Below are 72,089 nucleotides of genomic sequence, written 5' to 3' on the forward strand. Positions count from 1 at the left end.
GACTCAACACTGCCCATAGACTCAACACTGCCCATAGACTAACACTACCCATAGACTCAACACTGCCCATAGACTCAACACTGCCCATAGACTCAACACTACCCATAGACTCAACATCGCCCATAGACTAAAACCACCCGAAGATTCAACACTACCCATACACTCAACACTACCCATAGACTCAACATGCCCATAGACTCAACACTGCCCATAGACTCAATACTGCACATAGACTCAACACTGCCCATAGACTCAACACTGCACATAGACTCAACACTGCACATAGATTCAACACTGCCCATAGACTCAACACTGCACATAGACTCACCACTGCCCATAGACTAAAATCACCCGAAGATTCAACACTACCTATAGACTCAACACTACCCATAGACTCAACACTACCCATAGACTCACCACTGCCCATAGACTAAAATCACCCGAAGATTCAACACTACCTATAGACTCAACACTGCACCTCCGATTAGTACGGTTGGCTACGTACGATGAAAGAGAAGGTCAACATACACATATATGTATTAATCTAGTAACAAAACACCTAAGAATAGTTTGTGCTGGCAAACATCGAGTTTGTGCCACCCACCCCCTCGTGTGCCGTTTCGGCCTCCATAGGTGCTCGCTAACAGCACTAGCCCTAAAAGTCTGTGACTGCTATACGGGGATCTTTGTTTTTGTCTGTGTACACAAATGTGTACGGTGTGTGCACTTACGTGCGCTATAGTATAGGTGGACGTGTGTGTCGGGAGCGGTGGCGCAGTGGTTCGCGCTCTGGGTGAGCGAGTGAGTGGGTGAGCGGGTGTGTGGGTGAGCGGGTGTGTGGGTGATTGAATGGGTTGTTGAGTAGGAGAGTGAGTGGGTGGGTGGGTGGGTCAATGGGTGGGTGAGTGAATTGGCGAGTGAATGAGTGGGTGAGTAGGTGAGTCTGTGAATAAGTATATGGGTTAGTAGGTGAATGCATGAGTAGGTGAGTGGGTGAGTAGGTGAGTCCTTGTGACCTGCAGTGAGGTGGTGGAGCACAGCGTGGAAGAGACGAAGCCACATCGTTGACCGAATCCTCAACGTTGGATGAAGGATTCCAATGCAATCACAGACAACCTGCCGAAGGTGAATGCCGACTTGGTGCCTCGCAAAAGTGGTGTATCTGTTTGATGTTTTAACACCTCCTGTATTATTGCCAAAAAGGGTGAATTATCTTATTTTATCATCTTAATACTCTACTGGCAAAAAACTTTCCCGTAGATGTTTACACATATACTGTTCAAACTAAAACGAAACTTTTTATTTTACCAGGTAAGGCCCACTGAGCTATGTAGCTATTTTCCAGAAGCGCCCTGGCCACAGATTATAGCCCAACTGAAAGTGGATTATCGTCACGTAAAAATGTATAGCAGCCAAATACTGTGAACGCGTGAAGTTTCTAAACGTGGAGGGACAAACTGGAGGACCCGGAGAAGAATCGACGCGACCGCGGAAAGAGAGAGAGAGAGAGACACCGTAGACTCCAAAACAATACAACAGAGAGTCGGGATCGAACCCACGACTTCCTCCTGTACACCAGGCGAGCGAGAGAGAGAGAGAGTTCAAGTCTCGCCACGTCTCGGCGCTGTCTATTTTGATCGTCAGGCGGACTGTTGGTTTAATTTTCTCTGCCTCGTTAGTACTGTCCCTCTCGGTAGATACTGTCAGTCTCATTTATTTTCCTAAAACCCGAATGCCATTCCAAGCAGACAGCACAAATGGGGCCAGCAGACACGAAGCCGGCAGGCAACCCGGGGAACACGGGGAGAGGGGGAGACACACGGCGAGATGGGGAGAGGGAGACACGGGGAGAGGGGGAGACGGGGACACGGAGAGATGGGGAGACACGGCGAGATGGGGAGAGGGAGACACGGAGAGAGCAGAAGACAAGGGGGAGGGGGAGACGGAGATACTGTGAGAGGGGGAGACACGGGGAGAGAGGGGGAGACGGAGCCACAGGGAGAGGGGTAGACACGGGGACATGGAGAGAGGGGGAGATAGAGACACGGAGAGAGGCGGCGAGGGGCAGAGACACGGGGAGACTGGGAGACACGAGGAGAGGGACAGAGAGAGACACGAGGAGACACGGGGAGAACTGAAATGAGTCGATGTGATGGAGAAGAATCGTGACGCCCGATTCGTGGAATCGCGAGGCGAGGGGCGAGGAGGGGTGGAACGGGTGATTCGTTCGGTGCCGAAATCGTCACCCTTGACCTTGACTCCGTGACCCTTGACCCCCGGCTGCATCACGGCCGGGGGTGAGCGGAGCGCGTGGCGCTCTCGCCGACACGGGGAGAGGGGAGGAGACGATCGATTCTTCTTAGGAATCCGAATCAGAATATTGATTTCAACTGGAAGAATCCGATGGGCTGCACGTCTGTGCTTTTTACACACATGTCCGGCAGGTTGATGTGAAATTTCGATTTAAAGCTTTTGTGACTGCAGGGATTCATCTTTTTGGTTCTTTCAGTAAAGTCACGTAGAAGGGAAATAATAAAATAAAATGTTTTTAACATAATAAATGTAAATGCTCACGACGTTTCGGCCACAACGCAAGCAACCATCCTCAGGTGAAGAAACAGAGTTGTCGGAAAGACAGCGGCTTGCGTTGTGGCCGAAACGTCGTGAGAATTTTATTTTATAATGTTTTATTTTCATTATTTTATTATTTCCCTTCTACGTGACTTTACCAAAAGAACCAAGAATAGGTTGTTGTGACCTTGCGATGAATCGAATAGTCGATTATGGTCTGTCGTTGTGTCTCACGATACGTGTACGACGTCGCGCCTTCAAGCGATCATCGTCATCGTTATCGTCATCATCCCCGCGCGTGTTCTATCCACTGCTGGATGAAGACCTCTCATCCGGATCGTCGCCATGTCCCGAACGGGGTCTTAAGATGCGACGATCCCACCTAGCACATTCATCACGGGCCGATTAAACGATAAAATATATATAGTAATAGCTTTTTACCCTTTCAACTGGTACAAAAACTGACACCTTTATACAAGGCATCATGTTTGCAATAACCACAACACAAGCACGACGTTTCGGGCGCAACACAAGCGTCTGTCATCGCTTTCCCAGCTGATGATGGACGCTTGTGTTGCGTCGTGATTTATTTTATTTTATACCTACATGACTTTACCGAAAGAAGCAAAGAGTATGCAGCAGGCGTCAGGGTCTGATTCGCACCCACGACTTCCTGTATAACAGGTGAGGTAGTTAACATCTCGCGGCCGTGGCATCGATGAATCTGCACGTTGTGTGCGTTCCCTCCTTTGCACACCACCACTCAGTCTCTATCGTCCATCGAGCTCATTCCCTCTCACTACCAACACCTACCTCTTCATTCTATTCAACTCATTCCCTCTCACTCCCAACACCTACCCTGTCACTCCGTTTAGCTCATTCCCTCTCACTGCCCAATCCAGATTATCTTCCTAATCGATCGAATGAGTCTCAACTCTTGGTGCCCGCCTGGCTGCAGCTCTGATCTTCGTAAGAAATTAGTTTTCTTCTCTACGCCTTTCCGGAAGATCTTCTTTTCTTTTCTCCGTTACTCTCCTCCACGTCCACATTTCAAAACCTCATTTACTCTGTGCGTCTCCCCTTCCCTAGTGAGGAGCCTGGGTTAGACTCCGGCTCGTTCAAAATGCAGGTGATGGCGTCTTTACGCATATACGCATCATCATCACACACCTGCTTTCTTGTCTCTGCACTGGCTACCTGTCAATGTATCGAGTGGGCTATACGATCCCGCTAGCTGACCTACAGGGCCCCGTAATATGGGCACCACGGTGGCTAGGAGATGTTAACTACCTCGCCTGGTATACAGGAGGTCGTGGGTTCGATCCCGACCCTTACGCCTGCTGCTGCTGTATATTTGGAGTCTGCGTGTCTCTCTCCCCTTGGTCGTGTAGACTTTTCTCCGGGTCCTTTGGGTTTTCCCTCCGCATTTAGAATCAACATCACGCGTTTAGAGTGTTTGGCTTCCATGAATTTCCACGTGATAAGCCACTTCGTTGTCTATCACTTGTGGCCAGGACGCTTCTGACAAAGAGCTTCTAGCTCACCGGCAGTCTTACCTTGTAAAATACAATTTTTAAAAAATAGTTTTACATCTACAGGGACTGGTCGGTGTTGACTCTCCAACGAGGTCCCTGAGATCTTCACATCGCCTTCTTCTCAAGACTCCGAGGTCATGGCTCTGTTCCTGGGGCTGATCGGGACTTTTCCACTGCGCAGCTTCCAACATTTGGAACAACGCTTTGTCTAATACGACAGATTGGTGAGCTAGATTGAAGTCTTCTTGGAAGCTCGCCTCTTTAAACTGGCATTCATCCCCTAGTGCTGGCCGTTCAGCCCGGTTCTGAGCGAGTGCGTGGGTGAGTAGATCGATTAATTATCTAGTGAGTGATCGAGTGAGTGGTTGAATGGGTGGGTGAGTGAGTGGATGAGTGAGTGAGTGGGTGAGTGAGTGGATGAGTGGGCGAGTGAGTGGCTGAGTGAGTGGGTGAGCGAGTGGGTAGGTAGGTGAGTTGGTGGGTGCGCGAGCGAGTGAGTAGGTGAGTGGATGAGCGAGTGAGTGAGTAGGTGAGTAGGTGAGTGAGTGGGTGAGTGGATGAGTGAGTGCCCGTTTACTATGTGCAGGTTCTGTTTATTCCCCGGCTTCCCATGGACAGTGGGGGCGCATTTGTGAGATCTACGGATGCAATGCAGCACTTAACTTATGTAAATTATTACTAATTATTATTATTGGCCCAGGTCTCGCAGGCAAACGATTCCAGACATAGCTATGTGGTACTAATTATTATTTTATTTTCTGCATTATCATATTAATCGCCCAAATTAAAACGTCACTGTGATATGATTAGCGATTATAAATCAACGATTATTAATTGAGGATTATCAAATCATTGTCAATTATTACCCCGCATCTTTACAATTTCGGAAAAGTGTACCTACGTAGTTACCGACATCCGTGGAATTTTCCCGGTGGCGATTTCCACACCGCCTCACGACAAAACTCGGCTTCGATGTATCCGCACGCCAATGCGGTGTTCGGAATTTGTGCTGTGACACGTGTCATCCACGTTGCCCGCCCAGATCACAGTCAACGTCATCGTATCGACGCTCAGTGCGATGCATTGAACGTGAAGCTCACACCGCACTCGTGAAATAACACGGTGGTGGCCTTTGCGGAAAATAAATTGGACGCGGTCATAATAATCCCCGGTTTACGTTGGGGAGGCGTTGCCTGAAACGACGTAAAATCAAATAATTTTTTTCTCTCTTCAAATTTACCAACATTCTGTAGGTAGAAACTTGATTTGGAGCTTTCGTGACTGCAGGAATTACTCTTTGGTTCTTTCGGTAAAGTCACGTAGAAAGAAAAATAATACATTAAATTGCGGTAAAGTCACGTAGAAAAAAAGAAATTAAAAATTATATATTTTAACGTGACTTTACCGAAATAACCAAAGAGTAATTCTCCACGTAAATAGTATATTGAACTCCACGGCACGTGTCAGTGTTTCTTGATGCGCAACGCGGAGTGGCAAGCGTCGACAGGGCAGGCGGAGACTAAGGCCGAGACGCTGTCAGGGCCGCAAGTGTCGGGGTAGAGGCGACGCAAATCGGGCGGCGGTGTTACTCACGCGACGACGTATCTGCGAAATGACGTAAAATGGGGAGACGTAATTTGGGGGTATTGCTCAATATGTATATATAGCAAGCAATGGCACATTTTACTTAGCACAGGACACGCGCTGATTTACGTGTCATGAAAAAATGGGTCGTTGCCTGAAACGTCGCCCATAATATATAATTTTAAAGGCCGCACAGCGTTGTTGACACATGCGATAAGTTGTTTTTTACGTTGTTAATTGTGCTTGTGCACAAACTTCCAACGCAGCAGCAGCAGCGGCATCATCACCAGCACCACAATCAGGTCTCTAACTTGTGTGCGTTCTCTTGTATAATCGCTGCGTTTCCCTTCCTGTCCATCGGTGCTATTAACTATTTATTTTTACCATTAAAAATTATTCAACGATTTTTATTTGCCCAGGTAAGGCCCACCGAGCTACTTCGCAAATTTGTTTCAGAAGCGAACTTAACAGCTTAACGAGTTAGCTTCATCATCACGTGCGAATTCTTTTTTTTAGCAGCCAAATATCTCTACGAACACACGCGTTCATACTAAATGTGGAGAGAAAACCGGGGGGAACCTGGAGACCGCGGGGAGACAACGCAGACTCCACATGTACAATTATAGGGTTGGTTGATAGTCGTCGATCGAGACTCGCTAACGGCATCGCAGCTAAAGGAGGGTAACACGTCCCGCCGCGGAGGAGACGGAGCGATGGAATCGGCTTAGCGGGCGGGAGCGAGTTGGCCAGACGGATCGTTGGAGATGGATACGGATTGCGGAGAGAACTTTGTCCAGCAGTGAATTGATCATGGAGAATGATGATGATAATTATTGATCATCTCGATTGAAAATTGATCATCTCGATTGGATATTTTACCCATGCAATGTTGATCTTAAAACGATAAACCCACACAAGTATACGATCGTCGTAACGGTACTGTATATGAGTGCGCACAATACGGGTACAAGATACATACACAGCAGGATGCATGCAAGAACAGATTGGATTTTCAATTATTAGCTTAATTAAAATACCTCTAGACATCAGGATGAATCCCAAAACATTATACATACCCCTTATCGCTTGGCATGCGTTTGCGTGGCTACGTACAAACACATCCACACGGCACACACAATACAATACGCAGAAGTTTGTATAAGTACTTAACATGTAAATCAATAATACGATTAATATGATAACAGAAGTGTAACGGTTAGCGCGCTGCGCTACGAACTCGACGACCCGAGTTCGATTCCCGCTCACGGTGGCCTCCCCTAGGTCGACTCGGCCTCAAATGAGTGTCTGGTGTGGGTGTGTAGTCAACATCTTCACTGGGGAGACAAAGGGGGTGGTGTTGGCCATCCACCACCACCACCTCGTGTGCCACAGTGCCGGCCTTCGTAGGCGATGCTCGCTAACAGCACTTGCCCCAACAGTCTGCTTAAAGTCTATACGAGGAATATGTGTGTTTGTGTGTGAATGTTTGAATATCTATGTGCTTGTGTATTTATCCACATATGCAAGTGTGTACGTGAATTACTCAACATACACGTAATATATGTAAGTATCCATGCGAGTATGCGTGTGTGTGTGGGATTATCTCAGTCAGTCAACCCGTGGCACCTGGGTCTGTCCCGTGACCTCCTGCCAGGCGGGCGTTCGACACTTCACGTGGCCTCAATGTGCACCTGGCCTGGCACAAGCGCCGTGGTGACTTCGCCGCCACTTAGCGGTTGTTGTTGTTATTGTGTGCCGTGTCGGCCTTCATAGTTGCTAAAGATTGTTACAACCATACGGGGGGAGGGAGGGAGGGGGGTATTTGTTTCTGTGTGGGTATCACTTTTTGCGACACCCACGCCGTTTCATATTGCAAAACTTTTGAAATTACTAATCGGCTGCGTCAGGTGGTGGCGGGTTTAACGACACATTTATATTTACGCGCTCTAACCCCCCCCCCCCGCAATGAAAACCAACCTGTTTTATGGTTTTGTAATTAATCAATAATAGCACGTCAACTTTAGACTGTTGAACTCTCCAGATGCGTATTGATAGAGCGGACGTGCTGTGATTAATTTGTAATTAAGCACTTGTGTGTGTATGTGTGTCTTTGTTTGTTGTAGGTCGACTCAGCCTTAAATGCGTACCTGGTGCGATGTGTAAACGTTGCCACTGAGAAGACAAAGGCGGTCGGGCGTGGTGCTGACCACCCGCCCCTTCCCAGTGCCGTTCCGGGCTTCATAGCGGCTACTCTCGAATGGCACTTGCCCCAACAGCCTGTTGAGACTCTACGGGGGATCTTTGTCTTTGTGTACACGCGTCCCACGTGTCGGCGTTAATTGTTTAGCGCGTCACGCGCTTCACAATCATCGGGCGCGTGCAGCGTGGAACGACGCTTAATTAGTCCGCCGAACGGGTAGTGAATCGGTGAGTCGCGATGGGGTGGAGTTTGTGAAACTCGAATCTAATAGCAGTACAGGCGATGGTGACTGGGTGATTCGTGTTATTGGACTCGCGATGAACTTTCAGGGCTATAGATATCAACTTTTTGGTAAAACAACAACAACCCCATTACATAAGTCGAGTCGATGGCAGGGCAAGGCAATCTGCCAATCGGGAGTCGCACGCGGCTTTTCAAGTGACTGCTTCGTGGCTTCTGTTCACCACGAAGCATTGAGGCTCTTGAGATCTGGTGAGTGTTTTCTAGTTACCGAATTTGAAAAAAAAAATGTGTCTCGTACGTGTCATTTTGATTGGCGACCTCTGCTAAGAACAATCTGGAAACACAGAGGATGTTGATGATCATGTTGTTGTTGTTGCTGCTGTTGTTGTTGTTGTTGCTGTGCAGAATGTTGTGGGGGACCGCTAAAGCCGAAGGCACACGCAAGTCGCCGATTTGGTTTCGCTCACGGACTGGGAGGTGGGGGGGGCAGCTTCACTCAGCCTGGAGCTCCCCCAGCGCTGCTCCGAGTCTCAACACTCACGCGGGATACGAGACTCGCCAGCAGCATCATCAGTGGTGGTGGTGGACCGAGTAATTCGCCTTCTCCCGTGGAGTGCGACGCTGGAGCCGATAAAAAGCGGGGCATAGCCCGTGAACGATTCACAACAAAGGTTTCTGGGTTAATTCGCGTAAGTATCAATGTGTCGCAACCCTCAACCACCCGACACGGCCAATTGGTAAAAAAATGTGTCGCGTTAACAAAACGCCGATTAGTCACTTCTTCCGCCCACCGGTGTGTTTGAAGAGTGAATCCACAACATTTAGAATTCGAGTGCGATTGTCGGTACGAAAAAACAAAAACACGCCGCAGTGGTTTAAAAACTAAAGAGGTGCTCGTGAGAGTTCCAACAAATTGTTTTTTTTTTGCGGCGAACAAAAAAAATTAATCTGCAAAGTTTCGTCCAGACGCCAAACCCGCTCGACCCTTACGAGACGGCACAATTCGTCGACACGTTCGCAGTGGCGATTCGAGTCAAGAATCGCGCGCATCGCTTTCGTGCCTCTTCGTTCGTGTACGCATGAAAAATATGTGTGTCCGTGTGTAATGTACGTATCTAATGTAAGTTTATATGTACTTATAGAGAGAGAGAGGGAGAGAGAGACAGTACGACTGCTTGCAATCGATAGAAAGTGAGCAAATGTTTCTTATCGAATTTCGTGGATATTACTCATTGGTTCTTTCGGTAAAGTCACGTATGTAGAAATAAAATAAGTCACAAACAATATTAAATGAAAATAAATCACGACTTTTCGAACGCAACACAAGCGCTCGAAACGTCGTGATTTATTTGAATTTTATTTAATTTGTGATTTATTTAAATTTCATTTTATTTACACATACGTGACTTTACCGAAAGAACCGATGAGTATAGTAATCCCTGCAGTCACGAAAGCTTCAATTCGTGAACATTGCAGACGTTATCTGCAAGAGGGCTTCTGCCCTTCATAGCTGCTCGCTAACAGCAACTTACCTGTTGAGGCTGTGCGGTGGGTGGATATTTGTATTTTTTGTGTCCGTGTTAAGTTTCTTGGCAATCGTCTGTCGGTCATCTCGGTCGATACACTCCTCCTGGGTCTGTCCCGTGACCTCCTTGCCAGCGACAAGAGACGGCCTGAAGGTGCACCTTTCCTGGCACGTGGTGGCCTCATTGCTACTTAGCGGCGTACGACTGTTCTCGTTGTTATAATCGTACAAGCACGTTGTGTACATTTGGACAGCAATGTACATTGCGTACATTTGTACCACTGTGAATTGCGTACACGGTGTACACAATCTACATACTCTCGCGGGGGAGGTCTACGGCCAAGTCACGAGACATTTCCCCGACCTCGACAAATCTCGGGGGTTTAAGCAGACGCCGAAGTTGGACAGGTGACGCAGAGCCACGCGGTCAGACTGCACGCCCACGTTTCCGACTTCCGCCTGGACGCGAAAGCGCACCTAGCCTGGTGCAGGCGATGGTCCAACAGGCCCATCACCACCACCGCTACCGCCACAGTCAAAGACGTGTAGCCTTCACAGACTGTTGGGACAAGTGCTGTTAGCGAGCACCTATTAAGGCCGGCAAGGCACACCAGGGGGTGGGTGGACAGCACCACGCCCGGCCACCTTTGTCTCCCCAGTGGCGATGTTTACACACCACACCCTCATTTGAGGCTCATGACCGGTTCAGATAATCGTCACTGGGTGATTGCCGTGAGCGGGAATTCGAACCCGGGTCGCCGGGTTCGTAGCGCAGCGCGCTAACCACTGCACCACCGCTCACCGTCACCACCACAGCCAGCATCGCTAGGCCAGCGGCAACGGCCTTGTAAGCGAGACCCATGCCTCGTCCAGCAGTGGATTGACAAAGGAGCTGTGACATTTTAACACCGATACGTTGACGATGACTCGGAATGCACGCCGTTCTGGAGGAGTGGTGCAGTGGTTGTATCGCATTGTGCTGTGAGTCAAGAGTCGAGTTCGATTCGTGGCTGGGAATTCACTATCAATGCATATAGAATTCGCTCAACATATCTAATTTATATTAAAAAAAAATTGTAAATAACACCATGCAGTATTACATAGGCAGGTCTGTTCTCCTATGTGGGAGAGAAATCGTGAGTCTATGGGTGTCTCCGTCAGTCTGTGTGTCTGCAAGTGAGTCTATGGCTCTATATGTGAGTCTGTGGGTCTCTATGTGAGTCTGTGGGTCTCTATGTGAGTCTATGGGTCTCTGTGCGAATCTATGTTTTCTATGTGAGTCTATGTGTCCGACGCCGCGGTGGATAATAGATGTTAACTACCTCACCTGGTATACAGGAGGTCGTGGGTTCGATACCGACCTTGACGCCTGTATATGTGGAGTTTGCGTGTCTCTCTCCCCGTGATCGCGTGGATGTTTATGCGGTTCCTCCGTTTTTTCCCTCAATTTAGAATCAACATCACGCGTTTAGAGTGTTTGGCTGCTTTAAATTTCCACGTGATGACGATAAGTCACTTTGTTGAGCTTTGTGTGGCCAGGTCGCTCCTGACAAAATAGCGGATATAGCTCAGTGGGCCTCACCTGGTAAAATAAAAAAAATTAAAATAATAAAATGTGTCTCTGAGTCTATGGTTCTCTACGTGAGTATACGCGTCTCTATGAAAGCCGGACAATTACACAGACCATGCAGAGCAAAATAGATGCAACGCAGTGATTTAGTTTTTTTTTAAGGAGGGTGTTGTTAAACATTTCACGGATAGACACAAGATGAGTGACATAAATGTGTTGATCGATAGTAGCTGGGCACACAAACAAGAGCGTTAGTGAGAACAACAAAGAAAGATGCAAAGTTTAGATTTCCTGGGACGACAGGCAATCAGAAAACAAATGAGTGAATATGATGGCATGTATATTGAACTTCTTTCGCACCGTTCATAGCCAAACGTGCTAATCGGATGTGCGGGGGAAGGCCAACAACACTGAACACAAAAAGCGTTTTTTTTTTATATAAATGAGTTTTCAATCTAAATTTAAAGGTGCATAGCTCCAATGGTTTCAAATAGATTTGATCACCTGTCCTCTATGTTGTAATCCTGTTGTGTTTGTTGTGTTGTTTGTTGTTGTAGCGTTCTGACCCCCGTGCCCCTCCCGGATATCTACGAATAAAGAGCTTTATAGCTCATCGGATTCCTCCAGTTTAATTTTTAAAAAATTCTGATTCTAATGATATCGGAAGGAAGAGCGTTCCAGACGGCCGCCGACGTTGTGGGTTTGACTGGGGACATTTGAGGTACGGCAAGAAGCCGGGGAAGACGGCGAATGAAGTTGCACCGCTGTGAGCGGTTTGAACAATTGGATTGCACCTGGGAGGGGAATCCAATGCGGAGGTCTTGAGTGAATATTAAACGATGAACTATTTTTGTTTTATTTTATCATGCAAGACCCAATGAGTTGCATAGCTCTGTTTCAGGAGCGACCCGGCCACAAATGATGGCTCAACGAAGTGGCTTATCATCCTAGATTTGAAGCTTTCGTGACTGCAAGGATTCATGCTCTTAGGTTGTTTCGGTAAAGTGACGTAGGTGAAAATAAATAATAAAATAACAATAATAGAAATACTAATATAATTTTATTTCTATTATTATCGGTAAAGTCACGTAGGTAAAAATAAATAATACAATTAAAATAATAGAAATAATAATAGAATAAATAATATAATTTTATTTCTATTTTTTTTACCCACGTGACTTTACCGAAAAAACCTAAGAGTGTGGCTTATCATTATCGCATGGGAATTCATAGCAGCGGCCAAACACTCTAAACGCGTGTTTCTAAATGTGGAAGGGAAATCCGAAGGACCCGTAGAAAAATCCACTCGACCACGGGGAGAGAGAGAGAGACACGCAAACTCCAAATATACAGCAGCAGGCGTCAAGGACCGGGATCAGAACCCTCGACCTCCTGTATACCAGGCGAGGTAGTTAACATCATGGCCACGATAGGCGATGTCTGATAAACGACGTGGCATATACAGGCGACACACACACACAGGCGACACACGCACAGACAGAGAGACACATGACCACCAACACGGATCTCTTTGAACTTACAATGATTTATTAATTTGTTGAGCATAAAGAGTAAGACCAAAAGCTTCGCGATAATATTACAGCCAAAAACGCCACTAAAATGTGTTCAATCCATTGCTCGTCAGACCCTCGTGTGTGTGTGTTTATATATATAACGTGCAGAACGTATAACAAATTCACAAATATCTTACATCGATCAAACGTAGTATATTTATATATTTAAATTTATTTAACTTTTTTTTTTGGTTAATCTTCGGCAGGCGAATCTGCCACGGGGTAGTAAAAAGAAAACCCCGTACGATTTTGTATTCATCTATTTACGTTTTTTTTTATTTGGGAAGAGCGAGTTAGCAAGGAGGCGCTTCCCCCCCTCCGAGAAGATGCTCACTCACAATGAAGTATACAATTGAAGAGTTTAAAATCATACCAGCCTTGTGTAACATTCTTTTAAACTACTGTAGCAATATATAGAGACGGAGAGAGACAGGAAACCACGTGGGTCGGGGCGACACGCGCGCGTGGTGTTTCAGATGCAGCTCGATTCACGCTCGGGGTCAACACCTACTGATTCTGGGCCTCCCCTAGGTCGACTCAGCCTCTCCGCGTGAGTTCCTCGCGCCGTGCGCAGTAAACGAGTACCTGGTGCGGTGTGTACACATCGCCGCTGAGGGAGACAAAGGCGGCCGGGAACGGTGCTGGATAACCAACTCCCTCGTGTGCCGTGCTGGCCTTCATGTGTGTACGTATGCTGGACTTCTTTCGCGCCGTACGTAGCCAAAACGTGCGTGGGAGGACAGCAAATGAAACGCACAAAACAGTTGATGCAAGTTGCTTACTCGCAAAGAGCGGTCCTTATCCGCAGCTATCATTAAAGCTAAGCGAGGAATATGTGCACTGCATTTGTCTCAGTGTGTGTGTGTGAATGGGTGTATATATATACACACACATATGCGTGTGCACAACCAGCAGACGTATGTACACATACATAAACAGTGCACGCTGGTCATGTTCGCGATATGCGAACTGAAGTGTAAATGCTGGTATATCGTTATTACCATCATTCATCATCGCGATCGGCCCGTTAATATCAAACATGGTTCGTGCGGTTATGGGCAAAAAGACACGGACCGGCTCGTTCCTTCCGAACGCGTTAACGACGGGGGGTAGAAACAAAGAGAAACAAACAACAACAACAACAAAAGGCACCCACCAATTTACATGAATGTACAAATGAGTCAACGGATGGTGGCGACTCCAACCTCGTTCACGGGAAAGCCGTGGGCCGAGGAAGACAAACACCCACATGCGCACTCTTCCCCCCCCTTCCTCCTCTCTCCTCGACTCCGTCATCTCGACTGTCGACGGGGGGGGGCGGGAGGTCCTCTCGAGCTCCCTCTGCAGTTGCAGTGGAGGAGAAAATCGCAGGGCCGCACCTTGAGGATGAACCAACTCGTTACTCGAGAGGGACTCCCCGTTCAGCCCGACGCGCGTTCAATTAGCGCAATTGCGCGCGTGTGTGCGTGTGTGTATGTGTGTGTGCATGTGTGTGTGCGTGTGTGTGCGTGCACGTGTGCGTGTGTGTGTGCGTGTATGTGCGTGTGTGTGTGCATGTGTGTGTGCGTGTGTGTGCGTGCACGTGTGCGTGTGTGTGTGCGTGTATGTGCGTGTGTGCGCGCGTGTGTGCGCGCGTGTGTGCGTGTGTGTGCGTGTGCGTGAGTGTGTGCGCGTGTGCGTGTGTGTGCGTGTATGTGTGTGCGTGCGTGTGTGTGCGTGTGTGCACGTGTGTACGTGCGTGTGTGCGTGCGTGCGTGTGCGCGTGCGTGTGTGCAGGAGCTGCAATTGAAATGATTTTGGCATGAATCCATTTTCTGTTATTGGCTTGCGTCGTTCGTGGCGAAGTATGGTCAAACGACAAGTTTTATATTTTCATGGCGAGATGTCGACTACCTCGCCTGGTATAAAGGAGGTCGTGGGTTCGATCCTGACACCTGTTGCATATTTGGAGTTTGCGGGTCTCTCTCTCTCTCTCTGTCTCTTCCCGTGGCCGCGTGGATTTTTCTCCGGCTCCTCCGGTTTTTTCCCTCCAACATTTAAAATCGACGTCACGCGTTTCGAGTAATTTGGCCGCTATAATTTCCCACGTGATGATGATAAGCCACTTCGTTGAGATATAATTTGTGGCCGGGTCGATTCTGAAAAAGAGTTAGACCCCTGCGTGAGCCTTACCTGGTAAAATTTAAAATAGTTTAGTTTCATATATTTTACCTTTCGTGACCGACCGAATATGGTGGCGGGTGGAGTTAAGAGGGCCTTCATCCAGCAGTGGATTAACCAAGGTGATATGAATTGCTGTTGTCATGCTTGTTAGTATGTACATTGTTGCATGAACACAATTATTCTGGAAGAGGAAACATAGAATACCACTAACTTTCAAGTCTGTACCACGTTTGTTTGGTGTCATCGAGTTTGTTGTTGTTACAGTGATATAGTGTAGTTATGTTTATACGTTGACGGTAAGTCTGAACAATTTAAACGTTTGACCATAGTTCACTCGGCAAAGTTTATTCACAGACGCATCAGCCTAAATGCTCTGGGAAGGTTTAGGAATATTTCGTAAGATCAGGCATGGATTGTCAATAAAAAAAATCTGGAAATTCTAGGGAAACTTCCTGAAAATAGTCAAGCAGAATTCTCGATAATGAAACCAATTCGTTGATGCTGCTGCGTTGAGAGTGGCAGACAATATAATTACCAACAACTCCGCACACTGCGTAAATAACAGCCTGCCCTTTATGACCATTCTATCCGCTGTGAAGAAGGGGCATTGCCCGAAACGTCGCATATTTTTGAAGTCACAGTATTATTTTACAAATGTTCTGAGTTGTGTGTGGGTGTTTTTTTAAACATATTTTTAAGTGTAAATTTAGTCAGCTATTTTTTATGCTTATATATACTGTATAAATCATTGTCTTTCAGTTAGGCCTATAGAATTTCAGTCATAGATGAATTTAACAATACAAAAAATAATTATTATTGATTTCGCGTCGTTATGATAACGGTCTAATTATTTTGTGGTGATGCTGCTGCATTGGCAGTGGTGCACGACCACAATTAACAACAACAACAACCCAACTCAACACGTTGTGCTATTGACAAATGTCTTGACAATATCTCATCATTAATATCAATAATCATGACGGAATTTTCCAAGCGTGCGTGCCAATGTGTAGAGCCTCCGTTTAGAACGACGATCGAGAATCCTGGATGACAAACTCAAGAAACATTTTCTTGGTTCTTTCGGTGACTTTACCGAAAGAACCAAGAAGATGAATCCCTGCAGTCACGAAAGCTTTACATCGAAATTCATGAAACATGTTTTTAAGTTTTTAAAAGCAACCCTAAATCTGACCACGTTTATCAACAGCACTGCGTGGCTTTAAAGGGAAAACAAAATGCTGATAACAGGCGAACTTTCTAGTCGTGGCCCTTTTCATACAACGCGATAAATGACGCGCTGTGAATTCGCCCTTCGTTTGTTGTTTTAGTTCAGTCGACGGGAGCGGTCACAATGTGAAAGTCCGATCACTGCCCATTTGGACGTTGGTGGCGAGACTTTTTGCACGCGATATTTGTACCCTCACAGCGACAGCACCATCATCACCACCACCACCAGCAGCAGCAGGTCGGCTAATCTCACGATCAACTCGACCAACCTGGTTGCATCTAAACAAAGACAAAGATCCCTCCGTGTAGCCTTGACGGACTGTCGGGGCAAGTGACGTGAGCGAGCATCGCCAATGAACGCCGGCACGGCACACGAAGGGGAGCTTTGGGGTAACCAGCACCACTCCCGGCCGCCTTTGTTTCCCCAGTGGCGATGTTTACACACATCGCACCAGGTAGTCAATTGAGGCCGAGTCGACTTAGAGGAGGCCCAGGACCGGTTCGGATAAATCGTCACCGGTATTGGTGGCCGTGAGCGGTGAATCGATCTCGGGTCGCCGGGTTCGTAGCGCAGCGCGCTATCCGCGACACTACCGCTCCCCACGAAACAAAGACAAAGATTCCCCGTGTAGCCTTCACAGACTGTTGGGACAAGTGCTGTTCGCGAGCACCTATGAAGGCCGGCACGGCACACAAGGGGGTGTGGGGTGGCCAGCACCACGCCCGGCCGCCTTTGCCTCCCCGGTGACGACGTTTACACACCGCACCAGGTACTCATTGAAGGCTGAGTCGACCTAGGAGAGGCCCGGTTTTAGATCATCGTCACTGGGTGTTTGTCGGTGGCCGTGAGCGGGGAATGGAACTCGGCTCGCCGGGTGCGTAGCGCAGCGCGTTAACCGCTACACCACCGCTCCCCACTAAGGGCACGCAGCACGTTCAGCACAGCCAATCGTGATGACAATAACAATCGTTGTGACACCACGCGCGGTGGGACCTTTGACTTTGGTGGACTGCGGCGGCTCTCGAACGAGGACGCGAAGCGAGGGCGCCACGCCTCGACTCAAAACCGCTCGGCCCCAGCGCGCCTTCGTCATCTTCTGCTCGGGTAAAAGTCGCGCAGCATCTCGGTAAGAAACGATGGGATTTATCTTTTTTTGTGTGTGTGTCTCTTCCCGACCGCTCTTCATCGTCGACTAAAGTAAAATATGGCACACACACACACACACATGCGTGTGTGTGTGTGTGTCCCGCTCCCTCGCTCGCTCTATGCGGTAGTAGTGGTAGTAGTAGTAGATGCGTTCCAAAAAAAAAGGGCACACAAAGTGAAATCACATGAGGACTGCTGCCTGCCGAGTAGCGCACACAGTACACACACAGTACACACACAGTACACAGAGTACACGGTACACACACAGTACACACACAGTAGACAGTACACACAGTACACACACACAGTACACGGTACACACACAGTATACACAGTACACACACAGTAGACAGTACACACACACAGTACACACACACAGTAGAAAGAACACACAGTATACACACACAGTACACACACAGTATACACACACACAGTACACACAGCACACACACACGAGACAGTACACAACACAGTACACGGTACACACTTACACAGTACACCCACACAGTACACACACACACAGTACACACACAGTACACGGTACACACACAGTAGACAGTACACATAGTATACACACACAGTACACCCACACAGTACACACACACACAGTACACACACAGTACACGGTACACACACAGTAGACAGTACACATAGTATACACACACAGTACACACACACAGTACACACACACAGTAGAAAGTACACAGTACACGGTACACACAGTACACGGTACACACAGTACACGGTACACACAGTACACACAGTACACACACATACACAGTACACACATGCACAGTACACACACAGTACACACACACGCAGTCCACTCACGATGTTGCCCCACGGCAGACCGCATAGCCGCATGTCGAGCGAATTGAAAGCGCCTCGCTGGGGGGGGTAGGGTGTCGGCGACGGCCGCGCAGACTGCGCCAAGTCGCATAAAGCGAAACCCCCGCGTCAAGCAGAAGGGGAATCTGTTGCACATTGAGCGCGGTGGGATAATAAGTTCCCATCGCTCATTCGGCTGACGGAATTCACGCTGATGGTGCGGGCAAATTTCCGTCGAGACTTGCCGCTTTATATGTAATATTTTTTTTAATGTTTTACTTTAATTTGAAATTTGCAAATTAATTGTGCCTGCTATTTATTGAGTTATTCCTCAAACCTTCTGCAGAATTTTTTTTTTTTTAAATAATGTATATGAAAGTGTGTATACTAGCAACGCACACGCGCATCCTTTGGCCATGGCCGTCCGTCCACCCCGCCCTCCAGACAGCAAAACTTTATTTGTTTAACATATATATATATAATATAGTATGATTTGTACGTACATATATACGCAACGCACTTGACACGGAGTGGTGAAGTATGGTTAACCCCGCCCCCCCCCATCCCCCCCCCCCGTCACCCCCCCCCCTCCCTCCCATCATCCATTCCCAGCAACGGTGCGTGGTGAGGCAACCTTCATCCAGCAGTGGATAACAAACAGCGATGTCTGCGTACGACGGTGATTACAATTAAAACATATAAAGTTAAACGTTTCATCAATGACTAAAAACGAACACGATATTTTAAAGTCGTATTTTGGTGCATTTTGCATATTTCCACTTCGAATTGATGCTCAGAAGAAAGGATAACGATACAATGCCATTGGTAATTATCGATAACAACAATAATTATTATTATTTGAAGTAACATTAAATACACGTAAAATATTTAAAATGTAAAACGAAACCGAATTGATTACTTAGAAAACACGGCATCAGAGGGTAAACGATCGTCCACATATGGGTCATACGAACTATGGGTATTACATTGTAACTCTAAATAATGATGATAACAATACAGTACAAACAATAATAGCTTTTATAATAACACGATCATAACAATAGTTATATGGGGTTCAAATTACAGCCGACGGTCGACTCAGCAGCCCATTATCATCATCGTCGTCGTCATCATCACCAATCATCGTTAACCAGGGGGCGGATAAAATTAGTACCACATCGTGGGAAGTCCAACAGTGGTCGTAATATATATGTGGGCAGTCCTGACCTCCCGCCGTCCGGCCATAGGAATGTGGAATTTCCCACGAACCCGTTTCAGGACAAGCAAACAAAAATCAACACGGACGAGGCACGAGACGGACCGCTCCCATTGCGCTGGCTTCAGCACGCTTCTGCTGACGTCATAATCACCATCATAATCATCATCATAATCATCATCATAATCATCATCATAATCATCATCATAATCACCATCATAATCATCATCATAATCACCATCATAATCATCATCATAATCACCATCATAATCATCATCATAATCATCATCATAATCACCATCATAATCATCATCATAATCATCATCATAATCATCATCATAATCATCATCATAATCATCATCATAATCATCATCATAATCATCATCATAATCATCATCATAATCATCATCATAATCATCATCATAATCATCATCATAATCATCATCATAATCATCATCATAATCATCATCATAATCATCATCATAATCATCATCATAATCATCATCATAATCATCATCATAATCATCATCATAATCATCATCATAATCATCATCATAATCATCATCATAATCATCATCATAATCATCATCATAATCACCATCATAATCATCATCATAATCATCATCATAATCATCATCATAATCATCATCATAATCATCATCATAATCATCATCATAATCATCATCATAATCACCATCATAATCATCATCATAATCATCATCATAATCATCATCATAATCATCATCATAATCATCACTCAACATCGTCATCATCACTCATCATCATCGTCGTCGTCGTCTCTTCGACGTGTTATCGGGTCGCGCTGTTCCACATCGTGCCCGACGTTTCGCTCCACGTGCCCGGGATACTTCTTCATGCAATAGTTTCGTTTCACTTGCGGGATCGTTCATTCGAAATCGTTATTTTGACTTTCGCATTAAACGGTTTTCGATTTTTGCCGGCAGGGCTCTGATTATTTGCACCGGTTTTTATTTCCTTCGTACGGCGTGGGGGTCCTCGCTCGACGTGCGGTTATGGTTCACAAAAGCGGCGCGTGTTCGTTCCAAGGCGCTTATTCTATTAGGGAACTCTTGTGGCACAATTCGGACCGTGTGCATCGTGATAACGTGTAACATGCCCCTTATAACGTGGGACGCGCCCCTTATAACGCGAACTACTTTTTTGCGCGGCTGAGCGTGATGATACGACGTAGGTGTCTCCCGCCATGGGAAGTCTGCGGGCTGAGTTCATAGCGCCGATGTGATGAATTTCGGGAACAACTCGCTTTTCGCGGTACAGTTCAGGAACGCATCTTCTGCGTCAAATTGAGGATTACCGTACTTTGGAGTTTTCATGTTATTACTTTTGCCGATTAGGCGAGATGATCTCTGCCGTTCTTCACGCGGTTTGAAACCGAAATGAACTCAAATCGATCTTGAAACTCGAACTGAATTAAAGAAGCTTTCCGGAGGTGTGCGGAGCGAAGCGTCGGTCATCGTGCCCCCAAACGACACGCGGGACGATCCGAAAGCGCGCGCACACGATCGGAGAGAGAGTTGTACAGCAGCGCAACCACAAACAAAACTTACGCAGTGGCATCATCATCATCATCACCACCATCGTGATTATTAACATCATCGTTAACTCAACGATTCAATCCCTTCAAATAATTTACTGCAGATGGCCCCCCGCGGCCATTATTCAGCCCCCCCACACATGCCCCCCCCCCCCCCCCCCAAGAAAAGACAGCATCTTAGCTTCTTAATCAGTCAGGTACGGAGATCACGTGTTCGGAACGCCGGTGATGAGCGACGCGCTCGACGCATTACGGGCGTGCGTGTGTGCGCGTGCGTGCGCGTGCGTGCGTGTGTGCGCGTGCGTGCGCGTGCGCGCGTGCGCGGTGCGGGGAGCGGTGGCGCAGTGGTCAGCACACTGTCGCTGCGACCGCGGCGAGCCCGAGTTTCCGACTGCCGCTCACGACCAACGAGTGACGTGTCGAATGTTTGGACCCGGTGCTCATGGACGTTTACTCGACCGGAAATTGAGTATCCGGTGCGCGGTGCGCGTGCGTGTGTGTGTGTGTGCGCGTGCACAAAAATACACCACCACCGGGGGAGACAAAGGCGGCCGGGCGTTGGCCACTCACCCAACCTCGTGTGCCGTGCTGGCCTTCTTCACGAGGAGCTCGCAAACAGTACTCGCCCCAACAACAGCAGCCTGTTCAAGAGGCCAGGCGGGCAGGCGGGCGGGCGGGCGAGGAGGGGGAAAAAATCTTTGTCTTTGTGTATGCATGCGTGCGTTTCACCCGACGCTACATCCTCATCACAGGTGAGTCGTTTTCATCTTGGACACAACCTTCTTTTCTTTGACCCTGCGGTTCTGGAACCAGATGGTGACCTGGCGTTCGGATAAGCTGATGGCGGCCGAAATTTTCCTCCGCTTGTCCTTGGTGATGAACTTGTTGGCGGCGTACTCCCGCTCGAGCTCCTTCAGCTGCACCTTGGTGTAGGGGACTCTCTTCTTGCGGCCCCGGCGGAAGAGGCTCATCTCGTGCGGAGGTTGCGAGCCGTCTGCGAGAGGGCAACGCACGCACGCGCGCGCACGGAGACACGCGCACGGAGACACACGCGCACACACAAAAAAACACATATCCCCCGGGTAGCCTTAACCAGACTGTTGGGGCAAGTGCCGTTGGCGAGCAGCTACAAGAGGCCGCGAACGGCACACGAAGGGTTGGGGTGGCCAGCACCACACCCGACCGCCTTTGTCTCCCCAGTGGCGATGTTTACAACACCGCACTATGTACTCATTTGAGGCTGAGTCGACCTAGCGGAGGCCCATGACCTGTTTAGATATTCGCCACCGATGTTGGCCGTGAGCGGGTAAGCGAACTCGGGACGCCGGGTTCGTAGCGCGGTGCGTTAACCACGACACTACCGCTCCCCACATGCGCACGCGCACAAACGCGCGCACCCACATCGCTCTGCATGTTGCACGTTCAGAAATGATGAGACAAAGATCCTTCCCCGGGTGTAGCCTCCAAGCAGAACTGTTGCGGCAAGTGCTGTTACACACGAAGGGGAGTGGGTGGCCAACACCACGCCCGGACGCCGGGCCGCCTTTGTCTCCCCGGTGCTCATTTTAAGGCCGAGTCGACCCAAGGGGAGGCGGCCCGGGACCGGTTATAGAATGTTCGTCACTGATGTTGGCCGCGAGAGCGAATTAAACTCGGGTCTACCCCGTTGCCCCAAAAACAAAGACAAAGATGCCCCGTGTAGCCTTCACAGACCGTTGGGGGCAAGTGCTGTTAGCGAGCGGCACCTTTGAAGGCCGGCACGGCACACGATGGGGGTGGCTAGCCAACACCACGCCCGGCCGCCTTTGTCTCCCCAGTGGCGATGTTTACAACACCTTACCAGGTACTCATTTGAGGCTGAGTAGATCTAGGGGAGGCCCATGGCCGGTTCAGATAATAATCGTCACCGGTGTTGGCCGTGAGTGGATTCAATGCGCAGTGCGCTGACGACTGCATTTCCGCTCCCCTCCCCCACATCAATCACGTGCGCGCGCGCGCACGCGAGCGCATTAGACATGCCAAGATGCAATCGATCGATCGATTCGAATCAATGATGATACACGAGCTGAGTGCTGATAATTGCGCAAGGTGAACATTGATTATTTGAAATTCGTAAAAGATGATTAATCGAACCGCAAGGTGGCCGAGCAGGAGAGCGAGTGGCTCGCTATCACGACGAGGGAAAGTCCCGAGTCCAAGGCATCGACTCAGCCCATCATCCCTCGTGGGTCGTTAAAACGAGTAACCACTCTGTGGAGAAGTCAACAGCGGTTGGCCTACGGGTAGACTCGCCTCCCCCCCACACCCACCCCGCCATAGCAATGTGGAATTTCCACCACTGACTCGAGATGAGTACCAATGCACATTCACTGATCATTCGCGCTGCGACTCGTTTCTAATAATGATATCATTGCAATGTTTACGACAAACGTGGCGCGAGACGTTCCATTCAATCTGTCCAAATGGAGTGAAAACCGAGAGAAAACTGTACATGAAAAATGAATTATTCAATGGAATTGTGACCATGAATCGTGGAAATCAATGTGGGCCTAATCCGTGGCTAAGAATCGATAGGTGCCCCACTTATATAGATAGAAGGACAAAGATCCCCCGTATAGCCTTAACATACTGTTGGGGACAAGTGCTGTTAGCGAGCACCTATGAAGGCAGGCACAGCACACGAGGAGGTGGCCAGAACCACGCCCGGCCGCCTTTGTCTCCCTAGTGGCGATGTTTACAACACCTTACCAGGTACTCATTTGAGGCTGAGCCGACCTAGGGGAGGCCCGGGAACCGGTTCAGATAATCGTCACATCTGTTGGCCGTGAGCGGGAATCGAACCCGGGTAGCCAGGTTCGTAGTGCAGCGCGCTGACCGCTACACCACCGCTCCCCACACTCACACACATCCACACACACTCACAACCACGCAGACACACACATCCACACACACATCCACACACACTCACATACACACACACTCACATCCACACACACACATCCACACACACTCACATACACATACACTCACAACCACACACACTCACAACCACACACACTCACATACACACACACTCACAACCACACACTCACATCCACATACACTCACATCCACGCACACACACAACCACGCACACTCACAACCACGCACACACACAACCACGCACACACACAACCACGCACACTCACTCACAACGCAACAAAGACAACGACCCCCACATTTAGCCATGCCGACTTTGTTGTGGGGCGGGCAGGTGCTGTCAAGAGCGAGCACCTCCGATGGAGGCGGAGTCATGTACACTCCACGTAGCCGTGTGCGAGTGATGTAAATTATCACGATGTTCTAGAACAACGGGGGTTTTGGCAACCAATATATTTTTAAAAAAAGTTTTTTTTTATTCAGTAAAACTAAAATCGTTAACATATCAACAGCCCCGACGCGTGCGGTGGAACACGGAGACGGTGGCGATGACGATCGCTCGTGTCACGATCTACTATTGTTTCTACCCGCGTGACTTTACCGACAGAACCAACGAGTATATGGATTCCTGCAGTCTACGAAAACTTCAAATCGAGATCGAGACGGGCATGGCGGTCGCGCGAGCCCACGCCGCGGCTCTTGAAGGCAGAGGTCGCAAACGGGATTTGATTCCTTACCCGTACCCGTACCCGGCCGCACCAGGGTCGCAAACGGGTACCCGTACCCATACCCGGCCGTACCCGTACCCTACCCGTACCCGGCCGGGTACGGGTAGGGTACGGGTATCGGGTACCCGATTGCGACCTTTGGGATGAAGCCATGTTGCAGGCGCGGGTGAGTTGATTCTAGCAACTTGAATTGTGAGAAGAGACACGACGTTGGGAAATGAGTGACAAACAGTTACTCACCAGTGACTCACGGTCTACCCGTACCCGGCCGCACCAGGGTCGCAAACGGGTACCCGTACCCGTACCCGGCCGGGTACGGGTAGCCGGGTATCGGGTAGGGTACGGGTATCGGGTACCCGGTTGCGACCTCTGCTTGAAGGAGACCCACGCGGTCTCGTAGCCGCAGTTGCCCCACCGCTCCCTGCTCTGGATGCTCTGGAGGCAGCAAGGCGCTGCCTTGGCACGCGGTGCGTACGAATGACGTGCCGTGCGCGGGTGTGTGGATGTGTGCATGTTGAACTTCTTTCGCACGGTACGTAGCCAAGCCGTTGGTCATCGGAGGGCGAGCGAGTGATGTGAATTCTAGTGATGTTCTTAGAAGGGCTACAGAGAGCTGGACATTCTGCACGGTTATAGCCCCGAGTCTGTGCTTTGTAATCCTATAGAACGATCTGACAACAACATCAACAACAACAACAACGGAGTGCGCCTTTTGGCGTCATCTGGTCCAACCCATGTGAGACTAGGCTCTAAGGAAAGCTGTCTCGGGTGTGGACCAATCAACTTCAAGGACAGTGCATACATTATCAGAGTTATGTTGTTTTTGCATTATGGCTGCAGGTATTGTGGTCTATGCAAACATGACTCCTTGTAAAAAAGGTGTCAGTTTTGTTGCCAGATAGAAGGGTAAAAAACAATTATCAACAACAACAACGGACGTGTTTAGAATGTTGGGGGTCGCTAAAGCGGAGGTCACCGATTTGGTTTCATTCATGGACTGGGGGGGGGGGCAGCCTCACTCAGTCTGGAGCTCCCCAGCGCTGCTCCGAGTCTCAACACTCACGCGGGATACGAGACCCGTCAGCATCAGCAGTAGTGGTGGTGGACCGAGTAATTCGCCTTCTCCCGTGGAGTGTGACGCTGAAGCCGCGAGCAAGCGGACAGTGACGGTGCTGTTCATTGCTGGCCCCTCGACGTTTTTTGGGGCCTTTGGGCCTGTGCTCAAGAACTGTTCACTCCCGAGTTACGCTCGTACACACACACACATTGTGTATACACTCGTACACACACATTGTGTGTTCACAATATGTGTATACGAGTGTATACACAACGCTCGTATACACACTCATATCTACACACGCCCATGCGTATCCAGTACTCGTATATTGTAAACAAAGACAAAGATCATCCGTGTAGCCTAACACAGTCTGTTAGGGCAAGTGCTGCGAGCACGCACCTATGAAGGCCGGCACGGGGGATCTTCGTACGTATGCACGTGGATACCATTGTACATATGAGCGGTGGCGCAGTGATTAGCGCACCACGCTGGGAGTTCTATTTGCCGACCGCGGCTCACATCGCTTCGCCGGTCCTGGACCTCTCCCCGAACATTCAGCAACAAAGACAAAGATCCCCCGTGTAGCCTGCAACAGAGTGTTGGGGCAAGTGCTGTTAGCGAGGACCTATGAAGGCCGGCACGGCACACGAAGGGGTGGGTGGCCAGCACCACGCGCGGCCGCCGTTGTCTCCCTAGTGGCGACGATTACACACCACACCAGGCACTCATTTGAGGCCGAGTTGACCTAGGGGAGGCCCAGGACCGGTTCAGATACACACGCACACAGACACGCACTCACACGTTTCACAACATTATTCGTTCGCTCGCAGCAACATGCCCGCACATTGTTTGTATTTTACACGTGTGTACGTTCGCGTTGTTTCAACATACAGTATTGCTGTGTATGAAACATGTCTTGAAAATGTTGAGTTTGTTGTCCTTCCCCCGCTACGTACGTTGCCAAAAAAATTCAACATGAACTAAAGCTAAACATTTGTATTTTTATTTTACCAGGTAAGGCCCACTGAGCTATTGAGATCTTTTTCAGAAGCGACCTGGCCACAAATGATAGCTCAACGAAGTGGCTTAGCATCACATGGAAATTCACAGCAGCCAAATACTCCAAACGCGTGTTTCTAAATGTGGATGGAAAAACCGAAGGACCCGGAGAAAAATTCACGCGACCACGGAGAGAGAGAGAGAGACACGCAAACTTAAAATACACAGCAGGAGTCAGGGTAGGGATCGAATCCACGACCTCCTGTATACCAGGCGAGGTAGTTAACATCTTGCTACCCTGTCGTTCATACAAACATACATACGTTTCGCACGAAAATAGCTCTTCAGGGAAGACACGGAGTGGTTTTGCCTGCATTTGGATTCATCAGCAATCCTTGCCGAACTACAAACTCTGGTGAAATCATTGCCAGAGACGTACATGTGTAAGAACAGACGGCGTCTAAGCCAAGTATTATATTCTTCCCCGTGCGTGTAATAACCACTGTTTATTACACGTATTGAAGAAACCACGATTACGTGTTAATTATAATACTCGGCAATAATACAGAATGATCCATTTATAGATGCCTTACTGAAATGGGGGGTGGTGGGGGCGGTGGTTGGGGGGTGGGTAGCCGAGCCCCCATATTGCTACTCTGTAACAGCCTCTCCTCCCTCCACTGCTCCCACCGATCCCAATGCACTCACTCACATCGAGAGCAAAGGGCTCGCGGCCTTGCAGGATCGGAGAGCCCGTGACGTTATTCGCGTGCAATTGCGTCTCTTGAAATTTGAGGCGGTTTTGTTGTTGTTGTTTCGATTTAAAGCTTTCGTGACTGCAGGGATTCATCTTCTTGGTTCTTTCGGTAAAGTCACGTAGAATGGAAATAATAAAATAATAAAAATAAAACAATAAAATAATTCTCACGACGTTTCGGCCACAACGCAAGCAGCCGTCCTCAGGTGGAGGACGGCTGCTCTCAGGTGGAGAACAGACTTGTTCTCCACCTGAGGACGGCTACTTGCGTTGTGGCCGAAACGTCGTGAGAATTATTTTATTATGTTTTATTTTTTATCATTTTATTATTTCCATTCTACGTGACTTTACCGAAAGAACCAAGAAGAGGTTGTTGTTGTTTAACCCGAATTCGACAAACGTCGCCTCTTCTTGCTATTTTGGGTTTTTTTCTGCCCAAAACAACAACACAGTTGCCAACGTTCAACAACCGAGCGGCTCATGTGCGTCACGTGCCACTGTGCGTCACGTGCCACTGTGCCCACGGCCTTCACGTGTGCTCGCTGACAACACGTGCTCCCTAACAGTCCGTCACAGGCTACACACGGTGGGGGGGGGGGGATCTGGCGTTTTCGTGAGTAGAGAGCGCAGGACTGTCTGAACCGGTCCCGGGCCTCCCCTAGGAAGACTCGGCCTCAAATGTGTAGCTGGTGCGGTGTGTAAACATCGCCACTGTGGAGGCGAAGGCACCCACCCCATCCGTGTGCCGTGCCGACCTTCGTCGATGCTTGCTCGCTAACAGCACTTGCCCCTACAGTCTGTTAAGGCTATCGATGGCAACTTTGTGTGTTTGTGTGATGAGCGGAGGTGTAATGGTTAGCGCACCGAAAAACGAACTCGGCGACTCGAGTTCGATTCCCGCTCTCGACTGGACCTGGACCTCGTCTCGGTCGACTCAACCTTAAATAATTAGCATCGATGGGCGTGGTGCTGACAACCCATCCACCCCTGCATAGATTCTCGCTAATAGAACTTGCCCCTGCAAGCCTGGTAAAGGCTATACGGGGGGCCTTTAGGTATATATGAATGTATTCTTTGGTTCTTTCGGTAAAGTCACGTATAAAGAGAAAGTAATGAATTAAATTAAATACTAGCATACGACGTTTCGATTGCAACACAAGCAATCATCATCAGGTATAAATTAAATAGAAACACAAATCTAGTATACTTAGAAATGTAATGTAATACAACAGAGAGTCGGATAACATAACAGTCAACACCCTATCTGGTTGATTACGTTCTTCCTGAGAATGCTAAATTTGAGAGAGAGATTAAACACAGAACCAGAAACATAGACAGACATATAAGCAGACAGATATCACAGAGATGCATAGAGAGAGAGCAAACATAGGCACAAAAAGAAACTACGCCTCTGTGTCGAAGTACATGTGCCAGGGCAATGAGAAAGTATTGAATACACAAACACATCATCATCATTCATCTGTCTCACACAATGTATAATGTCTTACATCGGGCCTTTCAATAATATATACCTCCAAGCGAAATGCAAACCGCTTCAAATTCAACGTGTACATTCGTCGTCTTACACTATAGACGGATCGAGCGCACGTGATAACATGCGTAGGAATACGTGCGTTTATTTAAATACATGTGCTCCATACAAATGTATATCTATATATAGCCAACTAGCAAGCCCTCCGTTCGTATCTCTCAACCTGGCAGCCAGGGTCCATTCAACTTAAGGGCGCCACGGTGGCTGGGAGATGTGAACTACCTCGCCTGGTATGCAGGAGGTCGTGGGTTCGATCCCGACCCTGACGCCTGTTGCATATTTGGAGTTTGCACGTCTCTGAGATATCATTTATAGAGAGGTCACGTCTGAAAAAGAACTCCGCAGCTCAATTGGCCTCCATACCAGGTAAAAAAAAAAAGTTATTTTAGTAGTTTCAGTAAACGGACACGAGGCTCGGAGGTGTTCGTTCATTCAGCAGCAGTGGATTGACCAAGGACTGCGAATAATTATTAAAAAACACGCAAACTATAACATCACGTCCTCGCAAGTTGTGCGCAGCGCACGCATATACACAATCGTCCGTGCCTGTACACGATTCAGTGAGTTGACATGTGCATTCCTATAATTTCATTAATAGTTTAATGATTATAACGGTACCGTTGTCAAACCAATTGCTGGATGAGGCCATCCCTTCCCGTGCCGTATCGGTCACGGGGGTTGTTTGACCATACTTCCCCAAGCTGGTCGGTGAATTTTCAAGTCCCGTTCAGATCTCGATCCCTTTGCCACGTATTTTGGGCTGTGGTCGACATCTCGAACGCGAGTAGCCCCGGGGTTACAAATCGCGCAGTTGCGCTCACCACTGTGCCACCGCTCTCCAAACGTAATGCATTTGCGGTATGGCACGTGAGAAACACGTGGGCAGGACGTGGCCGCGAATGAGTAACTTTCGTGAATTATGATTTTCTGGATGGGTTAACGTGGAAAAAACAAAGACGGCGTTCGGAAGGGATTACATTGAGAGAGAGTAATAGTACGAGAAAGCAGCAAGATTGTGAACGTGAAGGAATGTGCATACTTGGGAAGTCTCCCGGCATGGGACAACGACTGCACGGACGACAGGAGCGTTGGATCGCAAAGGCAAACACGGAGTAATGGCGGGTTTCATCAGCATCTGGAGAAGCAGGCACATCAGCTAAAATAAATAAAAAAACTGAACATCTTAAGAACAACGTGAGTGTTTCAGTTCAGACAGCTTCGTGTTCCCGCGAGACTTGGACATCGGAATAAAAAAAAACTGACAGAGATAAGCCATTGGGCATTCGAAATGGACTGCTGTAGAAGGGGACTGCATCTCAACTGGACCGGCGTAGAAGTGAGAAAATTGTGCGTTGAAAAAGACAACCTGATGACGCAGGTAGTGATGAGAAGGAAACTGGGCACGATTTGAACACACACACACACATCTGTAGGATTGGCAACAACAGGAACATTAAAAAGCGTTGTTGTTGGTTTATACAAATGGAAGGAACCGGAAAAGAGAGTAAGACCGCGCGCGGAGAATTGCCGTGACGATGTCGACATCGCAATCGATCTGTGCCAGAGAGATGTGGCCACCACTTCGAGCACATTCGGCACTCCAAGACGGATGGGAGTGGAAAAAACAAATGACGAGATGTGGCAACGGACACCCCCACGGGGCTATCTGCCCCGTGGATCGTGACGATGACGACGGCGCCGACGAACAAACAGAAGGGGCCGTGTTGCAGTTTTAACAATGGAGCATTTTTCTCCCAACCCGGCGCTCTGTTTAACGATGCGTTGGTACAAACCCTCCACCGTGCAGCGACGTCCACCCGTAACCGGTTCGCGGTCGGCACCGCGCTCTGAACGTGACGGCACGAGCGACGGTACCACCCCGGCCTTCACGGACCCGAAAGTGTCGAGGGATGACCAAAAAACCAGAGAACCACCGTGACACAACCGGCGTGGCGCGTATAACTCGCGCATAACCGTACGCACAATTGTACGCAAAGAGAAGAGCGCGTACGTTAAGAGGCGCATTGATACAGCCTGCGAGCACTTTTAGGAGCGGATGGATACCCATGATAATAATAGTATCGCCAGCATCTCTGTTGAGCTGTGTGCCTTCGTGTGCGTGCGTGCCGATATTCACGTGCCTGTGCGCGTGTGCATCAATATGCAGACAAAGATAAACCGTATAGCCTTGCGGACTTTTGGGGGGCAAGTGCTAATCGCGATGACCTACAAAGTAGGCCGGCACGACACACGGAGGGGTGGGTGGCCCGCGCCACGCCCGGACGCCTTTGTCTCCCTCGTCGCGATGTTTACACACACACCACCAGGTACTCATTTGAGGCCGAGTCGACCTAGGGGAGGCCCTGGACCGGTTCAAATATTCGCCACTGTTATTGGCCGTGAGCGGGGAATCGAACTCGCGTGGCTGGTTTTCGTCGCGAAGTGCGCTAACCATTGCGCCACCGCTCCCCACAGACAGACAGTCGAGCACACACACACACCAAAGACACGCACACCTCCCCCCGTGTGTAGCCTATCACCGGCTGAGCCTCTATGGGGAAGTCATGTTAGCGAGCGCCTATTAAGGTGCAGACATGGCGCATGAGGGGTGCTTGCGCGGCCACGCCCGGTTATCTTTAGTCTCCTCCCCCGCTGGAGGCCACGGTGCTCATTTAATGCCGAGTCGACCCAGGGGAAGACCCAGGCCCGCTTATAAACAACAACAACAACAACACACATCACTCGGCACCGATGTGAAACGTGACTGCGAATCAAACTGAAGCGGGTCAGATCGGTAGCGCCGCACGCAGTTTTCAGTTGCATTTATTATTAGGTAAATAACCCCGTGGGCCATGCAGGCTCCTGACTCGGGTGCAACCGCAACAAAACAAAAACACGAACAAGAAACATCTTGAAGTGACTACGCGCAACAGAAAAATCCAGGAAAAAGACAGCAAAGTCTTCCAGAAAAAAACAGCGCAGTGCATTTGAGGAGCGACGAACGGAGCGTTCACGGCGGTGCGGTGCGAACCACTGCTCCTGCCCATCTCCGCCAAGCTCTCCCAAGCGTCTCCGCACCCTCCCCACTCGCAGTGCAATGTATAGAAGCGACCAAGCAGAGCGTTAACCACGTGATGTAAGCGTCGCTCTCTCTCTCTCTGCCCCGTGGAAGCACAGCAAGGGCAGGCGCGCTAAGGGAGCCACGGTGCAAATAAAGAAGGGCCATTGCCCGAAACGTCGCCTATTTATTTATATTCTGTATCGCTTAAAGGCCACACACACGGTGGTATTGATGAACGTACCGAGTTGTTGTTGTAATCAATAGGCATCTCGTAATGTGATCGTCCGTATGTCCGTGCGTCCGTCCATGCATCCAGCCAGCAAAACTTGTTTAAAAAAAAAAATCGAGAATGCGACTATCTATGCGTACCTCGTGCCGCTATATATAGGGCACGGTAGTCGGCATAGGTCGATTTATACGGGATGGTAAATCGATAGGAAACGATTATAGCGTTCAGCAGTTCACGCATCCCGATGGCTCGCTCTTAATAATATAATCGAACGGCGACAGGAACCCAGCGATGCACCACGTTCACCGGTAATGTATAATCGGCGACGTTTCGGTCGGTTGCCCTCATGTCACGTGCAGTTTATGGAGAGACAGTGTGGATGGATAAGAGCGGGGGGGGGGGTTATGATGAGAATTGATTTTTGAAACGTGTTTTCCGATGACCGTAAGTTTGCAAATAGGAATAGTTACCCATAATACAGTTTTTTGGGGGGGTTAGATCGAGTAAATATAGAATTGTGTCGTTCAACCCGCCACCACCCGACAGCAAATTCGTGAGGTTTATCACGTAAACAAAACGTGCCAATTCGTTACGAGTACAGCACACCGGTGGTGTGTTGGAGAGCAAAGCCACAACATTTTACAGGAATAGTTACACTAAAGGTCCCAGACAACCCACTTATGGCTGCAAGTTTGGTCGGTACATGTTATGTATGTAAATTTGAATCACAGTTCCTATGATTACTGTTGTTACATTGTTTTTATCGCTTTATTTTGGCGATTTCGAAAACATGGTTAAGCTATGTTTCTTGCGGAAGTGTGGAGTTGGCCTGATAACTTTAATCTAAATTGTCTTATGGTTGTTTTTGTTTGACTTGCATCACGCTGGGATTTTTGCACGCAGCGTTGTAATACGGTGGGGTTTTTTTCTGGAAGATTTGCTGGTTTATCCAGGATGTTTCTGTTGCGCGTCGTCGCTTTAAGATGTTTCTCTGTTCATGTTTTTGTTTGTTGCTGTTGCACCCGACTCAAGAGCCGCATGGCTCACAGGGCTATACCTAATAAATTAAACTTGAAATTTAAATCATACAAAATCATTACTACAAAACAAACTAATTTGAATTAAAAGTTTGTAATTAGGAATCGTGACACTAATAGTGGCTATGGGGTACCAGTCACACCACTTAAATCATCTAAAATCATTACTATGAAACAAACTAATTTGAATTTAAAGTTTGTAATTAGGAAAAATGACACTAATACTGGCTCTCTGGTTCCAGACAACCCACTTAAATCATACAAAATCATTACTACTAATCAAACTCATTTGAATTTAAAGTTACATTATTATTTTCATTCACGAGTGTGTTGAGTTTGTTGTTCGTATAAATTGTGCACCACTGCCAACGCAGCAGCTTCACCAGATAATGCATCCGATCCACCGATAATTTTACGATGTGTGTGTGTATATATAGACATCGCGTGACCATGCAAATAGAGAGACAGGCAACCAACCAACACGGGGTGGGGTGGGGATGGTGGGTGTACAATCTAAACGAAACGGGACAACAACGGGTCAGATACTATAAAAACGAGTCGAGTCAGAGCCGTCCACCGTAGGGTAAGCCGGCAAATCGGGACGTCCGCCCCGGGCCCCGCGATTTGTTGGGGGGGGGGGGGACCCGCGCGCTTCGACATCAAAGGTGGCAGATGCCAAACTTCCTGTTTAGTTTGAAGGCGTCATGAGGGCGGCGGGGGGGGGCACCACCCCACCCCTATGGACGGCCCTGAGTACAGGATTTAGAAAATGAAACCACCCATCGGTGTTTTTCTTCCTGGTTCTTTCGGTAAAGTCACGTAGAAGGGAAATAATAAAATAATAAAATTAAACAGCGTCTTTCCGACAGATGTATTCTTCACCTGAGGACGGCTGCTAGCGTTGTGGCCGAAACGTCGTGAGAATTATTTTATCATGTTTTATTTTTATTATTTTATTATTTCCCTTCTACGTGACTTTACCGAAAGAACCAAGAAGATGAATCCCTGCAGTCATGAAAGCTTTAAATCGAAATTCACCCATCGGTTATTGATTCTAATATCGATGTATCTATTCATCGCTTTCAGACAAAAAAGGGCTGACACACCGAGTTCAAAAGAAAAACTGCGAACAGTGCAGAACTATCCATAGTATACGGTTTTTTTTTGGGGGGGGGGGGGTGTCACGTAAACAGAACGTGGCCTGTGCAGAACTTTTAAGAGTGAAACAGAACATTGTGAACGAATGCAACACGAGACAATACCAATGACATGGTACGATTTCAAACAGACGGATACAAAACAGATGATACAGTGAACAGTAAACCACACAGTCTCAACGATACGATGAAAAAAAAAACAATTGCTTCCGTGAATTCATCGTGAAAAATAATCGTATTAACAGGCGAAAACAAACCCATCCACCCACTCAGCCAACCACCCACCCACTCAGTCACCCACTTAGTCACTCAATCACTTATTCACTCACCCATTCACTCGCCCATTCACCCACCCACTCAGTCACCCACTCACCACACTGCAGGTCATAACACTGCTCCCTCACACTTCTTCACTTTGGAAATCCGTCCACACCATCATAATCACCATCACCACCATCACCACCATCGCCACCACCATCGTCATCTTCGTATTTCCCCCTCCCCCTCCCAATCGTTTCGGCCTAGCGGATAGCACCTTCGCCGCGTCTTGTTGCGGGGGGGGGGGTCACGGTTCAAATCCAGCGGCCGCCCCGATTAATCCTGCGCGGATGTTACAGTAACCATGACAACACTGCGCACCGTCTGCGTCCCAGTGGACGTTAACGATTCCGTGACGTCATGCGCAAGAGCAGGAGGTTGTGTGCCCGCGTCGGGGTCCACATTTTCCAATTTCGAAAAATCACCCCAAAAAAATTCCTCAATTGCGATCAAAGACAAAGATCCCCCAGACGGTTGGGGGCAAGTGCTGCTAGCGAGTAGCCACCTATGAAGGCCGGCACTGTGGCACACGTGGTGGTTACAAAGACAAAGATCCCCCGTGTAGCCTTTAACAAGACTGTCGGGCAAGTGCTGTTGGCGAGTAGCCACCTATGAAGGCCGGCACGGCACACGAGGGGGTGGGTGGCCAGCGCCACGCCCGGCCGCCTTTGTCTCCCTCAGTGGCGATGTTTTCCTACACACACCGCAGAACCAGGTACTCATTTGAGGCTGAGTCGACCATGGGGAGGCCCAGGACCGGTTAAAATATTTGCCACTTGATACTGGTCGGGAATGCTGCGCCATACGCTCCCCACAAAGCCAACGGTCCCCCCGTGTAGCCTTAACAGACCGTTGGGGCAAGTGCTGTTAGCGAGTAGCAGCTATGAAGTCCAGGCGCGGCCGTCTTTATCTCCCCAGTGGCGATGTTTACACATTTCGCACCGGGTACGATTCCACCGAGGGGGGGAGGCCCAGGACCGGTTCGGATAATCGTCACCGGTGTTGGCCGTGAGCGGGAATCGAACTTGGGTCGTGGCCAGGGGGCTGGGTCACGTGATGCCGCACAGGGACAGCTGCCACGGGGGTAGCCCTAGGCGAGACTACACAGCAGCAATCATCGCCCCCCCCCCCAACTCGCTCTGCCCCCTACCGGCAGACGAATGCACCCAGGTCACTGTTCTGGTCTTGGGGGTTCAGCCATCTGGTAACACGAATCCGCACCTCCGATGAGCACGTTTGGCTACGTACGGTGCGAAAGAAGTTCAACGTGCATACGTACGATCGTATGCACTCTGTCCTGTTTTCTCACCGCCTGTCCCAGGACATCTCACTCTGCCTCTCCGTGATGAATCTCCTTCATGTTCTCTGCTGTGTACCCAGCTGCCATCCGTAAACACATTCACGTCGTGAATGCAAAGTCAAACTACGTCAACTTGATCACTTCCGAAGCGCTTGCTCGAGTTGAAAACAAAACGAAACAACATTCCTCTTATCTCTTACAATTTTTATCGTGCTGTTTGTTCCTGGCCGTTTTGGCCCGCGATGTCTGGCGACTGTTGTGTGCGGGCGAAGATAAATTCGACAATTGATTTCACGAATTCGTTTTCTTTTTTGTTTAAGTCTTCAGTTCCACAGCCAAAAACGGATAGCGCGCACAACCACGGGAATGAGAATGCAGATGTGCGTGCGTGTCTCGAAACATGCGTTTAGATGATTACGTCCTCTATACATGTCCACGTGATGAGAAGCCACGAACTTCGAGCTATCATTTGTGATAGCCAGGTCGTGTCTGAAAGCGAGCTATGCAGCTCAGTGGGGCATGACTTGGTTAAAAAACAAACATATACAGTTTAGTTTTAGTTGCTATGGTCAAGAGGCGAGTTCCATTTCCGGGACGGCGTGAGCGGGCAAATGTTTAGATGATTTTGATTCTAGAGTTGAAGCTTTCGTGACTGCAGGGATTCATACTCTTACGTTTTTTCGGTAAAGTCACGTGGGTAGAAAATAAAATAATAATAAATCACGACGTTTCGGAGGCAACACAAGTCTCCGTCTTCAGGTGGGACCGTCACAGCTAGATTTACTGTAAATTTGTGTTGCCTGCGAAACGTCGTGCTTTAATATTATTTTATTTTATTTTTTTTACCTACGTGACTTTACCGAAAAAACCTAAGAGTATAGATTGTTTTGCTTCTATAAATATCCACGGGATTAAAGGGGCGTCCGAAAATGACGTCACGCGATTTTGTACGATTTTTGCCCCCCCCCCCTTCGTCACACGGCGTCACAAAAGTCAGACCCCCCCCCCCTCCAATATGACGTCACAAAGCTCTGCCCCCCCCCAAAAAAATAACATGCTTCAAATCGTTTTAAACTATTGTTATTGTAGTGCGTATTTAATGATTTAATGTGGCGCTGCACTCTGATGTTGTAGGATAAAACATTTCTTTAAAAGTATATTTAATTAAGTAGAACGTATTCTTGGTTCTTTCGGTAAAGAAAATGTATCCCTGCAGTCACGAAAGCTTTAAATAAAAACTTAAGTAGAACGTATTATCTATATTTATTTAAAGTTGCGCATTTTGATGAGACGTCACATTTCTCAAACCCCCCCCCCCCTTCATACCACATCGTCACAAATATCTGCCCCCCCCCCGCCTAGGTGCGTGACGTCATTTATGGACGGCCCCAAAACAACTTTGTTGACCTATCATTTGCGATAGCTTGGTCGCTTCTAAAAAAGACGTTAATTCCCCAGTGGGGCTTTATCCGGTGAGATTAAATTTTGTTTTATTTGTTTATATTTTTATGTGATTTTTTTTCCTTTCCTATACTTGCGTGTTTTTGGATTGTTGTTTTTATTGTTGCAGCGTTCCGACCCCGCGCCCCTGCTGGACATCTGTGGAAAAGAGCTTCATGGCTCAGCGGATTTCCCCTCCAGGAGAAATACACGTTCCCATTCTAAAATCGTGCAACGCGGGCGACTCGTCCACAGCGTCACCTGTGGACGAACGGCTGAACTGCAATTTTTGATTTAAATATAAAAAAAATCCATTAAACTACCACTGAACGCGTTGTTTTTTTGGCTGAAGTTCGACAACATCCTTAGCCTTAAAAAAGGGGGGGAGACAATCGGCGACGTTTCGGGCACACAGCATGTGCCAATTCGCAACGTTTCAATCAACGGCCCTCTTCAATGGCTCTTAATTCGTGACGATTGTGCCGAGTAATTTTACCCTTAAACTACGACTAATACATTGAAGTACCATCCTTATCATCATCATCATCATGCAACTGCCGATGCACTGATCGACGATGTTGGTTATGGATGTACCATGTTGAACTTCTTTCGCACCGTACATAGCCAGGCCTGTCAAAGTATAAAGGAGCAGCGCCGCAATTGCTTACTCGCGTCACTTCCGGCGGAAGGGCCTCTAAGGGAGAGAGGCATCGGGTTGGCCCCTCTACGGTGGTCTTTGGCCTCCTCTTCCACGTCGTGAGAGAGACAGAAACACGGACTTCCCTTCGCTGCAAAGCTGCCTCGCTCTGGCGAGCGATGGGCGGCGCTCGCTATCACCGCTACCGCTTCAAAGCCAACGACGAACACAATTCCACATTCCTATGGCGGGAGCTGGTGTATATTCGTAGCGGGGCCCACCTTGTGACTTCGCACACCACGGCTACCCCGTTGTTGTGTGGACCCCCGAGAAGGACGGACGAACGGATGCGGAGACAAAACTGAACTAACAGCCGGGATTTTATTTTAAATTCAGACTCGTTCAGGCGCGGCGCTTTAACCACGCAAGGCCCCCCCCCCTCCCGCCTGATAATTAATGTAACGTTTCGTCATCCCCCCCCCCACCCTGCTTTACCATCGGCTTTAGCGTCACACTCCACGGGGGCGGTGGCGAATTACTCAGTCCACCTCCACCACGACAACTGCCGATGATGATGATGACGACGGGGCTTTTATCCTGCGTGAGTGTCGAGTACGTGCGTGCACGTATGTAGGCGTGTTTGTTTCGAGGCAAAAGCGTGCTTTGTGTGCTTTCAGTCGGCTTCAGCGTCACACTCCACGGCAGGAGGCGAATTACTCGGTCCACTGATGATGATGCTACTGATGATGATGCTGCTGATGGGTCTCGTATCCTGCCTGAGTGTTGAGACTCGGAGCAGCGCTGGGGGAGCTCCAGGCTGAGTGAGGCTGCCCCCCCCAGTCCGTGAGTGAAACCAAATCGGCGATCTGCGCGTGCCTCAGCTTTTAGCTCCCTCCCCCCAGCAAAGTTTTAAACAAAAAAACATTACGTTCGCTATTGTATGTACCATAAGCAGGGGTTCTCGGCTCTATTTGTGTCAAATTTCAGCTCTCTAGCCCGTCTAGAACATCATTAAAAACCTACACCACAATCCCATCTCTAGGCCCCATGTACTACTATTAATATTTGCCTGTGCCCAGACCACTCCGGCGTGTCCGATCATCACCTCGGATCTCGGAAGCAACGCAGATTAATCACGAATAGTAATAATGGACACTACTACTATGGCGTCTTTCACCCGGAGATCACGAGGAGCTGTACAAAACGACAAAGACAAAGATCCCCCGTATAGCCTTAACAAACTTAAGGGACAAGGGCTGTTAGCGAGCACCTATGAAGGCCGCAACGGCACACGAGGGGGTCGGTGGCCAGGACCACGCCCGACCGCCTTTGTCTCCCGAGTGGCGATGTTTACACACCGAACCAGGTACTCATTTGAGGCCGAGTCGACCTAGGGGAGGCCCAGGGCCGGTTCAGATAATCGTCACTAGTGTTGGCTGTGAGCGGGAATCGAACTCGGGGCGCCAAGTTCTTAGCGCAGTGCGCTAACCGCTACACCACCGCTCCCCACAATACAACACACACACACACACTGACACACACACACTGACACACACACACGTGTAGGCTCACACCAACAACCCAAGCAGGTGCGAGCCTGTATACCACTTGGATGGACGGCCACTATGCCCACCGAATTGCACAGACTGCTTCGTGGTTACGTTTTTTTTTTTGCGGGCAGCATAGGGACGGTGCAGCAAAATCAATAGTTGTAATCTACTGCACATCTATGCTCCCGGATGTTTTGTCTTCAGAATCCCCTCGCTGACTGGCTTTGGTCAAGTATGGTCAAGCAAACCCCCATTGACCCACACGCCTTGGGGGTAGGTCTTCATCCAGCAGTGTAAATTACAAAGGGCTGTACACGTGCAGTGACATAGAATTGGTCACTAAGCAGCACAGCGCTGGCTGCTGGCAGGGAAGGTGATCTGCAGCTTGTAGCAGCCCCGGCTGACAGCAGGCCACGTGATAGACCCGAGAGGGATCTAGGGGAAAGGTCACGGAAGAGACACGTCCAGAGCCCCCCAATAGGTTCCAGAAGGGGGGCGTGGCCGGGGCGGAGCGAGGCGACGCTGACGGGATAAAAGGAGGACCCCGAGTGGAAGCTCGGGGCTGTCGTTTGGAGTGGGATCCCCTCGTCGTCGTCGCCGCTGTTGAAGATCGTCGCCATCGCTGCTGTCGTCTCCACTTGATAATTGCGCTGCTAGACGGAGTTGGCCGTCTTAGTTTCGCATCGTCAGTGTCAGACGGCTAGCGTTGTGTTGTAGGCTCGCAAGCAGTGTGGAGTTGCGTATAAGCGAGAGACAGCAGAGTGTGCAACAGTGTAGGGTGTGTGTATTGTATGAAGTGTACAAAGTGTGCTCGGTGTTTAATTAAAGAATTGCCTCCAAGAAGTTGGTACGTCTCCATCTCAGTCACTACACATGTACAAGGTGGATACAGCGCTATACGGCATTCAAACAACAGATATCTGCACGACATACTATACGTACGCACAACGTGCATATAAAACACAATTACGCGTACACAGATATGCATACCCATGTACAAGGACGTAATGATCAGTGTCTGTTTATAATCGGAATATTTATCCTGGAGGAATCCGAAGAGCTATGAAGCTCTTTCTTTTTTCACAGACGTCTCTACACTCGACGTGTGTATACATGGGGAGGGTGGAGCAGTGGCGCCGTGGTTAGCGCACTACGTTAACCAACTCTGGACACCTGGGTTCGATTCCCGGCCACGGCTAACATCAGCGGCGAGTGGTATCTTAACTAGTTCTGTAACCGACTAGACATCTGTGAAAATGAGCTTCATAGCTCATCGGATTGCTCAAGTCCAAATTCATGTTGTGATTCTGAACCTCTCAGTCCCACAACGCCACCGCCCCGGTACTACACCACCACCATCATCATCATCAACATCATCAACTCAAGCAGCATGGAGAAGTATGGTTAAACAATCCCCCCCCCTTCATTGGGCAGTGGATTGATAATGGCATGTCTCGATCGGCCCACGAAAACAATCGTGGATACCTCGCCGGTAAAGCAAAGGACACGGGATACACACAACACCGGCGGGCCGCCGCCCAGTGGAATGCGTGCATGTGGAAGCCAAGTATTTTCAGTACCTGTCAAAGCCAATTAGTAACACTGCACAGACAATGCGCGGATTGTTGGCATGTGCACGGCCAGCAGGGATGCGTAGGGGTTGGATAGACCTTCATCCAGCAGTCGATTGATCGTGGCAGAAAAATGTATCATTAAAGTTTAGTTTTATAATGACATTGATTGCGACTTGCAGCAACGGCGCGGCCACCGCAAACAGTGTCCGCTCCTCGCTCTCAGAGGAGAGAGAGGACGACTCAGAGAGAGAGAGAGAGGGGGGACGACTCAGCGAGAGCGAGAGGGCGACTCAGAGCGAGAGGGCGACTCAAAGAGAGCGAGAGGACGACTCAAAGAGAGAGAGCGACTCAAAGAGAGAGAGAGCGACTCATAGAAAGAGAGCGAGAGGACGACTCAGAGAGGATGACTCAAAGAGAGAGAAAGAGAGGGGACGACTCAAAGAGAGAGAGCGAGAGGACGACTCAGAGAGAGGATGACTCAAAGAGAGAGAGAGGGGACGACTCAGCGAGAGCGAGAGGGCGACTCAAAGAGAGAGAGAGCGAGAGGACGACTCGGAGAGAGGGAACGACTCAGGGGCGCCAGGAGGAAGAGCCACAGACGAGGAGCAGTGAATGCAGCAGCAGCAGCAGCCACGCGGTGACGAGCCGGCGGTACCAATACTTATCCAAGCTCTGCGATCCTCTATGTATGTTTTCATCACAAGTGAATTAGTGCTTTAATATGTGTGTTGGAGGAAAATGGAATGCCCGGAAAAAAAAAAACCAGGCGTGTTGTGATGATGATGATGATGGAATATGCAGTGTATGTGATGATGATGGAATATGAGGATGGTGGTGATGATGATGGAAGATGATGATGGTGGTGATGATGGTGGTGATGATGATGATGGAAGATGATGATGGAATGAGGATGGTGGTGTTGATGATGGAAGATGATTATAGAAGATGATAATGATGATGGATGATGAGGATGGTAGTAATGATGTTGGTGATGATAATGGAAGACGCAGTGTATGTGATGATGATGGTGGCCCTGAATGATGAGGAAGTGGCAGGCAAGCAATGGAACGTGAGCGAGAGGACATCGAGCGAGGAGGAGGAGGAGGAGATGGAGCGATGATGAGGATCAACTCATTGTGTGCACCTCCAATTATCAAGGTTGGCTACGTACGGTTGCGAAAGAAGTCCAACGTACAGTACATACATACACATTCCACTACGAACCCAAAATTCGGTTACCGGCCACGGCTAACATTAGTGGCGAGCGATTTCTGAACTGGTCGTGGGCCTCTAGCTCGTTTCGCTGAATCTGCAGTGACCAGTGCGGTGAAGTATGGTCAAACACCTCCGGTGACCGACCGACATGGGAGAAGTCTTCATCCAGCAGAGCATTGATCATGGCCGAGGCTGATGATGATGATGACGGTGGAGTGAAACATGTCGCACGTAGACTGCCCCATTTTTAAATCCTTTATATTAAGTTCGCTTGCTTGCTTGCTTGCGCGCTTACGACCGTGCAAATCTTTCGGTCGTTTTTTAACCCACTTCCCGTGATCCAATCGAGCTGACATTTTGCACACAGACTCGTTGTGCATGACAATTTATTTTCGTGAAAATTTTTTCCTAAATTTTCCACTTTTTAGGAAAATAATTTTATTTTCATATTTAATTTCAAATACCAATGTGATAAAAATGAAACTCTTACTCAAGAAAAACAGAAATGAATAATAAAATAAAACCGATGCCACGCATATCAAATATTTATAGTGAAAAACTTTGTTTTTACGGGTTAATTTTTTGTCAATCAAATGCTGGGTCGCATCGGGCATTTGACCATACCTCACCACGCTGCTCAGCTGCTAGTAGCTTAGTTGAAGGTGGGGAGCATTGACGTGGCAGCACACGCGGAGCACAGTACAACACTTCGTATCAGAACGTGCGTCGATCCTACAATAATGCCAACCTGTCGAGACGTATTACATATCATACAGATGGCACGGTTTCAGATGTAAATAAAGCACATATATATATTCCCCCATACAGTATATAGATGAATAAAAACAGCCGTTTATCAAGCCATTTTTGGACAAACGCCTCCACCCACCGTTGTTGTCGGCCACGCGGGGTTGTTTAACCATACTTCACCATTCTGGGTCAGCAGCGACAGCTCGTTGAAGACAAGCTTGGTACCTGTCCATGGGCCGGCTAGGATATTGCCCGCCAGCGATGGCAAGCCGATGGCCGGGTATCGAACTCATGGACGGGGGGGGGGGAAGGTAGGAGAGAGGGCTTGCGGAATTGATAGAAGATAATTGCTAGAAGATAATTGCTACAAGATAATTTATCGAAGGTAATCATAGAAGACAATTGATAGAAGCGCATTGATAGAGCACGGCGCGCCCAACCACAGCATCGCCGCTCCTCCGACGCGCGCACGTGCTACATCGTTTCGTGAAATCATCAGCGACGGGGGGTTGGGAACGTGGTGGAGCGGTCGCGGGGACGTGGCGATGGGTGCTCGCTTTACGCAATGGAAATCCGCTCGGCGGGAAACGCGTTGCTTTCGCGTTGCGAGCGAGTCGTAGGCGAACGCGCGCGCGCGCGCACGTTCGTATTAACGCGCGGCCGCGCGCGCGCAGACTGTGGGCGATGGTTTGAGCCAAGTCACGGCGACGCATGTGCCGAGCACGTGGGCGTGCGCGCGCGCCTGCCCCCCCCCCCATGTGTACGATTGCGAGGGAAGCTCTGATAAAGCAAGTGAGAAGTACATATTTACACGTGCACTACGACTTGATGATACGTTCGACGGTAATAAAACGAAACAACAAAAAAACCACACACACACACCCCGTAGAGTGTACACGAAGGCGCAGTGGTTAGCAACAACGCGCTGAGAGAGAGAGAGAAAATCGGTAACAAGTAAAAATCCGGCAGCCTCTGTTCGAGTCTCAGCCGTGGCTACCATCGGTGGCGAAGTGACAGCTGAATGGGTGATGGTCGCGCTCATCATCACACCGCCTCCACTCCTCCACCACATTCTTCGGCAACAAACCGCATTGTCAATTGTGGTGAAGTATGGTCAATTAACCCTCCATGATGTGACACGGCGTGGGGAGGAGGACGAGGGGAGGTAAGCGTATCATCCAGCGTGTGATCGATAAAGGGGGCCTTGTAAATAATACTTTATGTTCTAACTTTAAATGTAATATTCGTAACAATAGAAATCCTATAAAGAGATACATTCACAAGTGGCTGTGTGCGTGTCCTATTAAATGCGTGCCGTGCTGGCTTTCATAGGTGCTCGCGAGCAGCACTTGCCCCAAATGTCTGTGTAGGCTATACGGGGGGATCTTTGTCTTTGTACTGGAAATTATCTCCCTCCGCCATGTTAATTAATTGATCAGCTGTAGCTATGTCTCCGGATTAAATTAAACGCAAGCTTGTTTTGCGTTTTTTTTGTTGGTTAGAGACACAATTATATATTTTTAGTGAACAAAAATAAATGATAATTATCTCGCGGAAAGGCCTTCTTGCGAAGACAGCCGTTATTCATCCAGCAGTGGATTTATGATGCCTGATGATGCTAGATGCTGATGATGCAATATAATAATAATAATAATAATAATTTTAGTCAATATTCTCAAAAAGGCAATTTTATCCGATATATTTATTCAATAAAACGATATGCACCCAAGCACTGGTATGCAGACTCACAATCTTTATTTATCCTGGAGAAATCCGATGAGCTATGAAGCTATTTTTTCACAGATGTCCAGTGGGCGGGGGGGGGGGGGCAGAAAGTTGCAACAACAAACAATTCAACACAACGAAAGTAAAAGAAAATTACTATTAAAAAAATACCTAAAATAGATCAAGTACATATATAAGTAAAAATTACATAAGTTGCATACGATAGTCGTACGTTTGTATAAACGTACCATACAATATGGGTATTATGGTCTTACACCATGTAGGGTGTATACTCTTAGGTGGGACCGTCACACCTGATGACGGAGACTTGTGTTGCCTCCGAAACGTTGTGATTTATAATTTTATTTCTATTATTATTTCTATTATTATTTCTATTATTTTTACCTACGTGACTTTACCGAAAAAACCTAAGAGTAGGAATCCTTGCAGTCACGAAAGCTTCAAATCTAGAACATGTAGGGTGTGTTGAAGACCATGTACTGGATTTTTACGTATTAATTTATATACATTTTCGACATCGGTTAAATCTTACGGCGTATTGCATCGGATACCCGATTACCTTGAAACGTATGTGCGTGTCTATGTAGATATTTTATTATTGTTTACATTCGATATGTATACGCACAGACACGACACGCACGAGTGTGTATGTGCCTGATACGTTAAGCGTGTACGTATTTGATATGTAAAATTACGTGTGCAAGACGCACACACGCGCGTACATGCTTACTACGTCTGTGTTGTGGGCACGCGCAGAAAGAACGATCCATTAAAGTAGAGGAACCTTAAACGAAAACCGGTAATGTAGTCGAACCGGTTTCAGGAATTTTTTTACCCGTTTCAAAAGTCGAGAAACCGGTGGTTACTTTTTTAAAGTTGAATTTTTTCAATTTTTAAATAATTCTAATCCTTGCCATTCTGCGAACAATTCAAACCGCGTGGCGCACTTTCGCCTCGTTTTTCCGTTTAATACTCGAACCGTGGAGGGTTCACCAAACTCGCCGCCTTCAAATACACGCCGACTCGTTCCACGCCGCGCGCGCCCGATGATTGTTCAACACTTTCCCACGTGACGCGCCAAGCAAGTCACGCGGTCTGCGTCGCGCGGAACACGTGGCGTTTGCGCACGCGCACGTGGAACGCGTGTACACACGCACGCACACTGAGCTCAGTCGTGCATTTTAATTATATGAACGCAGCCGGCGTGAATTGGGTGTAAAGGGACAAGCGGTGTGATTTTGTAATAGCTGAGCGGAGCCGGGGGGGGGGTAATTGCCTTGCGCAAGGGTCGGCATCACGCGGCTCTTTAACGCGGACTGCTTCGAAGCTCCCGACAGTTCCAGTTGCAAAGTAACAAAACAAAAACATCACGCACAACGCCCCCCCCCCCTTAATTATTTTCGATAATCTAAAACAAGCTCAAAAACGATTCGTGACGCGGCATTGCAAATCATTGTGCGCGCGTGCCCTTCTTAAGATAGCAATTACACGCAAAAAAAAACCGCACGTACGGTTTGACGTTGTTAAGTAACGTCCTGTGTTCGCATATACGTTGCGGCTCTATCAATATTGCAGTTTCTGTTGTTGTTGTTGTGCCGAATTCGAAGCAAATGTTTCTCCTTCTTATTTTGGGTGAACGAGCCCCGATTTAGACGTGGTTTGGAAGCTGCACAGTTTTCTACATGTGGGGTCAAACCGGTAACGGATATTAACCGGTTTTTGTTTTGTTTAATACGGTTATCGATACCGTGCGTATACCGCACACATCGACTGCATGCGCACGGTGCGCGTATTTACCTGTGGAATTGATTGTGTGCACACTACCGAATGCCACCGTTACAACACGAGAGTGAGCGTGCACGTACACATTCACACAGTGCGTACAATCCGCACCGCACCATGCGTGTGGACGTCATTGATACGTACACACAAATTACATTGCACCATTACAGTTGCGTGTGTGTGTGTATATATGGGGAGCGGCAGTGTAGCGGTTAGCGCGCTGCGCTATGAACCCGGCGACCCGGGTTCGATTCCCGTTCACGGCCAACACCAGTGGCGATTATCTGAACCGGTCCTGGGCCTCCCATAGGTCGACTCAGCCTCAAATGAGTACCTGGTGCGGTGTTTAAACATCACCACTAGGGAGACAAAGGCGGTCGGGCGTGGTGCTGGCCACCCACCCCCTCGTGTACCGTTGCGGCCTTCATAGGTGCTCGCTAACAGCACTTGCCCCTACAGTCTGCTAAGGCTATATGGGGGATCTTTTCATAAACACACACACACACACAACTATATATATATACACACACACACGCGCCACTTATTTCAAAACATTTCTTGCTGTGGTTTTCACACCTGACGATGATTTCTTGAGTTGCAATCGAAACGTCGTGAGAATTTTATTGTTCTATTTTTTTTTATTATATTATTATTTCCCTTCTACGTGACTTTACCGAAAGAACCAATAATATGAAACTCTGTGAATGTACATATATATGTATGCACTTGTTAGATATGCACGTAACGATTACATACGGAATATAATACGCAATGAGCACATGGCATTTATGTACACTGGTGTGTACATACAGGTTGTACATAATATACACTCGATTAATATATCTATTCCATATGTACATACCAATTTCATTAACAATTTACGCGCGGTGTGTACATATATATGTAGATACACACAATATTACACTCGTTTGTATGCCGTGTGTACACAATAATTACGCATCTTATATATACAATATACACAATGTATAAATACATCGCACGGACGTTATACAACTTTGTGTGTGTGTACATAAATTAGCATGCGTAATAGCCACAGGTGTGTGTGTGTGTACGTAATATGCAATTGTAAACAGAAACGTCTAAACAATATACAAGTCTATGTATTTTACATGAATAATAATTATAAAACATGCGCATTTCACGCAATGCACACTAAAGCACACATAATACACACACACGCATCGCTACACGCACACGTGTTGCTACACACGTATAACTCGCAACACGTATTTATTATCCACGTACATAACAGACAAAAACACAGGTTCCCCCGTGTAGCCTGTAACAGACTGTTGGGGCAAGTGCTGTTAGCGAGCACCTACGAAGGCCGGCACGGCACACGAGGGGGTGGGTGGTCAGCACCACGCCCGGCCGCCTTTGTCTCCCCAGTGGCGATGATTTTACACACCGCACCAGGTACTCATTTGAGGCCGAGTCGACCTAGGGGGACGCCCAGGACCGGTTCAGGTAATCGCCACCACCGGTGTTGATCGTGAGCGAAAATCGAACTCGGGCCGCCGGGTTCATAGCGCAGCGCGCTAACCGCTGCGCCACCGCTCCCCACGAACACGCAAACACACACGTACACACGTACACCCAAATACATAAACACAGCCCATCCTCACGCATATACAAACACACAATGCAGTATACCACACACACCCATACAACAAAAACACAACGTTTACAAACGCGTATATGAAAGACAACACACACTCGCTCACACACACACAGATAAACACACAAACTCCCTGACGCAAATACACACATCCACACGCAAAGACAAAGATCCCCCAAATAGCCCTAACACACTGTTGGGGCAAGTCCTGTTAGCGAGTAGCACCTACGAAGGCCGGCACGGCACACGAGGGGGGTGGGTGTCCAGCACAGCGCCCGACCGCCTTTGTCTCCCCAGTGGCGATGTTTACACACCGTACCAGGTACTCATGTGAGACCCAGTCGACCGAGGGGAGGCCCACGACCAATTCAGATAATCGTCACTGATGTTGATGGCCGTGAGCGGGAATTGAACTTGGGACGCCGGGTTCGTAACGCAGCGCTCTAACCGCTGCTCCACCACTCCCCAACAGACACCACACACACACACGCCCAAAGACAAACGAAAAAGATCCCCCCGTGTAGCCTCAACAGACTGTAGGGGCAAGTGCTGTTAGCGAGCAGCACCTATAAAGGCCGAAACGGCACACGAGGGGGTGGGGGTTGGCCCACACCACGCCCGGCCGCCTTTGTCTCCCCAGTGGTGATTTTGGCACATGACAGCAGGTACGTATGCACACGCAGACCTTTACAACGCGAACGTGTACAATACCGACACACACTCCCCTGCACACTCACCCTTCCAAAAGACAAAAATCGGCACTGATGACAAGGGGATGGGTGGCCAACACCACGCCCGGCCGTCTTTGTCTCCCAAGTGGCGATGTTTAACACAGCGCATCAGGTACTCATTTGAAGCCGAGTCGACCTAGGGAAGGCCCGGGACCGATTCAGATAATCGGCACTGGTTTTGGCCGTGAGCGGGAATCAAACCCAGGTCGCCAGGTTCGTAGCGTAGCGCGCTAACCGCTGCACCACCGCTCCCCCACCCGTGTACACTCACACACAGACACACAGACACTCACCCGTGTACACACACACAGACTCTCACCCGTGTAAACACACACACACACTCACCCGTGTACACACATACACCCGTGTACACACACAGACAGACACACTCACCCGTGTACACACACACAGACACCCGTGTACACACACAGACAGACACTCGTGTACACACACACAGACACCCGTGTACACACACACACAGACACCCACCCGTGTACACACAGACACTCACCCGTGTACACACACACAGACACCCACCCGTGTACACACACACAGACACACACACACACGCCGCTCACAGCCACTCGCACTCACTCCGACCTCACCTGCGAGCGGCGACTTCCACAGGTGTGACAGCTGACTCTGCTCCTTGGCGCAGTACATTTGCCCGTTCCATCCATTGGGCAGCGCCCACGGCTGATGGTGGTATCCGTCCATTCCGTGGTGAAGGATGGGGTCGTGGCGACCTTCGCTCGGCGGGGCGAGCGACGCATGCGGCACCACGGGCATGTCTAAGTAGCCCGGCATGTGCTGATGATGGTGGTGGTGGTGGTGATAAGCGCTGCCGTAGCTTGGGTAGAAGGCGAAGTCTTTAGCTGCACGCCCGCTCGTGTAATCATCACCCACACCGCCTCCACCAATACCACCACCACCACCAACGACACCGCCTCCACCACCACCGATACCACCGCCGCCGCCACCACCGACGCCGCCGCCTCCAGCAGCAACGGATGAGCCGACGCCGTTGCTCGGTTGTAGTCCGACGGAGACGTCCTGCACGTATTTGTCGACGAGCGAGTGCGGCCCGTAGCCCGAGGCGAGGCTCGCGGCGGCCGTCTGCGCCGCCGATCCGCAGGTCGCTTTCACGTGGGCGCCCATTCCGTGACCCACGCGGCAGCCGTAGTAGCCGCTCGCGCCGAAGGGGTAGCCGTAGCCGAGGGTGGCGGCCGTCGGGGAACCTTGCGGGGCCTGGCAAGGTGGGCACGAGGAGGAGGAGGAGGTCTTCACGCCGTCTGTCAAGCGATGGGGGGGGCGGGGGGGGAGACACATACACGTGGAGGTAGTAGGTGATTTGATTGATGATGATACGATAGTGTACGCGCGCGCGCGGATGGATGTATGTGTCGTTAAACCCGCCACCAACCGACACAGCCAACTAGTATGGGTTGTTACGTATACAGAACGTGGCCAATTCGTCACTAGTACAGCACTAACCGGTGTGTTGGAGAATCAAGCCACAGCATTTTCACTCCGAGTACGACGTTTCTATATTTTCGCGATCTCACCAAAACAACCTCTATTGTGGACGACATAGGTCGCGAAAGTCTGCTACGTGTTTAATGGTGTATTGTGTGCCACGTGTACATGCGTGTGCGTGCGTGCGTGTACACGTGCTCACGGCCAACACCAGCGACGATTATTTGAACCGGTCCTGGGCCTCCCCGAGGTCGCCTCAAATGAGCACCTGGTGCCGTGCGTAAACATCGCCACTGGGGAGACAAAGGCGGCCGGGCGTGGTGTTGGCCACCCACCCCCTCGTGTGCCGTGCCCGGCATTCATAGGTGCTCGCTAACACGACTTGCCCCTCTACAGTCTGTCAAGGCTACACGGGTGATCTTTGTCTTTGTGTTACCGAATGCGCAAACACGAACACGTGTGCGCATTGTGGGGAGCGGTGGAGTCGCGCTGCTAAGAGAACTCGGCGATGCAGATTGATGATGATGACGATGCAGTGCTCGTGATGCTGACGATGGCTGTGTTCTGTGATCTTTTGAAGCGCACGCGATTCGTGTAGTAGTCCAGCCACGTAGAAGGCATGCGGATGATGATGTTGGTAACGATGCTGATAATGATGGTGCAATGACAAAGTCATCGATAGGATGATGATGATGATGGTGGTGTTGTACGCGATGCTGTGGCGATGCCACAGCACGCAATGATAATGACAATATCGATTATGATTATTATTATGGAGGTAATATAATAATTGATCTGGAGACTGCCATACAACCGCGGCGAGTATCCGCGATGTTCCTTCTTGGCTCGCGGTCAAATTTCATCGAGATGATGACGCGTGCCGTTTGCGATGATGACGATGCTGTCCGAAGATACGAATACGATGTCTAGATGCAATCATCAGCGGCCTCCTCATGATTGTATAGATCACGATGATCACGGGACAAGCGCAAATCAACCACGACGACGACGACGCATGATCACAATCGATGCAATCATTACCACCCCCATCGTACGTACAGTACTGTACATGCAATCAATCTCTCTCGCGCACACACACGACACACACGCGTGTGTGTGTGTGAAGCGGTAGTGTAGCGGATAGCGCGCTGCGCTATGAACCTGGCGATCCGGGTTCGATTCCCGCTCACGGCCAACACACGATTATCTGAACCGCTCCTGGGCCTCCCCTAGGTCGACTCAGCCTGAAATGAGTACCTGGTGCGGTGAGTAAACATCGCCACTGGGGAGACAAAGGCGGTCGGGCGTGGTAGCTGGCCACCCACCCCCCCCGCGTACCGTTCCGGCCTTCATAGGTGCTCGCTAACAGCACTTGCCCCTACAGTCTGTTAAGGCTATACGGGGGATCTTTGTAAAAAATTTTGTGAATAATATGAAGATCATTAGTGTAGCCGGTACGAGAGGATGGCGTCTATCATGGGGCGCACAAAGGGAGGCATTGGCCTGGCCAGAACCACGCACTACCAGCCGCCTTTGTCTCCCCCGGTGCGGATATTTAAAAAAAAATCGCACCAGGCCACTCATTTCAGTCGATCTCAGGAACTGGTTTAGATCGTCGCTTCAAATGACGTCCGATATATTGGCAAGAGCAATAAGCGAGACTCCAACTCGGGGTTTGCTGGAATTCAGAGCGCAGTGCGCTAACCACTGCGCCACTACTCCCCACCTATGTATAAAACACAAAGACAAAGATCCCCCCGTACAGACTGTTGGGGCAAGTTCTGTTAGGGAGTAGCACCGAAGAAGGCGCTCCTTGCTAACACCACTCCCGGCCGCCCTTTTTCACCGCACCGGGTCACACATTTAAGGCTGAGTCGACCTAGGGGGGAGGTGCAAATATTCGCCGTTGTTGCTATTGGCCGTGAGCGGCAATCGAACTTGGCCCTTGCTGGTTTCGTTGAATCGCAGCGCGCTAACCACTGCGCCACGGCTCCCCCAACTCCATACGCGCAGAATCAGAATCTTTATTTATCCTGGATGAACTGTGAAGCTCTTTCACATGTCCAGTAGGACAAAGATCCCCCGTATAGCCTTAACAGACTGTTGGGGCAAGTGCTGTTAGCGAGCACCTCTGAAGGCCGGAGCGGCACACGAGGGGGTGGTTGGCCAGCACCACGCCCGACCCCGTTTGTCTCTCCAGTGACGATGTTTACACACCGCACAAGGTACTCATTTGAGGCCGAGTCGACTTAGGCGAGGCCCAGGACCGGTTCAGATAATCGTGACTGGTTGCTGGCCGTGAGCGGGAATCGAACTCGGGTAAGCCGGGTTCGTAGCGCGGCGTAGCGCTAACCACTGCGCCATCGTTCCTCATACAACACACACACGCAAACGCAAACAACACGCACACCACACACGCTCACACGGACCCAACACACGCACAAAGATCCCCCCCGTGTAGACTGTAACAGACTGTTGTTGTACTGGCCACTCACATCCCTCGTGTGCCGTGTCGGCCTTCGTAGGTGCTCGTTAACAGCACTCTTGCCGCAACACACAGCACCACACACACAACTAGTACACACACCACCACACACTCACGCCACAACTAGTACACATACCAGGACACACACACACACACACCCCCCAAGACAAAGATCCCCGTATAGCCTTAACAGACTGTTGGGGCAAGTGCTATTAGCGAGCACCTATGAAGGCCGCAGAGGCACGCAAAGGGTGTGGCCAGCTCTATGCCCGGCCACCTTTGTCTCTCCAGTGGCGATGTTTACACCCCGCAAGCCAGGTACTCATTTGAGGCTGAGTCGACCTGGGGGAGGCCCACGGCGGGTTAGGATAATGGCCACTGGTGTTGGCCATGAGCGGGAATCGAACCCGGGTCTATAGGTTCGTAGCGCAGAGCGTTGACCGCTACACCACCGTTCCCCACACACCAACACACACATACCACCACACACACACCACACACATACACCACCACACACACACTACCACACACACCACACACACACTACCACACACACCACACACACACACCACCACACACACACCACACACACACCACACACACACCACACACACACCACCACACACACCACGAACACACGACACACACCACGACACACACACCACACCACCACACACACCACACACATACCATTTTAACAGACTGCCGGGGCAAGTGCTGTTAGCGAACACCTATGAAGGCCGGCATGGCACACGAGGGGGTGGGTGGCCAACACCACGCCCGGCCGCCTTTGTCTCCCCTAGTGGCGATGTTTACACACCGCACCAGGTACTCATTTGAGGCTTAGTCGACCTAGAGGAAGCCCAGGACCGGTTCAGATAATCATCACCGGTGTCGGCCGTGAGCGTGAATCGAACCCGGGTCGCCAGGTTCATAGCACACAAAACACACACACCACGACACACACACACACACCACTACACACACCACGATGCAAAAAAAGATCCCCCGTATAGCCTTAACAGACTATAGGGGCAAGTGCTGTTAGCAAGGACCTATGAAGGCCAGAACGGTACACGAGGGGGTGGGTGGCCAGCACCACGCCCGACCGCCTTTGTCTCCCCAGTGGCGATGTTTACACACCGCACCAGGTACTCATTTCAGGCTGAGTCGACCTAGGGGAGGCCCAGGAGCGGTTCAGATAACCGTCACTGGTGTTCGCCGTGAGCGGGGATCGATCCCTGGTCGCAAGCGTTCATAGCGCAGCGCGCTAACCGCTACACTACCGCTCCCCCACTGACACACACCACACCCCACGACACACTAACCCGTCTGTCCAGCGTTCGCGGGCGCCATGCTGTCTTGCTGCAGGGTCCCCTTGCCGATGCCGTCCAATGCGCCGTTGTCGTAAAGGAACATGACGCGCTCCCCCAGACCCGGGTGCAGCACCAATGCCGAAGTCATAGCCCAGTCGAGTCCGGCATTCGAGCGAGACCCAGCCACGGGTTTTTCCTTTTTAACGCGACGTGGGGGGGGTGGGTGGGTGGGTGGTGGGTGGGGTGGTGTGGGTCTTGAGGTTTTTGGGGAGGAGGTGCCTCTCGCTGAGTGTGTCTGGAGGCAGGATGGAGTGGTTTAGTGGTGGGGGCGCTGTGGGTTGAGTGTGCGGTGGTGTGGGGGGTGGGGTGGTGGGTGGAGGCTGGGTGGAGTCGGTGAGTGGTGGTGGTGGGGGGTGATGTGGACAAGCAACTGCAGCCACTAGCCGGGCTTCGCTGTCACCCCGACCACCACCACCACCACCGCCTCGTGATATGCAAATTGGCTATTGACGCGCACACGTGAAAATCTTCAGGATGTTTCACTTGGATCTACCTTTCTTTGGGGGGAGGGTAGGGGTGGGTGGGTGGGAGGTAAGGTGGAGGGCGATGAGGCTGGGGGGGAGGGGGGAGAGGGTTTGGGGTTAGCGGGCCGTGGAAGGAATGCTAAATTGCCAAAGAGGAGTTTGGGACGAGAAGTGATGGGTAGGTTTAAACAATGAGACGCGGTTTGTCGTGTAATTTTTTTTGGCGGGCGTTGCTGCCTGCCGCCTGTGTTTATGCGTGTTCTGTGTTCTCTGTGTGTGTACGTGCGCGTGCAGGTAGACTCAGCCTCGAATGGATACCTGGTGCGGTGGTCGGGCGTGGTGCTGGCCATCCCTCGTGTGCCGTCCCTGCCGTCATAGGTGCTCGCTAACAGCACTTGCCCCAACAGTCTGTTAAGGCTACACGGGGCATCTTTGTATTTGTGTATAGATCGACCCAGCGTTAAATGAGTACCTGGTGCGTTGTGTAAACATCGCCACTCGGGAGACGAAGGCGGCCGGGCGTGGTTTCGGCCAGCCACCCCCTCGTGTGTTGTTCCGACCTTCATAGGTGCTCGCTAATAGCACTCGCCCCAATAGTTTGTTCAGGATATATGGGGGGGGGATATTTGTCCTTTGTTTGTGTGTTGTAGAGGTGTGTGGGTCACGTGTTGTAGAGGTGTGTGGGTCACGTGTTGTACAGGTGTGTGGGTCACGTGTTGTAGAGGTGTGTGGGTGACGTGTTGTAGAGGTGTGTGGGTCACGTGTTGTACAGGTGTGTTGGTCACGTGTTGTAGAGGTGTGTGGGTCACGTGTTGTAGAGGTGTGTGGGTCACGTGTTGTACAGGTGTGTGGGTCACGTGTTGTAGATGTGTGTGGGTCACGTGTTGTACAGGTGTGTGGGTCACGTGTTGTAGAGGTGTGTGGGTCACGTGTTATAGAGGTGTGTGGGTCACGTGTTGTAGAGGTGTGTGGGTCACGTGTTGTACAGGTGTGTGGGTCACGTGTTGTAGATGTGTGTGGGTCACGTGTTGTACAGGTGTGTGGGTCACGTGTTGTAGAGGTGTGTGGGTCACGTGTTATAGAGGTGTGTGGGTCACGTGTTGTAGAGGTGTGTGGGTCACGTGTTGTACAGGTGTGTGGGTCACGTGTTGTACAGGTGTGTGGGTCACGTGTTGTTGAGGTGTGTGGGTCACGTGTTGTACAGGTGTGTGGGTCACGTGTTGTAGAGGTGTGTGGGTCACGTGTTATAGAGGTGTGTGGGTCACGTGTTGTAGAGGTGTGTGGGTCACGTGTTGTTGAGGTGTGTGGGTCACGTGTTGTACAGGTGTGTGGGTCACGTGTTGTAGAGGTGTGTGGGTCACGTGTTGTAGAGTTGTGTGGGTCACGTGTGGTAGAGGTGTGTGGGTCACGTGTTGTAGAAGTGTGTGGGTCACGTGTTGTAGAGGTGTGTGGGTCACGTGTTGTAGAAGTGTGTGGGTCACGTGTCGTAGAGTTGTGTGGGTCACGTGTTGTAGAAGTGTGTGGGTCACGTGTTGTAGAGGTGTGTGGGTCACGTGTTGTAGATGTGTGTGGGTCACGTGTTGTACAGGTGTGTGGGTCACGTGTTGCACAGGGGTGTGGGTCACGTGTTGTAGAGGTGTGTGGGTCACGTGTTGTAGAGGTGTGTGGGTCACGTGTTGTACAGGTGTGTGGGTTACGTGTTGTCCAGGTGTGTGGGTCACGTGTTGTTGAGGTGTGTGGGTTACGTGTTGTCCAGGTGTGTGGGTGTGTTTGTGAGCGGTAGTGTAGCGGTTTGCGGTCTGCACTAAAAACACGACGACCCGAGTTCGATTCTCGCTCACGGCAAGCAACCAGAGACGATTATCTGAACCGGTCCTGGGCCTCCGATAAGTCGACTCAGTCTCCAATGGGTACCTGGTGCGGTGTTGTAAACACCGCCACGATCGTGACAAAGGGAGGCCGGGCGTGGTGCTGACCACCCATCCACCCTCTTATGCCGTGCAGACCTTCGTAGGGGTTGTGTGTGCGATTTGTGTACAAACAATATTGGTTAACACGTACATTTTTTCTATATGTACAGAGTGTGAACACGTGTATTCAACTCTGTATGTGATTACACGCGTGTTCTCCAGATAACACACGTGTCTGTGTGTGTGTGAAGTGTGTGCGCGTGGTGTTGGCCGCCCACCCCCTCGTGTGCCGTTCTGGCCTTCATAGGTGCTCGCTAACAGCACTTGCCCCAACAGTCTGTTAAAGCTACACGGGGGTGGGGGGGATCTTTGTCTTTGTGCGTGCGTGTGTTGTGTGCGTGTCTTGCCGTGTGTGTTGCATGCGTGTGCGGCGCGCCACGGACCTGACCGTACGAGTTCGATTCCCGGGCCACGGCGAACATCGGCGGCGGTGGTGGTGGTGATGATGATCGGAGCCAGACTCGGGCCTCCGCCTTGCCTGTCCATCTCTTCTATCTGAAACTCCGATGTTTAAACGCTTTACATAGTTCAAAGCCCGGAGGCCTTATATATTTTTTGTTTGTTTGCAATGCGTAGTGCTTTGAAAAATAAATCACGACGATAGTAATACGTAATTCAAGTTTTTATTAACAGAACACGTGCACGTGAAATGCATTTGAATTCGTTCGCGAACGCCGCTGCGGCGATGTGCCTGGGGTTACGGGGGAGGAATCCAGGAATCCAGCACGGCACCTCAGGTCCGACTGCCTTATGGGTTACGGGGAGGAAACGCGGACCGCTGGATTATCGGAGCTGTTATATCCTTGCCTGTTTATAACACGCGGAGGGCTTTGGCGACCGATATCATCCATAATACACGTAGGGGCTTTCTCTGTGTCGTTAAACCCGCCACCACCCGACACAGCCAATTAGGAAGGTTTTGCCACGTAAAACATAACACGAAAATTCGCTACTAGTACAGCACACCGGTGTGGCGGAGAGCAAATCCACGCCGTCTCCTCGTCTATTCATGGATTTGCGAACTGGTCAGACTGTGTCCGTTTAATATTTCTGCACCCGAAATTATTGTGTGTACTGCGATCGCTAAAAATGCTTTTCTTTACGAAACTTATTCTACGCAAGACTTATTATTTACGCTGTAGGGAATTGACTATTTCACGTCGGGCGTCGTTTTGTGGCAATGTTTTTATTTTTGACGTCCGATGCGGCGGCGATGCCCTTGCTTGGCTATTTTTATTTTTTTGGCGTAGATTTCAACCTTCCTCGTGACCGTGTTAACATTTCAATTTGTTCAGATCGGTTTTGTTGTTGACAAATGTTGCGACGCAGGCCGCTCTTGCAAAACGAGACTCATCCTTGTCTCTTGAGTTCACGCAATGGTTACACGACATCATCATCTTGAACTTGACTCGGCTCTTAAAATGAGTACCTGTTTCGTACGTGCGGAGGTCCGTATGTTTGGCCATACTTCACCGCAATGGTCGTCGCGGCTGAGTGGAAGGAGAGCCTCACGACCGGTTCGGCCATCGCTCGCCACTGATGTTAGACGTGGCCAGGAATCGAACTCCTGGTTCACAGTGAAGTGTGCGGATGCATGTTTAAACTTCTTTCGCCCGTACGTAGCCAACCGCGCTAATCAGTAGGTTCGGGGGGTAAGGACACACAAAACTACACACAAAAAACAGCTTTCAATCAATGAGTTTGTAAGCGTCAACACTGGGAAGACAAAGGCGGACGGCCGTGATTTCTGGCCCACACTTAGGCGAGCGTGCGCCGTCCCGGCTAACGAGACTCTCACAGCACTTGCCCCATCTGTTTGTGCAGCCTATATGGTGAAGGGGGGGGGGGTCTTTATCTTTGTGCACGTGTGTGTGTGTCTACTGTATTCAGCCGAAACGCGTGCGCACCTTTGTGTTAATGCACTTTGTATAATTGTGTTCGCGTTAACACGCTACCGCGCGCGTGTGTGTGTGTGTTGTGTCTGTGTGTTGTGTGTGTTGTGTGTTTGTAATGCAATTGGGGAGCGGCAGCGTAGCGATTAGCGCGCTGCGCTACGAACCTGGCGACCCGGGTTCGATTCTCGCTCACGGCCAACACCCCGCGACGATTATCTGAACCGATCTTGGGCCCTCCCCAAAGGTCGACTCATCCTCAAATGAGTACCTGGTGCGATGTGTAAACATCGCCACTAGGGAGATAAAGGCGGCCGGGCGTGGTGCTGGCCACCCACCCCCTCGTGTGCCGTGCCGGCCTTCATAGGTGCTCGCTAACAGCACTTGCCCCTACAGTTTGGTAAGGCTACACGGGGGATCTTTGTCTTTGTAATGCTGTGTATATGCATGCGCGCGTTATTCGGTGAACACGCGTCTCTTTGTGCGGGCGTTGGTGAAGCTGGTTGTGTCTCTCGGCGTGTACATGTGATGCATCCAGCACGCGTTTGTGTTGCATTGTGTCTGCCTGCGTGTATGTCCGCCTGTGCGCAATTGTATCTGCGAGGAGTGGTGGGTGCAGTCGTTAGCACACAGTGCCAACGAACACGGTCAATTGTGATTGCTTCCAATTCCCACTCACGGCAAACACCAAATGACGATCATCTTGTACGGTTCCCTGGGCTTCCCCTAGGTCGACTCAGCGTTGAATGAGTACCTGGCGCGGTGTGTCAACACCGATGCTCGGGAGACAAAAGCGGCCGGGCGTGGTGCTGGCCACCCACCCCCTCGTGCGCCGGGCCGGCCTTCATAGGCGCTCGCTAACAGCACTTGCCCCAACAGTCTGTTGATGGCGTTACAACATTACATATACACGGGGTATCTGTAATGCTGTTGTTTGTGTGTCTGTTTGTGAACATACGCACACATACACAACCGATTAAAATCAGCCAACGTGTGTGAATGCATGTGCGTGCGAGTTTGTGTCTCTGCGTTTGTGCGTGTGTCTTTGTGCATGAATGGTATATGGCTCATCAAACGTTTGTGTTTCTCTATGTATCTGGCGTGTGTCTGTGTGTGCGATTTATGTACAAACAATATTGGTTAACACGTTCATGTCTCTATATGTGCGCGTGTATGTATGTACAGAGTGTGAACACGTGTATGTAACTCTGTATGTGATTACACGCGTGTTCTCCAGATAACACACGTGTCTGTGTGTGTGAGTGTGTACGCGTGGTGTTGGCCGCCCACCCCCTCGTGTGCCGTGCCGGCCTTCATAGGTGCTCGCTAACAGCACTTGCCCCCTACAGTCTGTTAAAGGCTACACGGGGGATCTTTGTCTTTGTATGCAATGCTGTTCGTATGCACGTGTGTGTGTATGTATATGTTTTCAAGACGTACATATTATTAGGCTAATACGCGTTCACCTTGAGTGTCCTATACTATATGCGCTAGGCGTATGCAAGACTGCGTATTTGTGTGAATAAACCATACATCGCTTGGCCGCCGACAACCACGCTTCTCCTGTGCCTATCTACGTTGAACTTCTTTCGCGCCGTACGTAGCCAACCGCGCTCATCGGTATACGGTCATTTATGTCCACGGCCAGCATCGCTGACGAATATCTTAAAACGGTCCCGGGCGTCCCCTAGGTCGACTCAGCCTTAAACGAGTGACCTGCAGCGATGTGCAGACATCGGCGCTGGGGGAGACAAAGGCGGTCGGGATTGTTCCTGTCCACACCAATCGCCTTCATAGGGGATCTCTTTCCGGCCTGAATAGGTTGCTTGCTTCCAGCACGCAGCCGAAAAGTCGTGTCAGTTGTGCACATGACGCATTTTATCTCTCTTGTTGTGTGTGTGTGTACAATGCTGACTTTGTGTCTGTGTTTGTCTGTACAAATCACAGGTTAAGGTACGCTGGTATGCACGTACATCTGCGTGTTTGTGGCGAGCTCACTCTCGAATGAATACCTGGTGCGGTGTGGTAAACATCGCCACTGGGGAGACAAAGGCGGTCGGGCGTGGTGCTGGCCGTCCAACCCCTCGTGTGCCGTGTCGGCCTTCAAAGGTGCTTGCTAACAGCACTTGCCCCAAAGGTCTGTTAAGGCTACACGGGGGATGTTTGTCATTGTCGGTGGCAAACCCACCCCCTCGTGTGCCATGTTGGCCATCATAGGTGCTCGCTGAAAGCACTTGCTCCAAAAGTGTGCTAAGGCTATACGGGGGATCTTTGCGTGTCCGCGTGTGTCTATTCAGGTATACAGTCATGAATCGAGACCACATTGCAAGAAGGGTTATGTGTAACAGATAGCATCACGAGATGATATTGCAAAGTGGAAACGTATGTTAGGGGAAATAAAAAAAAACATCAACTTTTGTTACTTTCAAAAGTTGACTAAAATAACCCCATGTTCAATAATCCTAATCAGTATCGTCATCATAAGGCATGGTCGATCTACTGCTGGATGAAGGCCCTCTCCAAATCCACATTCCATCTCACACGAACCTCCCGTGTTATAAGTTTCACGCGCAAATCAGCTTGATATTAAATATCCTCAATCGATTAGTTAAATACTCAATTTAAAACCAATGTGAGCATAACACGCAAAGACTATTTCATTAATCTGTCACACGACAATGTTAATTATAATTCAATTGTTTTTTACATCCCACTTACATATATATACACATACCAGCCTGCGTACTGGAAACTATGATTTTTTTTATCGATTCGACAGTTTATAAGTATCCACAATAGAGTTTTTTTTTGGGTTAGATCGCGTAAATATATAAATGTGTCGTTAAACCCGCCACCACCCGACACAACCAACTAGTAAGTTTTGTTACGTAAACAAAACATTGCAATTTCCTACAAGAACAGGACGCCGGTGTGTTGCCGAGTAAACCCACATTTACAATTCGAGTACGACGTTTCGCCACCTACCTGCCTGCCTACATTCTCTGCGATATTGAGGCACCTCCGATCAGCACGGTTGGCTACGTGCGGTGTGCGAAACAAGTCCGACAGACGACGCTTTCCACGACACAATCCAGCACCTCGATATTCTCCAACACTTTGCCTTTAATACAATAAAAAGTAATAAAGCGTGCGTGCAATTAAAGCCGACCGATGCGGAGTGCAGATGATGTGAGCACACACACACACGCGCGTACACACACATACACACGCACACACGCACACACACACGCACACACGCACACACGCGCACACACACGCACGCACACACGCACACACGCCCACACACGCACACAGGCACACACACACACACACGCACACACGCACACACGCGCACACACACGCACGCACACACGCACACACACACGCGCACACACACACACATGCGCACATGTAAATACAGGGTGGCCCACAAATTAGGACACACAGGGTTATTTAATTTATTTTAAGCATGTTTTTTATTGTTTATATTTTACGTTAATATTTTATCGAGTGTTTATCATGAGTAATATCTATTTATTCTTCTTCTTCTCCTCCTCCGCTACCTCTTGTTCCCCGTGTGGTCTCCGACAATTCGTCGTTTACATGACTCGGCCAAGAAGACCCCTGGGAATTCATTGAGACAAAACAATAAGTGATGAATGTTCAAATGTCACACCTGTAATATATATATATATATTTTTAAAGTCATAAATTCATTTCAAAATAGAATGCACGCATCATGCATTAATGTTCACGGAAGTCAAGTTTGAACATTTGTTCAAACAAATGAAGCAACCCGATGTGATTTGTAATAATATAATAACTCTGTGTCCTGACTTTTGGGCCACCCCGTAAATTGATAAACAGTTCGCATAGCGCAGTAGTTAGCACATTTGCGAATCCCCGGGCCCTGGATAACACCGGGGCCGCCTCACCTATCAGCCCCCCATCAGCCCCCTATCAGCCCCCTATCATCTCCCTATAAGCCCGCCATCAACACACTATCATCCACCTATCAGCCCCCTATCAGACCCCTATCAGACCCCTATCAGCCCCCTATCAGCCCCCTATCATCCACCTATCATCCACCTATCAGCTCATTATCAGCCCCCTATCAGCCCGCTATCAGCCCCCTATCATCCACCTATCAGCCCCCTATCATCCACCTATCATCCACCTATCATCCCCCTATCAGACCCCTATCAGCCCCCTATCAGCCCGTTATCAGCCCCCTATCATCCACCTTTCAGCACGCGTGGCGTTGCCCCAATCTCTGGTATAACGGAGTGACAATATTTGAATTCTTAAACCTTCCTTCCCACGCGTGCCCTACTTTGAACCGCTTCGGTGCAACCGGTCGCTCTGCTCGGTCGACTTTAAAGTTTGTAAAATGTGTGTGTGGCTTTCAATCCACTTTGTCGTTCTTCTCACAATCTTAGCGACCACGGTGCTGCTTTGTACTTACCCTCATGTGGTTGTGCGTGTCGTGCGTGTATCACGGAGATGCGTTCGGCCAGCCTCTTTGTCCCCTCCCGTGTGCCGGCTGCAAGCGTGGATGTCGACGCCGCGGTCGTGCCCGTTCGCAAGTTCACCGACTCGCTGTTGTTCCTGGCGCTGGTTTGTGGTGGTTGTGTTTATCGCGGGTTGATTTGTTGTCGATGTTGTTGTCGATGTTGTTGTCGATGTTGTTGTCGATGTTGTTGTCGATGTTGTTGTTGCTGTCACCAGGAACCCCGTCGAAAATGAGCATCTCTGGACCGATGGAGGGTTATTATTCTTCTCCTTCGTCTTCTCTGTTTTAGCTGTGGCCAAAGTAAACGAAGCCAAAGCAAATATGAACCCGCAATGACCTGCACTGGTGCAGTATGTAGGCACAGAATATATAGAGTTCAAACTTCAAGTATAAACTTAACACACTCCTCAATAACACTCTGTGGTCCTAGGAGGAGACACATATATACCGGGCGACGTTTCGGGCAATGGCCCTTCTTCATGCCACAATTCAAGTACACAAATTACTTTTTTAAAATAATAACTAAAAACGAGATATTGACGTTTATATTCACTGCGTCATCGAACGATGATTCGCTGCTAGCACCCTAACAACGTAACGTTCAATTTCGATGTAAAACTTTCGTGACTACAGGGATTCATATTCTTGGTTCTTTCGGTAAAGTCACGTAGAAGTGAAATAATAAAATAATATAAATAAAACTATTACGTAACGTTCGCCTTACCCGGGAATCGAACTCGGGCGCGTTCATAGTGCGGTGCGCTAACCACTACGCCACCGCTCCCCACCCACCCCATTTCTTATCACGTTCTTCATCTTGCCCGGGAAAATCATCAACGAGTCCCGATACTCATTCTCAGGAGAGTCCTGCAATGGGATACTTGACCACATTCAATTAATTCGTGTTTTACAATTACATGTGAATACATATCCATAATAGAGCAGTTTGGTTTTTGGTGTTGGTTAGATCGCGTAAATATGAATGTGTCGTTAAACCCGCCGCCACCCGACACAGCCGATGAGCACGGTTCTCCACGTAAACAAAACGTGCCAATGCGTGACGAACCTTACTAATAGGCTGTCGGGTGGTGGCGGATTTCACGACACATTTACATGTATGCGATTTAGCCCCCAAAAAACCCTTATTATGAATAATACACTTCGCGAAAGTCTCAGTGTTAATGTGAATACATCGTTTTAATTTCTATAGATATACCTTATACATGGTCGCAAAAGTGTCCGTGTTTATGTGAATACATCGTTTTAATTTCTATAGATACACCTTATACATGGGGTGGAGCAGTGGCGTAGTGGTTAATGCCCTCCACTATAAACCCGGCCTCGGTTCGATTCCCGGCCATGGCTAAAACTTGAGCCCCAACTTCCCAGCGAGGTGAAGTATGGTCAAACAATCCCCCGTCGACCGATATGGGAAGGGGAGGCCATTATCCAGCGGTAGATTGCAATTGCTATTAATGCAAGTGCTGCAGTTATATAGTTTACAAAATGTGGATTCAAACGACGACGACGGTGGTGGTGGTGCGGGTATGAAATATTGAGAATTATCCACCAACATAATCACAATGTAGTAGTGATATTAGTATTGATATTGTATTAATTTCATGTAGTGCAATCGTATACAGATGCATTGTTGCATCCAAGGATTGTGAGAGGTGGACGCTGCTTGGGGAGTCCTTCATCCAGCAGTGGATTGACCATGGCTGATGATGATGATGATGATTCTGTAGAATTACATCATCATCAGCAGCAGTTAAAGCAGTTTGGTACACGTGTACTTGTGAGCAGTGCCGCGTCGCCACAGTGGTTACAATCACACATTATCCCTTCAACTTATCCTCATCAATACGTGGTATCCAAGACAATCGTCAGTAACACTGTCGCCTTAGAAAAAAACACACATAAACGACGTTTCGGGCAATGTCCCTTCATCATAGCACACAGATATAGACCAGAGACACGAGGTGAATAGTAGTTGGAGGCTACAACATATACAACTCTGGAGCCCTGATAATATATATACACACCTGTACAGTCGATCTTTTTAAAGGGTATTTCCAGATGAGCGATTTTAAATTGGCACCTGAACAATCCATCTCGCTGACCTCTCTATCGATGTGCCATGAAGAAGGGCCATTTCCTGAAACGTTGATTTTTTTTTACTTTTCAGAGCCGCAGCGTTTTAATAAAAAGTAAATATATATATATACTATTGACGAGTGTGTTGAGTTTGTTTGTGTTGTGGATGTTATTAATGTCGCTTGCGCACTGCTGCCAACGCAGCAGTAGTCGCAACATCACCAAATAATTCGGATGTCACGGATAAAGTATTTAAAAAATAAAGTGTTTTTGACGTGACAAAAATGGTAATTCATTAACAAGACAAAATAATAGATAAAGTAATCGACGTTTCGGGCAATGGGCCTTCTTCCCAGCACATGAAAATGACCTTTCCCCCGCCTGTCGTATATATATTAAACTTTTAAAACCGCACCCGGCGCTGCTTACGCATGTTTACAGTTTTATTTATCCAAGTTTGTACACCGCAGCCGAAGGGAACGTTCGTACGTTGATCACTGGGCTCAATCGTCGCTGGGGTGCAACACGTCTGGACAACATCGATATGCGGGTAATCAAAGCACACGTACGCGCGTATGTACTCGCGTTACTTACGCCACTTTACAGCATTTCAAGCGATGCAAACATCTCTTGAGGTGGGCTGCAGCTTCGTTTGCGAGGGCTATCCGAGGAACGTAGCGAGTGCAGTACAACTTTGTGCGGAAGGTATTTTAAGTTTTGCCTGTCGGGGCGGCAGTCCACGTGTGACTGACAACGCGATTCTGCGATGCGCATTCATTCAAGCGAGGCGTGCGCACGACGTGGGCATTGCACGGGTGATGTAGTAGTAACACTATTAATAATTACAGATAATATAATAGGTAAGAGATATAACTCATAAACGTAACGTCTGCTGAACGTGACAAACCCCCTCGTCTTTGCCAGTTAATCCACCGCTGGTTAAAGCCCCCCCCGCCCCTCTCTTTCCCCCGCCGTCCATCGTTCCGGAGTTGTCTTTGACCATACTTCACCCGCCAGGGCCATTGGGGTGGTCTGGTGACGGCGGCTGGAAGAGCCGCGGATCAACGCCGGGGTTCGTACAGTCACGCGCCACTCACGTGAGCAGTGAGTCTCGAGTCGAACTCCGGTGGACAAGCCACGCGCGCGCGCACAGACGACCCCCCGTGCAAGCGGCACGGGCTTGTTGGGGGCAAGTGCTGTTCGCAGAGCACGCGCACGGACACGGACAAAGACGAAAAATTACAAAGGTCCCCCGTATAAGCCTCGTATGGTTTTAGGGCAAGCGATGTTAGCGAGCACCTCTGACGGGCGGCGCGCCGCGCGATGGGGTGGGAGTTCAAGACCAGCCCCGACCGCCTTTGTCTCTCCGGATACGCGCACAGACGTATAGGCTTGCTACGTCACACCGAATATACATAGTCAGACGCACACACACCGTCGATGTATTATATACCGACCCATATAATGTACACCAATGGCACTCTGCACAAGTAAATGTGTACAGCAGTCGAGTTTTAAATGCTTAGTCCTTTCATTATTACAAAGGAAGCAATGCTCCGTTCCGCTGTAGTCTATCTGGTACGACGTGGATTAGCTACAGAGGAGAGGGAGAGAGAGAGGGCAAGAGACACGGGGAAGGGAGTGATGGAGGGGGAAGGGAGGAGGAGGGAGGGAGGGAGAGAGGGAGGGGCAGGAAGGGAGGCAGAGTTGTGACCTCCTCCCTCTCCCTCTGCTTCCTCTCTGCCCCCTCCACCCCCATCACTCTTACCCCCCCTCCCACCCATTACGTATGTAGTAGGTGTGTATGTATGTGTGTACGCATGTGACGTGAATAGTGGAGCGATAGCGTAGCGGTTAGCGCGCTGTGCTATGAACCCAGTGATACGAGTTCGATTCCCGCTCACGGCAAACACCAGTGACGATTATCTGAACAGGTCCCGGGCCTCCCCTAGGTCGACTCAGCCTCAAATGAATACCTGGTGCAGTGTGTAAACATTGCCACTGGGGGAGACAAAGGCGGTCGGGCGTGGTGCTGGCCACCCACCCCCTCGTGTACCGTTCCGGCCTTCATAGGTGCTCGCTAGCAGCACTTGCCCCTACAGTCTGTTAAGGCTATATGGGGGATCTTTATATGTATGGTAGGGGAGCGGTAGTGCAGTGGTTCGCTCGCTGCGTTTGGAATCCAGCGCGCCAAGTTCGATCCCCACTCACGGACCAACAGTGAACCCGTCCTGGGCCTCGCCTAGGTCGACTCAGCTTCAAATTAGTACCTGGTGCGGTGCGTAGTAAACATCGCCACTGGGGAGACAAAGGCGGTCGGGCGTGCTGCTGGCCACCCCACCCCTCGTGTGCCGTGCCGGCCTTAATAGGTGCTCGCTAACAGCACTTGCTCCGACAGTCTGTTCAGGGTATATAGAGCTGCTGCTCTATATAAGAACGGGAGACACAGCAGAGCCTCACCCTTCTGGCGAATTGCCCGATGATGCTGGATGCAATTACCAGCGAAACGTCGTGCTACTCAAATTGTAAATTGTTGTGGTTTCACGCTTCAACACACCGGTGGGCTAAAGCAGTGAACTATTTGTCTTTTGTCAACGTGGTGGAGGGTTACGACACATTTATAAATAACGCGATCTAAACCCAAAAACGTTGATTATGAATAACATTGGTCGCGAAAGCCTACGTGTTAAACTGACGTGTTTGTAAATGTGCGTGTTTACTATGTTGTGGTATGTGTGTGCATCTTGTGTTGATTCGCGTGTATGTGTGGCACGTGTGTGTGTATCCTGTGTTGATTCGTGTGTGCTTGTAGGTGTGTATGTGTGGGGCGTGTGTGTATGTGTGTGTGTATCCTGTGTAGAGTCGTGTGTGCTTGTAGGTGTGTATGTGTGTGTATGTGTGTGTATGTGTGTGTATGTGTGTGTATGTGTGTGTATGTGTGTGTATGTGTGTGTATGTGTGTGTATGTGTGTGTATGTGTGTGTATGTGTGTGTATGTGTGTGTGTATCGTGTGTGCTTGTAGGTGTGTATGTGTGTGTGTATCCTGTGTTGAGTCGTGTGTGCTTGTAGGTGTGTAGGTGTGTATGTGTGGCACGTGTGTGTGTGTAGGTGTGTGTATCCTGTGTTGATTCGTGTGTGCTTGTAGGTGTGTATGTGTGGGACGTGTGTGTGTGTGTGTATCCTGTGTTGTCTATGTGTGGCACGTGTGTGTATGTGTGTGTGTATCCTGTGTTGTCTATGTGTGGCACGTGTGTGTATGTGTGTGTGTATCCTGTGTTGATTCGTGTGTGCTTGTAGGTGTGTGTGTGTGGCACGTGTGTGTGTGTGTATTCTGTGTTGAGGACGAAAAGGAAAAGCCACGTGGCAACTTTGGCCTAAACGAATTCCCATCCGTGGCGTGTTGATTACCATCTGTGACGTGGAGATTGCCGCCTGTGACGTAAAAAATTTGCATATGCGACGTTGATTACCATCTGTGACGTGTGGATTACCATTTGAGACGTGCGGATTACCATCTGTGACATGAATTAACATCTGTGTCGTGTGGATTACAATATGTAACGTGTGGATTACCATATGTGACGTGATTACCATCCAAAAGGTATAGATTACCAGTAAATGCCTTGTTGATTTGTGATATGTGAATTAACCATCTTTCACCCATTCATTACCATCGGTGAGCTTTGAATTACCTTCTGTGCCATGTGGATTTCCATCCATAAAGTTTGGATTACCATCTGTGACACGCGAATTGCCATTTGTGACGTGTGACTTATTTTCTATGAAATGTGGATTCCCATATTTGACCTATGAATGACCATTCGTGCTGTGTGGATTATGATCCGTCACGTGTGGATTACAATTCCTGACGTGTGGATTACCACCTGTGACGTCAATTACCATCTGTGACGTGAAAATCACCGTCTGTGACGTGGGGAGTTGCCATCTATGACCATCTGTGACGTATGGATGACCGTCTGTGACGTGTGTGTGGATGGGAAACGTGGATGTTCATGAAGAAGAAAATATAAAATCATCTGAAGGGTGCTCAATGACAAGTAAACCACGATGCTGCTGCTGCTAATAACAACATTAATTAGAGGAATAATTTGCATTTCTTATGGCCCATTCACAACGAGTCTTTCGCATGCAAAATCTCCGCTGCATATTTCACGGGATCGGAGGGCAAAACAAGAGGCGGAGAAGAACAAAGGCGACGAGAAGATGGCTTGTTTGTTGTTGTTGTTTGTTAAAGACAGCAACACTGACCGAGACCCCCCCCCCCTCCTCCACCCCCGCCAATGAGGGGTTCGCAACTGGGATGTTGAGGTAAGGAAGGGGGGGCACAGCAAACGCCAGATCACCCTCCCCCCTCCCCAAAAAGAATTCAACCAAGAGTCGGCAGCTCTGGAGGAGCGTGCAAGGAGCCGAACTAGAGGCAGCCGAACGCTCTTGACACTTGTGTAGTGACGCGCTTGGACTGCGCTTGTCTTGAGATGGATTTCTTTGTTTTAAACGCGGTAAAAGTCACGTAGGTAAAAAAAAAAACTAAATGAAATAAATTAAAATGAAAACAACTCAGTTAAAACAAATCACGACGTTTCGAAGGCAACACAAGCCTCCGTCATCAGGTGGCTGCTCTAGCAAAATGACTGCAGCGTCTGAAGAGAGCTATTTCTGAGACGCATGTTTATATGGGGTGCTATAGGGGGGGGAGGAGCCAAGTGGCCGAGGAGGGAGAGATTTGTTTTAATTGAGTTGTTTTCATTTTAATTTATTTTATTTATTTTTTTACTACCTACGTGACTTCACCGAGAGCAGGGGCGCGTAAGTACAACCACTTTGTTTCATCAAACCCGATGTGTTTATTCTAGATTTGAAGCTGTCGTGACTGCAAGGATTCGGTAAAGTCACGTAGGTAAAAAATGAAATTAAAATTAATAAAAATAAAATAATAAAAATCACGACGTTTCGGAGACAACACAAGTCTCCGTCGATGTGTTGATTAACATTGTACATTCTTTTTAAACGATTAAAAACCAAATGGGTGCAAGGCTGTTGTAAAAGTTAAGAAGCACTGAGTATGGATCCTTGCAGTCACGAAAACTTCAAATCTAGACTGGATTTCTTTATTGAGGATCCACGTGCTCAGGCTGGGTTACGAGTCTCTCGCGGTGCGTAGTCAGGGCCCTGTCCCCGAACCTTCTCGCTTGGCCCTAGACCACTGGCACCGCAAGTTGATGAACACGGAAACTAACGCTATCATTCAACTTGCATTGCCTTTGCGTCCTCGGCCTATAACACTGGTCAACAACAAAAAGGCATTTTTTTCTGGCCTGGACTTTTGCAGCTGTTTTAGACTAATTTCAGGGTGCTGATTCCAAATCTGATCTCAGATTTGCTCTATCACATCTCATTTTTATGCTATCGGCATACCCCATTTTCATTGATTTTACCCGAAATTAACTCTGTCACTTATGATTGCAAGTTGTTGCGAGTCAGTGACTGCTTTAGTGTTAAAATATGGTGCTGTATTTTTAGGATAGTGTGTTTATAATATAATTTTATGTAGATATCCACATTTATTTAATATTTTTCTTCTGCAGTTTTTATTAAAAATGCAATATTTGATATCTCAAAAACCTGATGTGATAGACAAAAAACTGATGCCAGATTTGGAATCAGCACCCCAAAATTACCTTAACCCCGTTGGAATACCTTATGCCAGAAAAAGTGTGTTGACCAGTGATATATTCAGCGTTGTTCTCCAGCCTAACGCCGGTGGTGAGACCCGACCACGGAGAAGGCCGTCTCTGGCGTCGGCCACCGATCAGTGTCAGAGGCAATGCATCGATAAATTAATAATAATAATAATTATTTATATTATATCAGAGCCACGTTTGTCTGCGCGTTCTTGCCACGAGCGCGTCGGGTTAATGCGAACGTGATGCGTTGCGCGCATGCAACGAAAGCCGCATCTTATTCGGCGTTTGGACACCTTAACACCTCCCCCCGTTTTCGTTGGCAGAAAGGGTCGAACCCATTCTTATCATTCTTTCGTACTATTGATACTGGCAAACAGAAAAGGTCGCGTAGATACGGAGCCGTTCTGCTCTCGATGGAGACGCGGAACAGAGCTCGGCCTCGCGAGTGCAGGCGATGCGAGGAGAGGCTTCTTCAAGAAGTGCCGATGGCGTTTGTTGCTGGTGTTGTTGATGCTGCGGGGAGCGGTGGTGCACGGGTTAGCGCGCTGCACCACGGACCCGGCGACCCGCGTTCGACGATTCCCGCTCACGACCACCAGTGACGATCTGAACCGGTCCTGGGGCCTCTCCGAGTTCGACTCAGCCTCAAATGAGCACCCCGGTGCGATAAACATCGCCACTGGGGAGACAAAGGCGACCGGGCGTGGTGTTGGCCACCCACCTCCTCGTGTGCCGCGCCGGCCTTCATAGGTGCTCGCTAACAACACTTGCATCAACAGTGATAGGTGCATTTCGCTATACGAGTGATTCGAGGGGAAGTGGTGGGTGCAGCGATTTCGCAAGCAGCACGAACCCAGCTACCTGAGCTCGATTCCCGATCATAGTTTATCATCAGTGACCGTAGCGAATGATATCTGAACCGCTCTTAGGCCTTCTCTATGTCGACTCAGCCTTCAATGTGTACCTGGTGCGG

At 49.2% G+C, this 72,089-nt stretch overlaps 1 protein-coding gene across 1 annotated transcript; it reads right to left on the reverse strand.

The window, feature by feature from the left end:
• Positions 1–21,157: 21,157 nt before the first annotated feature.
• On the reverse strand, positions 21,158–54,573 carry HOXC13 (homeobox C13). The gene is made up of 3 exons (XM_078609081.1): positions 54,427–54,573; positions 49,743–50,429; positions 21,158–21,953 (listed from the first exon to the last, which is right to left on the reverse strand). The coding sequence occupies exons 1-3, from the start codon at positions 54,560–54,562 to the stop codon at positions 21,706–21,708; spliced, it is 1,071 nt and encodes a 356-aa protein (XP_078465207.1). The 5' UTR covers positions 54,563–54,573; the 3' UTR covers positions 21,158–21,705.
• Positions 54,574–72,089: the final 17,516 nt, after the last annotated feature.

This window comes from Lampetra planeri, chromosome 31, assembly GCF_965212315.1.
Source record: "Lampetra planeri chromosome 31, kcLamPlan1.2.h2, whole genome shotgun sequence".
NCBI classification, from domain to species: Eukaryota; Metazoa; Chordata; class Hyperoartia; order Petromyzontiformes; family Petromyzontidae; genus Lampetra; species Lampetra planeri.

Coding starts and splice junctions, on each gene's coding strand:
- HOXC13 (XM_078609081.1), bottom strand. CDS start 54,562: ATGACTTCGGCATTGGTGCTGCACCCGGGTCTGGGGGAGCGCGTCATG. Junction 50,430..54,426: donor CGCGAACGCTGGACAGACGG/GTTAGTGTGTCG, acceptor ATCGCTTGACAG/ACGGCGTGAAGACCTCCTCC. Junction 21,954..49,742: donor GTGGAAGTCGCCGCTCGCAG/GTGAGGTCGGAG, acceptor GCCCTCTCGCAG/ACGGCTCGCAACCTCCGCAC.